The sequence below is a fragment of the Cnephaeus nilssonii genome, assembly GCF_951640355.1.
Source record: "Cnephaeus nilssonii genome assembly, chromosome: 15".
In the NCBI taxonomy this organism is placed as follows: domain Eukaryota; kingdom Metazoa; phylum Chordata; class Mammalia; order Chiroptera; family Vespertilionidae; genus Cnephaeus; species Cnephaeus nilssonii.
In genome coordinates this window covers 52,329,602-52,401,690 of record NC_137086.1, presented here as the reverse complement: position 1 = coordinate 52,401,690, position 72,089 = coordinate 52,329,602, and positions in this window count along the sequence as shown.

Genomic DNA, 72,089 nt, shown 5'->3' with positions numbered 1-72,089 from the left:
ACCTCTGTGCTTGAAAATATTCTCTTTTTCTCTTAAAAGATTCTCAGCCTTGGTTATTTATACATCAATATACAGAATTAAATGACGATCACTGGCTGCTGTAGTTTGGAGTTATGAATACTTACGTTTTTCCTTTTCTTTAGGAATTCTCAACCTAATGAAAAGTAATCTTCTTACTAAACACCTGCCACCAAGCTGTGTGTGTTTGGGAGCTTATAACAGCCATAGTGTGGAGGGAGGAGGGGGATTATTTTCTCATGATCACCTGTAGTTGGTGAACCAAATTAGCTCAGGTTAGCTGTATGTATGTCACATTTCCTTTGTACATATTCTGTTTCACGTTGTTCTGGGTATGAGATTTATTTCTTTTTCTTAATTTTCACAAAACTGAAGAAAAGAAGTAATCATAAAAACACTCACAGAACACATTGGTGTGTATGGAATTTTTTTTTTCAGTTTTTTTATTAAGGTATTATATGTGTACATATCTTACCATTGCCCTCCCCACACCCCCCTCCCATATATGCCCCACCCCCCAGAGTTTTGCATCCATTGGTTATGCTTATATGCATGCATACAAGTCCTTTGATTGATCTCTTATCTCCCCCACCTCTCCCTAACCTTCCCCTTGTAATTTGACAGTCTGTTTGATGCTTTACTATCTCTGTATCTATCTTTTTGTTCAAGATTATAATGTTCTTTATTATCCATAAATGAGTGAGATCATGTGGTATTTTTCTTTCATTGACTGACTTATTTCACTTAACATAATGTTCTCCAATTCCTCCCAGGTTGCTGCAAATGATGAGAATTCCTTCTTTTTTATGGCAGCATAGTATTCCATTGTGTAGATGTACCACAGTTTTCTGATCCAGTCATCTGCTGACGGGCACCTAGGCTGTTTCCAAATCTTAGCTATGGTGAATTGTGCTGCTATGAACATAGGGGTGCATATATCCTTTCTAATTGGTGTTTCTAGTTTCTTCGGATATATTCCCAGGAGTGGGATTACTGGGTCAAATGGGAGTTCCATTTTCAGTTTTTTGAGGAAACTCCATACTGTTCTCCACAGTGGCTGCACCAGTCTGCAATCCCACCAGCAGTGCACGAGGGTTCCTTTTTCTCCGCATCCTCGCCAACACTTGTCGTTTGTTGATTTGTTGATGATAGCCATTCTGACAGGTGTGAGATGGTACCGCATTGTTGTTTTGATTTGCATCTCTCGGATAATTAGTGACGTTGAGCATGTTTTCATGTGTCTCTTGGCCTTCCTTCTGTCTTCTTTTGAAAAGATTCTATTTAGGTCTGTTGCCCATTTTTTTATTGGATCATTTATCTTCCTTTTATTAAGTTGTATAAGCTGCCTGTAGATGTTGGAGATTAAACCTTTATCAGTGATGCCATTTGCAAATATGTTCTCCCATGCAGTGGGCCTTCTTGTTGTTTTGTTGATGGTTTCTTTTGCTGTGAAAAAGCTTTTTATTTTGATGTAGTCCCATTTGTTAATTTTCTCTTTAGCTTCCATTGCCCTAGGGGCAGTGTCAGTGAAGAATTTCTTTTGGCATATGTCTGACATTTTGCTGCCTGTGGATTGCTCTAGTATTTTTATGGTTTCCCGTTTTATGTTTAAGTCCTGTATCCATTTTGAGTTTATTTTTGTGTATGGCGTAAGTTGGTGATCAAGCTTCATTTTTTTGCATGTATCTGTCCAATTTTCCCAACACCATTTATTGAAGAGACTGTCTTTATTCCATTGTATGTTCATGCCTCCTTTGTCAAATATTAATTGAGCATAGTGGTTTGGGTCAATATCTGGATTCTCTATTCTGTTCCATTGATCTATATGTCTGTTCTTGTGCCAGTACCAGGCTGTTTTGAGAACAGTGGCTTTGTAATACAGCTTGAAATCTGGTATTGAGATCCCTCCTACTTTATTCTTCTTTCTCAGGATTGCTGTGGCTATTCGGGGTCTTTTTTTATTCCAGATGAATTTTTGGAGAGTTCTTTCAAGGTCTGTGAAATATGCCGTTGGTATTTTAATGGGGAGTGCATTGAATCTATAGATTGCTTTGGGTAGTATGGACATTTTAATGATGTTGATTCTACCAATCCATGAACATGGTATGTTCTTCCATCTGTTTACGTCTTCCTCTATCTCTTTTTTCAGTGTCCTGTAGTTTTCCGTGTATAGGTCTTTTATCTCCTTAGTTAAGTTTATTCCTAGGTATCTTAATTTTTTTGGCGCGATGGTAAATGGGATTGCCTTTTTAGTCTCTCTGTCTGTAAGTTCACTATTGGTGTATAGAAAGGCCATAGATTTCTTGGCGTTAATTTTGTATCCTGCTACATTGCCGAATTCATTTATTAAGTCTATTAGTTTTTTGACGGAGTCTTTCGGATTTTTTATGTACAATATCATGTCGTCTGCAAATAAAGACAGCTTTACTTGTTCTTTTCCAATTTGGATGCCTTTTATTTCTTCTTCTTGTCTAATTGCAATGGCTAATACTTCCAGTACTATGTCAAACAGGAGTGGTGAGAGTGGGCATCCCTGTCTTGTTCCTGTTCTTAGGGGAAATGTTTTTAGTTTTTGTCCATTGAGTATGATGTTTGCTGTGGGTTTATCATATATAGCTTTTATTATGTTGAGGTATGAGCCATCTATTCCCACCTTGTTGAGAGTTTTTATCAAGAAAGGGTGTTGGATTTTGTCAAATGCTTTTTCTGCATCAATTGATATGACTATGTGATTTTTATCTTTCAATTTGTTTATGTGATGTATCACGTTTATTGATTTGCGGATATTGTACCATCCTTGCATTCCTGGGATAAATCCTACTTGGTCATGGTGTATGATCTTTCTGTTGTACTGCTGGAGCCGATTTGCTAGAATTTTGTTGAGAATTTTGGCATCTATGTTCATGAGGGATATTGGTCTGTAATTCTCTTTCATTGTGTTGTCTTTATCTGGTTTTGGTATTAGGGTGATGCTGGCTTCATAGAAGGAGCTTGGAAGTGTTCCTTCCACTTGAATTTTTTGGAATAGTCTGAGGAGGATAGGTTTTAGTTCTTCCTTGAATGTTTGGTAAAACTCTCCTGTGAAGCCATCAGGCCCCGGGCTTTTGTTTGCCAGAAGCTTTTTGATGACTGCTTCAATTTCGTCCATAGTTATTGGCCTATTGAGCTGTTTAGATTCTTCTTGATTGATTTTTGGAAGGTTATATTTTTCTAGGAATATGTCCATTTCCTCCAGATTGTCCAGTTTGTTGGAATAGAGTTGTTCGTAGTATTTTGTAACAATCCTTTGTATCTCAGAGGGGTCTGTTGTTATTTCACCTCTTTCATTTCTGATTTTGTTTATTTGGGTCCTCTCTCTTTGCTTCTTGGTGAGCCTGGCTAGAGGTCCATCAATCTTGTTTATCCTTTCAAAGAACCAGCTCTTGGTTTTGTTGATCTTATGTATTGTTTCTTTGGTCTCTATGTCATTTATCTCTGCTCTGATCTTTGTTATTTCCTTCCTTCTGGTTACACTGGGCTTTTCTTGCTGCTCTTTTTCTAGCTCTTTGAGTTGTAGGGTTAAGTAATTTATTACCATTGTTTCTTGTTTTTTGCAATAGGCCTGTAGAGCTATGAACTTCCCTCTCAAGACTGCTTTCGCTGTGTCCCATAGATTTTGGATTGTTGTGTTTTCATTGTCATTTGTTGCCATGATGTTTTTTATTTCTTCCTTGATCTCTCTGGTGACCCAGTCCTTGTTTAATAGCATGCTGTTTAGTCTCCATGTGTTTGATTTCTTTGGATTGTATTTATTGTAGTTGATTTCCAGTTTTATGCCACTGTGATCTGAGAAGATGCTTGATATAATTTCTATCTTCTTGAATTTGAAGAGACTTTGCCTGTGACCCAGCATATGGTCTATCTTTGAAAATGACCCATGTGCACTTGAGAAGAATGTATATTCTGTGGCTTTGGGGTGAAATGTTCTGAAGATGTCAATTAATTCCATCTGGTCTAGTGAGTCATTTAGGATTGCTGTTTCTTTGCTGATTTTTTGTTTAAAGAATTTGTCCAGTGGTGATAGTGGGGTATTAAAGTCTCCTACTATGATTGTGTTGCTATTAATCTCTCCCTTGATATCCTCCAGGAGTTTTTTTATGTATTTGGGTGCTCCTATATTGGGAGCGTATATGTTTACCAGAATTATTTCTTCTTGTTGGATTTCTCCCTTTAGTATTATGAAGTGGCCTTCCTTATCTCTTGTTATGGCATTTACTTTGAGGTCTATTTTGTCAGATATAAGTATTGCTACCCCAGCTTTTTTTTCATTTCCATTTGCCTGAAAGATATTTTTCCATCCCTTCACTTTCAATCTGTGTGAGTCTCTTGTTCTGAGGTGGGTCTCTTGTAGACAGCATATATATGGGTCGTGTTTTTTTATCCATTCAGCTACTCGATGTCTTTTGATTGGAGCATTTAGTCCGTTTACATTTAAAGTTATTACTGAAAGGTATTTGTTTGCAGTCATATCTATTTTTGTGTCTGTATTCCTTCTTACCTGTTTATTTCTTCTTTTTACAGTATTCCCTTTAGCAATTCTTGCATTGCTGGTTTGGTGGTGATAAACTCCCTGAGGCTTTTTTTGTCTGCAAAGCTCCTGATTTCCCCTTCAATTTTGATTGATAGTCTTGCTGGATATAGTATTCTTGGATTCAGTCCTTTGCTTTGCAACACTTTGTATACCTCCTTCCATTCACTTCTAGCTTGTTGTGTTTCTGATGAGTAATCATTTGACAATCTGATGGGTGTTCCTTTGTAGGTAACTCTCTGTCTCTCTCTTGCCGCCTTTAGGATTCTCTCTTTATCATTTATATTTGCCATTGAAATTATGACATGTCTTGGCGTGGGTCTTTTGGGGTTGATCCTGCTTGGGACTCTCTTTACTTGCGTAACTTTTATCTTTCCCATATCCGGGAAGTTTTCTGTCATTATTTCTTCAAATAGATTTTCTAATCCCTGCTGCTCTTCTTGTCCTTCTGGCAGCCCTATTATACGCATGTTACTTCGTTTCATGTTGTCCCGAAGCTCCCTTAGGCTTTCCTCCTGCTTTTTAATTTTTTTCTCCAATTGCTGTTCAGCTTGAGCTTGTTTCTGTACCTGATCTTCTAACTCACTAATTCGGTCCTCTGCTTCTTGTAGTCTACTGTTGAAACTTTCCATGGTGTTTTTGATTGTAGCTATATCACTTTTCATTTCTTCCTGATTCTTGCATAAGTTGTTGATTTTCTCATCCATCCGATGTATAAATTCCATGACCATTACTCTGAACTCCTTTTCGGTCATGTTGCAAGCTTCATTTTCACTAATTTCCTTTCTTGGCGACTCCACATTTTCTTTCCTCTGTGAGTTATTTCGTTTCCCCATTCTGGCTATTACCAGAAAGCTCAAGCTTCTGTTTGCGTGGACCTGGGCCGTGTGCTGTGGGGACTTCGCTCCACCCTAGTTTCACTGAAGTGCTCTGACACTAGGACGTGTGGCTGTCTTTGGTTGGTGGGAACCAGACTTGCCCAGGATCAGTGTCCCCAGTGTTCTGTGTGGTCTCGTGTGCACATTTAGAATCAGGGGCCCTGTCTGCACCACACTGTTGGTATGTGCCGAGAATGAGATCCTTAGCATGTGCCAGGAGTCAGAGTTTCCCTGTGTCTGCACCAAGACTCGAGTGTCAAAGTCTCTGTTGCCTTGTGCGGTTTCTCGTTGAGAATCAGGGTCCCTGTGTGTGCACGCACCAACAATTGGGGTCGCTGGCTCTTAGTGTGAATGCGCTGTGAGTCAGGGATCCCAGGCAGCTGTGTCCGGCGTGCCAAATTCCCTGAAGTGGAGCTGCGTCCTGTGTGTGCTCTCTCTACTGAGCCAAACTGGCTAGAGCGCACATTCTTAAAAACCTGAAGGTGAGCCGGCTCAGTGCACTCTCCCAAAGTCCCAGAAGGGGGGCGGAGTCCGTCCTGCGCGCCAAATTCCCCAAAGGGAAGCCCCTCTGTGCACGCTCTTAAGAATCTCCCAAGGGGGAGCTGTGACCCGCGAGCCAAATTCCCCCAAATTCCCCGAAGGGGAGCCCTCTGTGCGCACTGACAGATTTCCCCGACGGGGAGCTGCTTCTGTCCCGTGCGCGAGCGCGCGCCAAGTTCCCTAAGAGGGAGCGCGTCCCTGCGCAAAGCTCGGCAGCTTGGGCCAGGGGCGGGTCTATCAGTTACTATGGCGCTGTCTGTGCGCGCGCCTGTGAGCAGCTTGGGCGAAGGGCGCGTCTATCAGTTACTATGGCGCTTTCGCGTCTATCAGTTACTATGGCGCTTTCCGCGCGCCTGTGGGCTCTCAGCAGCTTGGGGGAGGGGCAGGTCTATCAGTTACTATGGCGCTATCAGCGCGCCTGCGAGGAGGGGGATAGGCTCTTTGACTCACGGAAATCTGCCGGGAAGTCTGGATTCTTGTTGTTTGTCTGAAGCTGTGATAGCAGTTCTCTGTCCCCGGTGGCTGCAGGGTCCTGGTTTGTGTCAGAAGCCAGGATCCGAGTCTCAGGCAGCTCTGTTTCTCAAGATGGCGTGGTCTCTGCGTCCGCACCAGCCGCCGAGAAGTGTCCGCTTTGTGCGCGGGGCTCCGCTGTCTAGGGCTGCCCTGTTCGGGAGCCCCTTGGAAGACCTGCAGAATCTAACTGACCCTATCTCATACACACACACACACACACCACACATCTACACTCTCCTCTATGGGTTCCTCACTCACACTCTCTCTCTCCCTACCTTCCTGCCGGTCGCCATCTTTTTTCCCTTATGTCTGTATGGAAAATTTTAAGAAAGATTTGGAGAAAATTAAAAAATTGATCTAACAGAAAGGCAAACAACTAGAAATTGAATGTCAGTTCTCTTATTTCTACAAGTGCCCATGTGTTCCACAGCTCAAGTTTTAGCCTCCTCTGCTCCCCTTCCCCCTTCCTGTCCTCCTTCTTTCCCCTTCTCCCCCTCCTCAAGTTCATGTTCTTGTGCATACAGAACAATTTACCTATTACCTAATAACCACGCATATTTCTAAAAAGATACAATTCTTTCCTTGACAGCTGAGATCAGCTGTTAAAATACATGCAGCCCAGACAGGCCAGTGTGGCTCAGTGGTTGAGCGTCCTTACTCATGAACCAGGAGGTCATGGTTTGATTTCTAGTCAGGGCGCATGCCCCGGATGTGGGTTCTATCCCTAGGGTGGGGCATGCAAGAGGTGTTAGGCAGCCAATTAAAATGTTCCTATCTCCCTCTCCCTTCTTCTCTGAAATCAATTAAAACTATATTTAAAAATACATGCATATGTAGAGCCCTCTATAGAACTACAAAACACAAAATTATGAAGAAACCAGAAGCTATGCTTTGTCAGAATGAATCTCAGGAAGAGATGCTGATCACTGTTCAGGTTGGATGGAATTATGTACCTAAAATGCAAAAGTAAGAACTAAGTGATAATAAAAGAAATAAATGAAAACATACCATCACAAAGAAATGAACTTCAATCTCTTAATAAGTGGTACTGTATTAGCAATTTTGAGGGAACAATATAAACCCTAAGATGTATACATTTCCTGTTTAACACTTGGCTATTCTATAAAAGTGTTTTCTCACTCTAATTTTACACACAAACCCAGATTTGAAAGATGAGCACAGTGACTTTCTTTGGTACAATGTTTTTTTGGGGGGTGGGTGGGAGCGTTAGAGCTTTCCTCTTAGCGAGTATTGCTGGGCTTTGCTGTAAAGTGACTTGCAATGAGGGGGAGAAAGAACCTTGGACCTCAAGTGATTTGACTCAGGGAGAGAATTAGTCAGAAAGGTAGTGGACTCCCTGATGGTGGCTGGTGTGAATATCCTGGGAGGTTCAATGTGGTGGCTGGGGCTCGGCCACAGAAGTACCAGAAGAATGACGGTACTCAGCCTCAGGCAGATGGCAGTGTGGATCTATTTGGAAAAGGAGAAAACTGGCATCCTGGATTGTAAAGTGGGGGTTGGCTTTTCCTGTGAGACAGGAGTCTTGGAAGCGTTAGATGAGGTGTGAGGGTTAGGGAAAGTTGGAGACTCAAAAGCAGAGATTGAGAGACAGATGTTCAGCAGAGTGGTTGCTAAGTAAAGGCTGTGATTCAGAAGCTACAGGTGCCCTGAGCCCAGCCCCTGTACACACCGCACGTGGCTCAGCACCTGCAAAGGGTACAGTGGTGGGCCCAGGGGCCCAGTGCATCCTGCTCAGGAACTGGGCACACTGAACTGACTTGGGAATGCGATGGAGTAGGACTTACAGGTGAAGTGCGCAGGGATTTCAGGTGAGCTGAGCTGGGAAAGGCAAGGTGACCATGCCCTGAGCTTCATCAAAAGACAATTATTGGTTCATTCTCATCTTCATCCCCCCCACCCCTGCCCAAACACAGAGTTCTGTGCCTCTCCAGCTTTCTCTTAGCAAGAAGATTGCATTTCGTACACACACTCATGTTTTAGCTTCAGAAGCTCACCTCACCTATATCTATATTCTATGAACCTGTTTTGTAATTTGTTTAACTGCTTCTTAATTTGCAGACTCTTTTTCAAATTCCTATGATTTGACTCATGCTATTCCACAAGCATTTTTTAAAAATATATTTTTTATTGATCTCAGAGAGGAAGGGAGAGGGAGAGAGAGATAGAAACATCAATGATGAGAGAGAATCATTGATTGGCTGCCTCCTGCATGCCTCCCACTGATGATCGAGCCTGAAACCAGGGCATGCCCTGACCAGGAATTGAACTGTGACTTCCTGATTTATAGGTCGAGGCTCAACCACTGAGCCACCCCCACCCCCAGCGGGCATGTGTTTACTCTTTTCATAAACAGAATGCTGGCATTGTGAAGATTCCATCTCCACTATCAATTAGACTTGAGTTCGTATCTTGTCTCCTTCTTTTCATAGATAGGTAGCTTGGATCCAAACAAATAGACACTCTGAGTTTTAACTCTAGCATCTTAAGTAAATTTATGAACTAAACAAGGTTACAATAGTGTTTCATACAGTGCCCAAAATTTCCTAAAGATTAAAGGATCATGTATGGGTGAGCAGTAAAGCGTGGCCATCTGTTTAATTTGGGCGAGGATGTAATGTCCACATCAGCACTGCAAGGCCAAAACTTACACCCATATCTGTCCCTGCTCCTCACAGTAGGCCCAGTTTGGTGTCCTGTTGTTTTCTGCCTTGAAAATCCTCCAGAATCCACGCTTACTCCACAGGTGGCCATGTCTGCAGCCGGTTCTTTTATTATAACAGCTTTCTGACTCCCCATTTCTTTATTTAAGATAAACTAAATTTTAAAAAATGGACTTGTGCCCAGAGAGCTTACACATCTTTATAAAAAGTTTCATGTACTAATAAGTGCGTGAATGCCAGATACTGTAAGCAAATGTTAACGTAAAAACCATTGAAACCTGTAAAGAAATTTTTGTGAGTTTATTTGAGCCAAACTATTGACATATGCTGGGAAGCAGAACCTCAATGAATTGAGATCATGCTCCGGAGAATGGCAGGTTACATCTGTATTTATATATTGCAATCAAAGAAAAGGGATGTAGGTGGGTTACATGAAATTCATTGGTGATAGATTAAGGAGGGGAGATAAAGCAAATCGGGAAACCTCTGGGATAGGGTAAAAAGTCAAATGATGGACATATGCTTCTTTTACATAGATGAATACAGTATACTTTAACATAATTAACAGTTGGCAATTAACTTGATAACAATAACAATGAGGGAATGTCCTGGTGCCATTTCACCAATAAGTTATCTTAGAGGCAAAATGACAAATGGGCTCAGTAAAGATCTAAGTTGATCTTTGTCAGGGAAAATACTGGCCTAGGACATGACTACCCACCATAACCTGTTTGTAGTTAAATATATAATTTTCAGACCATCTTTTGTGGTTATTTTAGGTCTTTGAGTTTGTACAACTGCCATGCAGGCCTTCCCTGAACTAGCCAGGTTAGCATATGGCCCCTTTCGTCCACACAGATTACATAGCAATTTGTCCCCTAATGAATCAGACTATTTTTATTCCATTCAAATGCATTAAAACAGCAATTTTTCTGATCTTTCAAGGTCAGGTGAAAATTCCAATCATTTTATTTTTATTATTTAAATCTGCCACTTGACATGCTCTTTAAAAAAATAATATACATTTTTGGGACCACTTTAAAAGGGGAATAATCCATTACCTAGTCTACCTAATATGAGAAGGAACAACTAAAATGTATAATTTTGAAAATAGAATTTTGGCTTACATATATATTCAACTTGAGTTATGCACCAAGTTGCCAGTGAGCCAAAGTATACTAAATGCTTTTTTTTTTCTTGGATGCCATTCAACCTTATATTTTGGTTTTAGAATTCAAAGAAAGTAGGGATATGTTAATGAAAAACCTCTTAATGCCAAAAGCAATGGGATTGTATTGAGCCATTAAAAGAGCAATTGGTAAGAAATTACTGAGAATGAAGCCATTATAGATATATTCCTTGAATTTTATTCAAAGTTATTCTCTTGGTGGCTGTTAATAAGGTCTCATAATTTGCTCAATTTTTCTCCAAGAGAAAAATTCCCAAAGAGAGAAGGAGAGCACCATCTCTTGTATGGCTTCTACACATTTCTAGCATTTTCTTAAATTGAGAAAATTGCCAAAGTTATACTCACTTGGCACTTAAGGAGTGCTTTGTACCCATAAGGATATTCAAAAATGGTATTTTATCTCTTTTAAGAATATCATCTTTAAATGTTGAAATGAAAAAAAGAAAAAGATTAACCTTTATTTTCCAGAACTCCTAGAACCAATGGTAATAGCATGAGCAACATGGCTCTGTCTTCTGCTATGGCTTATTTCTACTGGAGGGATAGGATAACCCCTGTCTTAGGGGCTGGGTTAATGTAAACTGAGCTTAGTTCTACTCTCTATGCTTCAAGTTCTCAGTCATATTTATAAGCAGCTTGCCTCATTTGCTGGGCAAGCTTTGTCATGATGTATTTTTACTTCTGTGTGTCCCTCTGCTCCTCTCTCCCCCACAATGCTGTTTGTCATTCTTTGTAAGCATGATACCATGCTAGGAGTTTAATGAACAGAAAATACTATAAAGCACATAGAGAAGATATTAAAGTGTCTGGATTGCAAATGGATATTGGCAGTGCTCACATAACCTCAGACTTTTTGCTTTATTTTCTTATGTTTAATTCATCTACCCCCTATGTTCCCAGGGCTATGAAATAATAACCTTTTGTGGGTAGACTTCTTTGAGTCCACACAGTTTCCAGATTCTTAGAGCTACCTCCATTGTAGCTCTAAGAATGGCTTGGGAATCTTTTAACATCCTGGCTGAGTACTTCTCAATGTTCATTCTTCTCCACGGTTAGATTAGAGGGCAGACAGGAGAAAATGTATTCAGATTCACATCATCAGAACAGTCTTCTCCACCCTTAAAAGTTAGAACCTTTCCCCCAATTCTGTTTCTCCTTTAGAGTGCTTCCTATTTACCAAAACAAAACCAACCAAAAAACCTCAAAAGGTATAAATACCCCAACCCATCTGCACCAGAATCATCGAGAGATGCTTTTAAAATAATTGAAATTCTTGGGCTCCTCTCATAAATCTACTGAGATAGAATTTTAGGGGTGGGCCACAGAATTGAAAGAGTTAAAAGCCTTCCAGGTGATTCCTATACACATTGGAATGTGTGGACTGCCACAGTAAATGGCACCATTAGCCACCCAATTGCTCATACCAGCCTCTGGCAGTCAGTCCCTGTGATTTTATGCCTCTCACCCTCCCCACATTTAATCAATAACCTAATCTACAAATTTACCTCTTAAGGATGTCATGATTATAAGAGACACCATCTAAGACAATGATTTATAATCTGATTAGGTGGAACACTGAAGCATTAAATTAATTAATTCCTATGTGCAATTTATAATCTCCCCACAAAACTTAAAGATAAATACTCCTTAGGGAATAAGATGCTAAGCGGTTGAACAAGATGCTAAATCAAAGTGCACGAGGTCTAATCTCCCTTGGAATTTCCTGGTTTCCAGTTCCCCTCGTTTATTATTTCCCAATTACCTCTCCTAATCTCACAATAGATACTGTAACCTTCCTTAATTCCTGTTTTTGGTCAAAAGACACTGTGTATTTTACTTTAGCACATCAAGGATCACAGTGTTAAATTTGTGTTCTGCTTCCAGGTGATGGGAACTAATTTCCCAGAGGCCTAAATAACCCAGAACGTTTTATTTTTGCTACAAACTGTTAGGGTTTATCTGGTGAGGTGACTCAGGTTGTGAAATAGTTCATAACTGAGAGAAAAGATAGATGCAGAGAGAGGGAGTTTATTTTACTTTCCAAGGGAGGAAAGGGCCAGTGCATTGCTAATCAATACAGGGCAAGAAACAAAAAGCTGCTTCCACTTTTAAAGAGCAATGGCTGCTGTTGCTAGGTGACAAAGAGTTGAGGAGGATTTGGGGCTGAAGTTGAGCAGATACCAGGAGGGTACCTAGGAGACAGTAGGCAGATGTCCTATGGAGGTGTCTTATCAGTATTTTTCCGAAGCCTGTCAAACATGCTTAGAGAAAAAGTCATGAAGCATTCAAAAGAGGCTTGTTTGAAGGGGAGGGGCAGGGAACTTTCTACTAACTAGAGACTCCTCGGTGAGAATTATCCCTGAGTTCTGAAAGCAGCAGGGAGGAGGTGGATGCAAGAATGTGGCCTTGAGTAGCTTATCTTGTTTTGCAGTTTGAACAGAGGGGCTGTTGGAATCAGAGAAGCTAAGGATCTTGGGGTTTAATTACCAGGTGCTTCTTATAAGTTGTGGAAGGCCACAGAAAAGAAAAAGAAAGACCTTTTCCTGTCCTTACACAGAGTAAGACAGAGAATAGATACTTGAGGCTGATTTTTCTTGTAATTGTATCTTTTGTTACCATTTGCTTGAATTACTTCCTGACAGAATTCTTTCATAATAAACATTGTTATAGCTATTGTTTCTGAATGCATTTGTTTCAAATTTGTTTGTGACTTAAAAATCTTAATTTAATGCCACGTTTTTTCCTTATAAAATGTCCAACTTGATTTATAATTTCTTAAAATTGACTTGTATTTTTTCTGATTACAATGAGTAATGGATATAAGTTGAAAAATGAAGAAAAGTATAAAGGCAAAAAGAAAATAATAATTCTAGAAAATATGTATCTCTACATAAAATCAGCTTTAAACAGGAGTCTATGAAACTCTATGAAACTCTCAGCATTTACTAAGCTCACAGGTCCCTTTTAGGAAAAGTGGCAATAAATGTTTATTAAGCAAATACTTTGTACAGGGCATATGCTGAGAGCTGAGCATTTAGTAGTGAATAATTCAGAAACAGATGCTATAGACTCATGGAGTGTGCAGTCCTAAATTGTATTATATTTATTTTATATTTTTGTTTTGGCAGAAGTGGCTATGGACATACCATTAAGGGAAATGATACTATATACTAGCCCAGTTCATTCATTCAGCAAATATTTATTGAGTACTATTTTAGTCAGCATAAGTAGAACCAGCTGCTTTAAGGAAACACCATAAAAATCTTAGTGGCTTAAAGTAATAAAAGTTCCTTTCTCACTCATGTTTCAGTCTGATGGAGGTTGGGCTCCTCTCCAAGCCTTACCCTGGGGATTCTGGGGATGCCACCATTTGTAATGCAGACCTCCATAGGTGATTATAGATTATTACATAAGATTATTGCAAGGACCAGATCTCAAGTGGCTTATGTTACATATAGTCCCATTCCTTTATTTAGATTTAGGCATATGGCCCCCAAACTAACCGTAAACGAGGGCCCCAGGAAAAATAGAGGGAAAGGGATTCTGTGGATACTTAGCTTGGTCTCTGCCACAGCTCATCAGATACCAACCTCAGTATGTTCCCACATACAGAACACTCCCCAATCCCATTTTCTCCCTAAGAAACACAACCCAAATCCCATCTAGTCAAGATCCAATATCACTGGGTCGTGCTCAGTCCTTTCTGTCACATTTGGTTGGCTTGATGATGTAAAGAATAAAGAGAAAAATGATTTACCACCCAACGTCTATATACAGCTGAAGAATGGGGACTATCAAATAGCAATAAATACAGCAGAAAGGTGAAGAATGGGAACACTCCACAGTCCCTGATCTCCAGCAATCTAAAGTCCCAGGGAATAGACACGGAGAATGCTTCCCACCTCTGGGATAGTAGAAGGAAAAATGCCCTAATTCATCTAGGAAGGTCTTATCTCTGAAGATGATTTTTTTAAAACAAAAAATAGAAGATTGAAAGACACTAAAAAAATCAAGCTTACATAGGTTTTCAAAAAGGGGATATTGTCTGTATAATGTCTAGAACAATGTCTGTCACATAATAAACATTCATTTAACCTAATTTAATAAGATCTGTTATATACTTTGGGCTGCAGGTAATAAAAGACTCACTCAAACTGCCTTTAAAAATCAGGAAACTTGTTACCTCATAAATCTTGAAGTCCAGACTTCAACTCCTGGCTACTTAATGGCCCCGTCTTCTTTCCTTGTCTTTGCCCTGTTGGAGGGCTCCTCATAAGAAGACTGCCAGCAGTAATAGGGGCAGCACACTTTCTTGCTCACACACCGTGGGAGAAAGCAAAAGCCTTGCCTTAACTCTGGGATTTCTTTCCCTTTGGCTCATTGACCTAACTTAGGTCACATGCCCATCCCAGACCAATAACAATCCCCAGGGTAACATCATGTGCTGATAGATTTGACCTTACAGCTGAAATGGGGCTCCATGGCCTCTGAATAGATGCCTGAGTAAGGCAGGAATCATGGCTTGGCAGGCAACCATTAGTGTCCATTTAATTTGCTGTGTGTCAAATATTTTGCTAATTGCTGGACATTTTGAGATATCTGTGACACTAGTTAAAACAAACTCAAAACCTTCCTTGCTGAGGAAAGCTGACTATGCTCTGGGAATGTATGAACGAGACATAATTTGAAGGAGGTGCGTCAGGAAGGGCACAATAATGGAGGAACAACGGTCCCAGTGGGTGGTGGGATGTGAATGAGGAGGGAAAAACATTTCAGCCAGAGGTGGCAGCTGATGGAAAATCCCAAAGATAAGACGGGAGAAAGCTCAAGTATCTTAGACTTCACTATCTGATTTGGTAGCTCCTCCCCACATGTGACTATTGAGCACTTGAAATGTGGCTAATGCCACATGTTGGAATGATAGTTTTTTTATTGAGATATAATTGACATATAGCACTGTGAAAATTTAAGATGTATAATATGTTGATTTGGTACATTTATATAATTGTAATATGATTGCCACCACAGTGGTAGCTAATACCTCTGTCACTTCATGTAATTATATATATATTTTTGTAGTGGGAACAATTAAGATTTTTCTCTTAGCAACTTGGAAGTTGATAATACATATTATTGTCTAGAACCACTATGCTGTGCATTAGATCTCCAAGACTTATTTATCGACTAGTGCAAGTTTGTACCCTTAACATTTCCCCAATTTCCTCACCCCCAGACTCTAGTAACCACCATGTACTCTGTTTTTATGCATTTGGCTTTTCAGATTCCAAATATAAGTGATATAATACAATTTTGTCATTCTCTGTCTGACTTATTTCACAGAGCATAATGCCCTTAAATTCCAGCCATGTTTCAAATGGCAGGATTTCCTTCTTTCTCATGGCTGACTAATGTTCCATTGCATATACGTGTGTGTGTGTGTGTGTGTGTGTGTGTGTGTGTGTGTGGCACATTTTCTTTATCTGGAATGATAATATTTTAGATATGATGGGTTAAATATAACACTTTTTAAAATTTCAACTCTTCTGTTTATTTTTTACTTTTTTGTGGGGGGTCAGTGTTGGCTTGGACAGACTGAAATGAAAAGCACAAGGAAGATATGAAAAGCGGTGAGGTTGGGGAATGAAGCAGGGCTGCTGGCTCCTGTGAGGTGGTGAATGGTATGCCGTGTAATTTAAATGTTATTATTCTATCATTGGGAGTCACTGAAGTGCTGATGTTCACTTCAGCAAGTCCATTGGTTGCTTTTGGAGAATGGGCTGGAGGAGGTAAACAAACGGGCAAGGGGCCTAACACACAGTTGCAGTAATTCAGGCAAGAAATGACGAGACCTGAGAAGGTAGCAGTGGGGATGATGAACAGATTCAAGATACAGTAAGGGGCCCGGCTGGTGTGGCATTGTGGTTGCGTGGTGAGCCATGAACCAAGAGGTCCCCAGTTTGATTCCTGGTCAGGGCACATGTCCGGGCTGTAGGCTCGATCCCCAGTAGGGGGTACGCAGGAGGCAGCTGCTGATCAATGCTTCCATCTCTCTATCTCTCTCCTGTCCTCTCCCTCTAAAACAATCACTAAACACACACACACACACACACACACACACACACACACACACACACACACACATTTAAAAAAGAAACAGTAAGGGGAGAGAATCTGCACAATTTTGTAATTGATCAGATACTTGGCAATGGCTGAGGGGCAATGTAGTTAGGCTTTAGGATTTCTGCCTTGGGTACTTGGGGTCCTGTGTTCATTGGTAGAGGAAATACACAAGAGGGAGACAATCTGGGGCAAAAGTTGATACAAATGCCATGTGATGGGAGAGGGAGAAACAAACAAACAAAACAAAGCATGGCTTGAGGAGTAGAGACTGGGGATGGTTATCTTTGCCATGCCCTCATCAACACAGCCTCTTTGGAGTATCGTCAAAATGAGCTGTAGGTTCAGTCTGACTGTTTCTGATATCTACTATTTATTATTTTGTTTTGGGGTATTATTCTTCTAAGATATTGACTTTCCTGGCGTTGGGACCAAGCATATTTTTATTCCCCAGTTTCTCTAATAAGTTAGCTTATGCTCAGACTTTTATTAATGAGTAAGGAATCCAAGTTTCTAAGAGTTTCTCAGCATGTCTCATGATTATTAATGATCAGGTAATTTTAGTTTTTGCTCACATCAGAATCTAAATAATCTCCCTGCCTTTCAGCATTGCCCGTGAAGTTTTGGCTTGTCACAGCAAAATGTCTGGCCTGTTTCCATTCTTTTCAGTTGCTAGACTCAAAATGGAAGATGATTTAGAATCCTAATAGTTTGTATGTTTCATTGCTAGATATCCTCAGCTTTACTATAGAGCTGCCTATGTTTGCATACGTAAATATGATTTTATGTTCCTGGAGAGGTACTGAAGGGGAGAGGTTTTTATGTCACCCCTGGTGTCTGGATTCACTGGTGGATCTGCTGTGGTAGCAGCACCAGGTGGCAGATGCACCTGCCCGTCAGAGGCTGTCTGAGAAAGTGCAGTTGTTGGACGCAGAGAAGTCTTTTGATTTTAATGACAAATTTTCCTGAATCGCTTTGATCAGGTTTTTGTTATTTTTTGAAACCAGTATTTCACCAGAGCAGAGATGAAAAGCATAGTTTTCCTTCCATTATTTTGGATAGAGTCAGGTCAGTAAGACGTATGAGCATATAAGGGATTCTCAGGAATAAACAGAGAGATAGTTTTATTGAAGGAGTACCTTTAATAAGCCTTCTTTCTGTGGCTAACGTAACTCCAGAAAATTCGTGTGTTGCCCTTCATTCTGAAATGAGCCTATTTTCTCCTTCAGTACTCGTAACAGGAGTGTCATATTAACCAAGAGAGCTTCTGTGGGTTGAGCATCTACCACGTGTCAACCACTTTATATGTGTGCATTTTCTGATCCTTAAAGCAACTCTACCAAAATTAGGCATCATTATCCTCATTAAAAATATATAGATATACTGGACTTCAGGTACAAATACTTGGACTTGGTCAAATCTCTAGTTGTAATTGAATATCCTTATCATTGGTAAGTGAAGCTCTCTTTTGCTTACTTGTTTGTGTTTATAATGTCATAAATGCTCATGAACAATGAAATGAAGCTAGTACAATGATGGTAAGTGCATCTCCTATGTAATTCTGCCTTCCTCTCTTGGATACCTCTCATCCAAGAGAAACTCTATACTAAATCTAAAACTAAAGCTAAATCTATATCTAAATCTGTTTAACAAATGGTTTGGGGATAATTGGATAAGCAAACACACACAAACACACACATACAAAAACCTAGGTCCTTACCTACACCATACACAAAAAATAACTAAAATGGATTATAGATCTAAAGGTAAGAGTTGAAACTATATATTTCCAAAAAAAACAAAACAACAAAACAAAAAACAAACCACCTAGATAACACTTTTTGTGGCCTTGGGTTAGACAAAGGATTCTTAGCCATGCCACCAAATACTTAGTTGTAAAAATTAAAAAAAAATTGATAAATTAAAACTCACTAAAATAAAAAAATGCTACAATTACACAGAAACCATTAAAAAAAAAATTGTAGAGAAAATATTGGTAAATCCTAAATACAATAAAGGACTTGTACTCCAAATATGTAAAGAATTCTTTAAATTCAATAATAGGAAAATAAATAATTCAATTAAAAATTGATCATCCCAGCTGCTGTGGCTCAGTAGGTTGAGTGATGTCCATGCACTAAGGAGGAGAGGTCACTAGTTCGATTCCTGGTCAGGGCACATGCCAGTTGCAGGTTGCAGGGTTGCAGGCTTGATCCCCAGTAGGGAGTGTGCAGGTGGCAGCTGACTGATATTTCTCTCTCATTGGTGTTTCTATCTCTCCTTCTCCCTTCCTTTCTCTCTAAAATCAATAAAAACATATTAAATTTTGATAAAAAACTTGAAAAGCCATTTCAGAAAAGAAGACACAAAGTGACTAATAAATACGTAAGGAACAATCAACTTCATTAGTCATTAGAGAAATACAAATTACAACCAGTTAGATAGCTCTTCACATTCACTAGAATTAGCATAATAAAAAAGTCAGCCAATACAAAGTGTTGGTGAAGATGCTGAAAAACAGTAACCTCATAAATCAATGGTGGGAATATAAAGTGATGTAGTAACTTTGGAAAATTGTTTGGCAGTTGGTTTACGAAGTTAAAAATAAACTTATCATATAGCCCAATAATTCCATTAGCAGGAATATTCTGAAGAGAAAGTAAGATAATAGTCTATACAGACTTGAATCCAAATGTTAATAGCATTATTCATAGTAGCCTAAGCAAACCAAATACCCATTAAATAATAAATGGATGAAGAAATTGTGGTATATGAGTGCAATGGAATATTGTTCAGCAATAAAAAGGAATAAAATACTAAGACATGGTACAATACGGATAAACTTTTAAAAATCTGATCAATGAGAGAAGTCAAGTACAAAAGGGTACACATAGTATGATACTGTATATATGAAATGTCCAGAAAATGCATTTTCATAGAGACAGAAGCATATCAGTGGTCATTTGAGCCTGGGGGTAAGAATGAATGGAACTTAGCAGAGAACAGACTCAAGGTTTTTTTTTTCTTTGTGGGGGGATGATGAAAATAGTGTAAAACTGGATTGTGGTGACAGTAGCACATCTCTAGAAATTTGCTACAAATTACTGAGTTGTAAAAGTGATGAATAAATATTTTAAATATCTATTTATATCTAATATATATCCATGTAGATATAACAAAACTATATATGTACATACATATATTTTTTATGGTATATATTTTTTTGTATAGTTTTGCCATAGATGTATGCATCTCTAACACTGTTGTGTATTTTTTAAATATATTTTTATTGATTTCAGAGAGGAGAGATAGAAACATCAATGATGAGGGAGAATCATCAATTGGTTGCCTCCTGCACAGCCCACACTGCGAATCCAGGCCGCAACCTGGGCATGTGCCCTGACCAGGAATCGAACAGGTGACCTCTTGGTTCATAGATAGATGTTCAACCGTTGAGCCACACCAGCCAGGCAGTTGTGTTGTTTTTAACCTTTATAAAAAGATTATCATGTTGACTGTAATTTTTTGAAATTTACTCTTGTTTGCTCAGTTTATTATTAATATTAGTTCTTTTGTTTGTGTAGCTGTAATTCATGCAATTTTGCTTACAAGAATATTTTACCAATGATTTTCGCTATCATTAAAAATACTGTCCTGAAAGTTTTTATACATGGTTTGTGATGTACACTTGTGATTTTTCTCTTGAGTATGTAAGAACCTTTTGATATTTACTACTAGACACTGGTATTCTTTGAGACTGTTGTAAACAATATGTTTTTATTTGCCTTCTAGTTTACTGTTGATGCATTTAAGTACAATTGACTATTTACATATTTGTCTTACACTTAGCAACACTGCTAAATAATTTTATTATTTTAATACATTTATATCTACTTATTCTTTTAAATTTTAAATCCAGTTTACAACACTGGCTTTATAAAATGAGTTGGAAAGAATTCAATACTTTTTTTATTGTCTGGAGGAATTTAAGATAAGGATGAAATTTACCTTGTAAGTTTGATAGTATCTACTTGTAAAATCATCTTAGCCTGGTATTTCCTTCATATGAAGATTTTAAAATTACTATTTTAATTTCTATAATAGTTATAGAACTACTCATATTTTTATTTTTGCTGGAATCAATTTTAATTATTATGGGAAATATTTGGCATATGGTAGTTTCCCTTAAAACTTGCTTTTATCTGTAGATTTGCCCACTTTATAATTCATAATGCTTAAAAAAAAACCTCTATTTTTTACAGCAGTTATAGGTTTACAAAAAATATAGAAAATACTGAGAATTCCTATATACCACTTCCTCATTCTTTACATAGTTCCTTATATTATTAACATCTTGTATTAGTGTGGTTGCAACCTAATTGATATGCTATTATTAATTAAAATCTCTAATAAACATTAGAGATCACTCTTTACATTGTATAGTTTTATGGGTTTTGACTAATGTAAAATATCATGTATCTATGATTATAATGTCATACAAAACACTTTCACTTATTCATCCCTTTCTCTACTTTCCCTTGAATCCCTGGCAACCACTACATTTTTACTATCAGTATAATTTTACAGAATGTTATATACTTGAAACCATAGAGTATGTGACTTTTTTAGATTGATCATTCAACATGTTTTTATTTTCTTTACTCTTTTTATCTTGATGAATTTTGCTAGAGTCTAGTCTATTTGATTAGTCTTTTCAGAGAACCAACTTTTTGCTTTATTGATCTCAATTGTATCTCTTTCCTATTTTATCAATTTCTAGTTTCTTTTAAATCTCTTCTAACTTGTGTTTAGTTTGACTCTAATTTTTTAAATGGGGTTCTAACCTTATTAATGTTTATATTGTATGACTTTCTAATGCAAGTACATAATGCTGTAGATATTCCTCAAACTACCACTTTAGGTATAGTGCACAAGTTTTGATATGTGGTGTTTTCATTATCAAGCAGTTCTAGATAATTATATTTTCACATGAGTTATTTAGGTCCATTTTTGTTGGAATTTCAAAATGTGTGGGGAAGTTTTACTTTCAGTAACTAATTTTTAACTGACTGGCATATAATCAAGAAATAGAAATTCTGTTTTGTACCTATTCTTTGACATTTGTAGAGACTTGTTTTATATTTTAGTACATGATTTACTTGTATAATGTCATTTATATTCTTGAGAAGCAAGTTTATTTTCCAGGTTTATTATAGTTGAGTTCAACATTCTATTTATATCCATGTATAGATCAAAATTCTTAATTACATTTAGATCTTTTATATACCTATTTTACCTGACTGGTCTATTAATAAGTGAAAAAGTCACATTGAAATCTCTCACTCTGGTAATGAATGCATCCATTTATAACTGTGGCTCTATCATTTTATTGTATAACATATAGCAGACCATTTTTAGTTGTGTATATGTTTAAAATTAATATATCTTCTATCATATTAAATGAAAAGTTTAAAAAAGCTTTTTATTGTTTAAAGTATTACATATCTCCTTTTTCCCACATTGAACTCTCCCAGCCACTCCCACCCCCAGCACATGCCCTCACCCCCTTACTGTCTGTGTCCATGGGTTATACTTATATGCATGCATACAAGTGCTTTGGTTGCTCTATTAACCCCCTTCCCCCTCGCCTTCCCTCTGAGGTTGGTCTGTTCAATGTTTCTATGTCTCTGGATCTATTTTTGTTTATCAGTTTATGTTGATCATTATATCCCACATATGAGTGAAATCATGTGATATTTATCTTTCTCTGACTGGCTTATTTTGCTTAGCATATGCTCTCCAGGTCCATCCATGCTGTTGCAAATGGTAAGAATTCCTTCTTTTTTACAGCAGTGTAGTATTCCATTGTGTAGATGTAACACAGTTTTTTAATCCACTCATCTGCTGATGGGCACTTAGGCTGTTTCCAAATCTTAGCTATTGTAAATTGTGCTGCTATGAACATAGGGGTGCATATATCCTTTCTGATTGGTGTTTCTGGTTTCTTGGGATATATTCCTAGAAGCGGGATTACTGGGTCAAATGGAAGTTCCATTTTTAATTTTTTTGAGGAAACTCCATACTGTTTTCCACAATGGCTGCACCAGTCTGCATTCCCACCAGCAGTGCATGAGGGTTCCTTTTTCTCCACATCCTTGCCAGCACTAGTCGTTTGTTGATTTGTTGATGATAGCCATTCTGACAGGTGTGAGGTGGTACCTCATTGTCATTTTGATTCACACCTCTCGGATGATTAGAGACTTTGAGAATGTTTTCATATGTCTCTCAGCCTTCTGTATGTCCTCTTTCGAAAAGTGTCTATTTAGGTCCTTTGCCCATTTTTTGATTGGATTGTTTATCTTCCTTTTGTTAAGTTGTAATCTCCCTATAAATTTTAGAGATTAAACCCTTGTCAGATATAACATGAAGTAAATGAAAACTTTTATCAACATGAAAGAAACTTCTTTATCCCTTATAAGATATTTTAAATTTGAAACCTATTCTGTTCTAGTATTAATGTAGCTACACTGTTTATTTTCTTTAGAATTTTGCTCCTATCTCTTTGCACCCTTTTAATTTCCACCTCCTTCTATCAGAGCTCCTGTGAAGCTGCACCAAGTTCTAAGGAGGAAGCACCCAGGATCTCAAGGCAACAGCGGGGCTCAAAGGGCTTTTCCTAACTTGTCTCTCCTTAGCCCACCGGCTGGACCCTACCTTGGGGTGCAGGCCTCACTTCCTACCTACACAATATTTCAAACAACTCTGCCGCTCTCAAAGTGTTTTCCATAGCTTCTCTGTTATTTCTTGGGCTTCTAAAACTTTCAGTAGTTCCCCCTCACCTGCCACTGATCTTAGGAGAAGGAGCCAGCACCTGTGCTAATTCTGCCTCCCAGTGGGAAACAGAATCAAATGATCGTTTTTGATTCACATCACAAAGATGAGGCATCATAGGCTAAGTTAAATGAGGTGTTCATGAATCCATCCCTAACAAGGAGTTAAACGAGATTTCAAATCCCGCCTGACTGAATCCACAGTCTATGTTCTTTCTCCTCTGTTTTTAGTCTGTCCCTGGGAGGGTTTAGACTAGCCTGAATTTACCATTTTGTGGCTTCGTAGCAATAATGACTTTCCTATATCTACTTCCATCGCCACCTGAGGAAAAAAAGCAGTTGCTGTGGGTTACAGAATGTCTGCGGAGTGGCAAGCTCTCTGAAACTCTGCAAATGAGAAATTACAATAATAAGCAGCAAGTTCATTGCTGGTTTGTCTGACCTTGAAACCTTGTGCCGCTGTTTGGTGCAATTAGTGACTCTAAATGTGTATTCAGGTCACATCTGTGCTGAATTGTTTTATTTATGTTGATTGATTGTGGGTTGGGAAACAGCATTTCCTACTTATTCAGGGTAAGTGGAGTGAGGAGCTTTAAGGACAAACAGTGAACCAGCTGCAGAAAGGTCGAGTGTAATATTGCAACTTGATAATGTAAACTCCAAGAAGGTATTTTTATTAAACCATAAAAACATCTGTGCCATCTTAAGACAGAAAGTTCAGGCTTATTAGGCACTGGCTGTGGCATGAATTTTGTGTACAGTCATCAGAAAACTCTTCTCCACCTGCCGCGGCTCCTGGGGGGATGCATTAGTCCGGGGAAGGATTGAAAACTTTTTCCTAAATATCCTCTAATGGCCAACAAGAGTTAGTGAATATCTCTGGGGTGAGAGCCTGAAATAGCGATAGAAAATTCACACAGAAAATGTAAATAACACTTTTTGAATGTTTAAAGTTTCACTTAGAAGATGTATGCAATGTTGCACTCCACTCCACAATATAGCCATGTTTGCTTTCATAAATAAAGACATCACCTCCTGCCTAAATCTTGTGTTTCGGGACCTACTTCAGTTCTACAGAATTAGAATCTCAGAGATATAGACTTCTGTGTGTTTTTGCATAGCCGTGCAAGTGTGTCTGATGTGTATGTAGTCAAGTTGAAAGCCACGGCGGTAGGGGGATGTGCCTCAGTTTCCATGTGGCTTTGTGCTCTCTGGAATAGGAATGAGAAGTTCTGCTTGAGAGGGGAGACCTTAACTCTGAGGAGTGGATTCTCTCCTCTAATTCTAGGGAGTCGTTAAAACTGTGAGGCTACGGGACAAAAGAGGCAAGTATGGTGAAGATTTCTGATAAGATTCTCAGATGAAGAGTATTGGCTATGACATTGCTGTAAGGAGACAGCCAAACCCTGGCTAAGTCATTGACAATGCAGGTTGTAGCTTTGTCTAGCATAGGCCACTAAATTGTAAAGAAATGGGTTACTTTTCAAAATTGCCTTCCTCAAAAGGTTTGTGATAGTAGCTTGGAGTGTTGCTGATTCAGCGATATAAACAATAACAAAAATGGTCCTCTTTGGCTCCCGTTGAGGTCCTCTGCAGTTTTGGAATAGCTCACCGCCTGAGTCAACTGTAAAGCCCACTTCATGTCCACTCTTGCCTGTGGCCTCCAGAAGAAAGGGAAGGGGTAGAGGAGAAACGCCCACTAAAAAGTAACATTTTTTTCTAGTAGCATTCTCTGCAGCACAAAATGTTGAATATTCACTCACCAATTCCTCCTCCCTACACCCCCTCCTAAACAGAACCATGATTTAAGTTCAGGTAGCCGCCTTTCCTCACATGACTCAGGGTAAATTCTGATTAAAATGAGTGGTTTCAGACTTTCATCAGGTAATTTGTTTAGAATGGGCTTGAGACCCACGGCTGGTCAGAAGCAGAAGGACACATCTCCGTAAGGGCTTCTTCTAAACAGGAGATTCCAGGGAAGGCTGTACCTATTCTGCCTTAGGCTTTGCTCTTGTGTGGGTGTAAGGTTTTGAATTCCAACAGCCATCTTGCTCTGTGAGAGGAGTCAGCCTACAGGCAAAGCTGGGCCCCTGAAGGCGCTAGAGCGAGAAGATGGAAAGAAGCTGGGTTTTCGATGATGCCATTGAGTCGCTAAATAAATAAAGCCTAGAGCCCTTCCTTGACACTCTTTCTTCTTTGTTATAAATAAACTTAATTTTTAGAGACTTTTAGGTTCACAGGAAAATTGAGCAGACAGTACAGAGATTTTCCACATAGTCCTTCTCCCTCTCCCAATTGCCTGCCTGACCATCAACATTTCACACTAGTGTTACATTTGTTACAACTGACACACTACTATTGCCCAAAGTCCAAAGTTTATATTAGGGTTTCCTTTAAAAGATATTTATTGATTTCAGAAAGGAAGGGAGGATAGAAACATCAACAATGAGAGAGAATCGTTGATCAGCTGCCTCCTGCACGCCCCCAACTGGGGAATGAGCCTACAATCTGGGCATGTGCCTGACTGGGAATTGAATTGTGACCTCTCGGTTCATAGGTCGACACTCAACCACTGAACCATGTCAGCCAGGCCATTAGGGTTGATTTTTGTGTTGTACATTCTTTTTTTTTTTTTAAATATATTTTATTGATTTTTTACAGAGAGGAAGAGAGAGGGATAGAGAGCCAGAAACATCGATGAGAGAGAAACATCGATCAGCCGCCTCCCGCACACCCCCCACTGGGGACGCGCCTGCAACCAAGGCACATGCCCCTGACCGGAATCGAACCCGGGACCCTTCAGTCCGCAGGCTGACGCTCCATCCACTGAGCCAAACCGGTTTCGGCTGTGTTGTACATTCTATGGGTTTAGACAAATACATAATAACTAGAAGCCCAATGCACGAAATTCATGCAAGAGTAGGCCTTCCTTTCCCTGCCCGCCCAAACCAGCTTCCCTCTAGCACCCAGGACCCGGGCTTCCCTTCATCCAGAAGGTCGTCCGGTCTAATCAGCATATTACATTTTTATTATTATAGATACTAGATGCCCAGTGCATGAATTCGTGCATGGTCCAGGGGAGGGGATGTGGGAGATTGGTGGGCCGGCCCTGCCCCCAATCGGGGGGAGGAGGGGCGGGGACAATCAAAGGTGGGGCCGAACAGGGGGAGGGGCCCCATGTGGTTGGTGGACCAGCCCTGCCCCCTGGTCAAACTCTGGTTGAACTCCTGGTCCAGGGGACAATTTTCATATTACCCTTTTATTATATAGGATATACCCACCATTAAAGTGTCATACAGAGTATATTTACTGCCCCTAAAATCCCCCCTACCTCACCTATACACACCTATTCATCCCTTTCTCTTTCCTAAACCCTGGCATCCACTGGCCTTTTTACTGTCTCCATAATTTAGCCTTTTCCAGAATGTCATACCAGGTATAGTTTGAATCTTATACTATGTAGCCCTTTCAGACCAGTTTCTTTCATTTAATAATATGCATTTCAGGTTCTTCCATTTCTTTTCATGGTTCGATAGCTTATTTCTCTCCACACTCCTTTGTATGTGAGATAATGAACAACTCAACTTTGAGTTGAGGCTTTTTGTAACTTGGAAGCCTAAAACAAAATAACCAATATGGTGTCTAATCATCTATGTAATGAAAATAGGAGTCAGGGGATCTGAGCTTTAATCCTCGATTGAGCATTACTTATCTCTGTGATTTAGGGCAAAGCATTTTCTTTCTGGAATAGAAACTGCATACTTTGCATGGTGGGCACTAAGACTAGCTCCCCCAAGTCAATTTTGCTTCAGGTGATTGGTATAACCAGTCAGTGCATGGCATTCCTCTGCTGGTGTAATTGGTCTCATGGGAACACATCTTAATTTGATCCAATCAGATGGAAGAGAGGGATTGTGATGTTTAATAAAGAAAATCTTTTCAGCTAGATATGGGTAAAGCAGCACATATTTTCTTTTGTACTGATGGCCTTCTTAGGAGCATCAGACACAGGGTAAAGTCAATGCCAAGAATAGAAGGTGAGAGTTACCAGAAGATCCCAGATTATTAAGTCACTGATCAGGTCATGTGACTGATTACTCCATCTCTGGGACTTCAGTAAAGAAACATAATAAATTAATTTATTGCTAACAACAACTTGAAGTCTAAAGTTTGTCCTTCTCAGCTCATATTATCCTAATGGATACCATCAATTTTATAGATCAAATGAGAGACTATAAGTAACATGCTTTGAAATATTAAGACACCATACACATTCAAGGGATTTTATTTGCCCATTCTAATAAGCATGCCCTTCTCATGGACCACTGGGAAGGTGAAGACACAATTATTGAATATTTACCAGATGAAGGGACTTCTGTATAGATTTTAAATTTATTCTCAAAAAAATCCAATGAGACATTATTAATCCCATTTAATAGATGCGGAACCTGAGTGTTATGGATTGAATGTTTAGGCCTCCTCAAAAACTCATGTGCTGAAATCCTAACCCCTAAAGTAATATTTGGAGCTAGGGCATTTGGGTTGTGATTAGATCATGAGGGTGAGGCCCACATAAATGGGATTAGTGACTTCATAAAAGAGATCTTAGAGAACTCTCTTCCCACTACTTTCTAAACCAGGAAGTAGGCCTCCAGACACTGAATTTGCTGGCACCTTGATTTTTAACTTCCAAGATTCCAGAACTATGAAAAATAAATGTTTGTTGATTAGACCTTGAGTCTATGGTAGTTTTGTTATAGTGGGCTGGATAGACTAAGAAACTGAGGCCAACAAGAACCCAAAGTACATGACTGAGACATCAGATTTTGCTAGCCTGGATTTCTCTATGTTCAAAGTCAGTGTTCTTTCCACGACCAGGAGCTGCTTTCAGCTTAATTGTTCTGGGAACAATGTCATAAAATAACGGCATTTGAATGAAGTCCCTGGGAGAGGTAAGATTCATCCCAAAGGATTAACAGCATGAGAAATGGCACAGAGATGAGGGGAATCTTATGGTGTCCAGGCAGTAAAAAAAGGATGTCAGAGCACATGGTGTTTGGGGAGTTAGTTGGGGAGGGCAGGATTAGGAGTCAGAGAAGATTGTTCATTTTACCTGAAATGTTTTTGAGAAATATCTGCTTCTTTTCTGCCCTGAGTGAGTTCTAAATTAGGTAAAAAAAAAAAAAAAAAAAAAAAAAAAAGACAAGCCCCCTGCATCAGGCCTTTATTTGCTCCCAAACAGGTTAGAGCCGTGGTCGGCAAACTGCGGCTCGAGAGCCACGTGCGGCTCTTTGGCCCCTTGAGTGTGATTCTTCCACAAAATAAAACGGCCTGGGCCAGTCTATTTTGAAGAAGTGACGTTAGAAGAAGTTTAAGTTTAAAAAATTTGGCTCTCAAAAGAAATTTCAATCTTTGTACTGTTGATATTTGGCTCTGTTGACTAATGAGTTTGCCGACCGCTGGGTTAGAGGAAACAAACACAATTCTATGTAAATAAACTTTGCTCTCACTAGACCCAGAGCCCAGGTCTCACACTGAGCATGTGGGCTAATGGCTGCAGACCACTCCTGAGCCAGGAAGGGGGTGGAACAAGGAAAATAAAAGCACCATGACGTCTTTCTATAATTTTAAAGTATCCTTCTTCTGATACGGCATTCACTTAGTTGCTATAAACCTTTGAACGTTTTCCAGAGTTGTGACAAATTTGATTTTGACAGTTTGTGCTCCATTTTAAAATGTTTCTGTAGAGAGGTGTGTCCTTGGAGCTGACACCACCAATTTTGTTGACTTCACTCTGTCCTCCATTTATCTTTATGATCTCTCTTCAATCATGGCTTCCACTTTTCCTTCTTCCCAGACTCCAAAAATTATTTGACACAACCGAAAGCTATTGTTTTATTTTTTATTGAATTTATTGGGATGACATTGATTAATAAAATTATATAAATTTTAGGTATACAGTTCTACATCATTTGCATAATGTATCATGTGTTTACCACCCCAAGTCAAGTCCTTTCCATCACCGTTTATTCCCCCTTTACCCTCTTCTTCCTACCCCATCCCCATTCCCTCTGGCAATCACCATACTGTTAACTGTCTCCCCAAGTCTTCCTTTTTTTCCTTTGCTTAAGCCCTTCACCCTTCTCATACAGCCCACAACCCCCTCCTCTCTGGCACCTGTCAGTGTGTTTATTTTAATGTGTTTTTTTTTAAATGTTTTTATTGATTTTTTAGAGAGAGAGGAAGGGAGAGGGAGAGATGTAGATACATCGATGATAGAGAAACATCTCTCATGTCCCATGCTGGGGATCGAGTCTGCAACCTGAGCATGTGCCCTGACAGAATTCAAACAGTGACCTCTTGGTGCTTGGGCCAATGCTCCATCTACTGAGCCACACATTCTGGGCTATTTAAATGTTTTGTTGCTTTGTGTAATGGTGTGTGTGTATGTATGTGAATATTGGGGAAAGTTGAGTGATAGCGAATTAGAAGGTTCAGTTGGCTGAAAAGAAATTATAAATTAGCCATAACTAGGTGTCTCTAAATATGCACTTCTTTTTACATTGAATGCCATTTGATGGAAGAGACAAAGTTCTCTTGTGGTGAAAGATATTAAAATGGGATTTTGAAAACATTAATAATCAGGAATGATCTATTTAGTAAAAGGGACAACCAAATGTTTATTGAAGCTTATCACTGCCAAGCTCGCTGTGTTCTGGTTTAAAGGGAATAAGAAATCACCATTATGAGGGAATTAACACCGCAAAATATAAATCTTGCAAGTAATTAGGCAGCTGCATATTTATCAGTAGAGAATGTATTTTAATTTTTAATCAGGGCTTTTGTTCTAACTGACAAAATAATGGCTTGTTTGCAACCTTCCCCTGGAACAGACTCCCCAAAATGTGATTTGGTGCATCAGTGGGTCCCTCTGTGTTTCATTTGCTCTCAAGTCTGATGCATCATGTAATCCCCTCAGTGAAGGCCCCAAGGAAATACTGAGCTGTTTTGAACTTGGCTATGTTTTTCCCATATATGATTCACAAGGTAAGTAAAAATGGCCTTTTTTGAGTAATGCATTCCCATTTTCAGGGAAATGAAAGAGAAACATTATTACAAAGGTACTGGAATTACTGTATGAGCAGCCAGAATGGTTTTTATGGGCCTCGAATGCAGATTATATCTCCAGAGAAACCTTAGAATTGAAGAACTCCTATTGGGAGAGTTGTTATATTGCCTATGACAAAAATCTTCCCACTTATCTCCACCCCAATCATAAACAATATATCTATAATTTAGATGGGAAGGGTAATGAAATCTCAGAAACATACCTCTGTTATCTCTAGCTCTCATTCCCTAAGGAAATATTATTTGCTATAATGTGAGGATGTCTGTGGAGGGATTTGTTAAAACACCAGAAAGAGTTCCAGAATTTAATCAGAAAACCCAAATCGGAATCCCAACTCTCCAGTTTACTAACTATGTAGTTAGAGCAAGTGCTTTTATCTCTTTGTATTTTAGTTTTCTCATTGATCAAAAGGGAATCATTCTACTTGACCAATAATTTTGTTGCATTGTCATAGTGATTTGATGAGACATCATAAGAGAAAGGAGCAGCATAGCCATTTGAGTTCTGACTTTGCCAAGTACTGTGACATTCTTAACCATGAAAGAGCCTCAGTTTCCTTATGTGCAACATGGAGATAATGATGCTCATCTCAGAGGGTTCTTGTAAGGATTTATGAAAATTTCTCAAACATTTTAGGAGTGCACTCAGGTTTGTTGAATGAATAAATTCAGTATGACATTTTTGTTCTTAAGAACTCACTTAAACTTTTCTAATGAAAGTACAATGGAATTCACTTCACGTTGACTTGAGAAACTGGGAGGAATTGGAAATGATACTGACTCATGAATAGGTGTTAGGCCCATGAAAGGCTTTGTCTGTAATGGGCTGGATGATAAATATTTCAGGTTGCTGAATATCATGTGTCTCTGTCACATCTCTTCAGCTCTGCCATTGTGGCAGAAAAATGTTAGTTATGGTATATGAAAGCCCCAAGGAAGAAAAACGTATGTACCTCTGGGCCAACCATGAGAACCCATATGATACTTTTTTTCTTCACAGGGAGTCATTTCTAGGTGGGAGAAAGGGCACTGCCCTATTGGGTGACCTCGATCCAATCCCTTCATCTCTTTTCATTCAGATTTCTTTCTCTGTTAGATGTGAACGATAGCCATTGTTGTCGGTGACTTGTAGAATATAAAGCACTGTGCCAGTGGTAATTATCTTCAGTGAAATATGGTGAATTAACTTGAGTTAAGATGTCAATTAGAAGGGGCAAGCTCTCTGCACTCCTAGAGATGCAGAGGGTGTCAACAGGAGAAGATCTGCTGACTACAGCTGCCAGGCCAGCCCCCTCAGGGGTTGCTCATCCTGGTCTGTCTGCATCTAAAGTGCCTGCTCCTGCCATTGTGTCATGGTTCACAATGTAATGGACATTGCCACTTAATCTGGCACCTGCCACGAAGTCGTATGCCACCAGGCCAGTCACTGTCTCATTTTGGGCCTCCATCTCCCCTTAATTTAAAGGAATGGGCTGGACTGAATGATCACTGAGATCCTGGCATGCCTTCCCCTTGGACGCTCCTACAGAATGTGAGTGCATACAGGGAAGCTCACCACCTTAGCAGAGCGGCTGATGGGCATGGTTCTTTCAGACACTCGAGGGATATCTGCCTTTTAATAAGATGCCAGATGGGCTAATTTTGTACTGAATTGCACTGTGCAATGAATAATATCAGTCAAATTTTCCTTTTGCAGAATCTAGAACAGAAGCTCCCACTCTATCCATTACTCCTCTTTGATCCTCGCCATCTCCTGTAACCCATGCACACTTAGTCCTATAATTTTTTTAGGATTTCTAGAATGCATTTCCACTTCTCTTAGCCAGATCCTTGAATGGGGCTGCGGAAGCCATGCAGTGTACTTGTCACTGCTGCAGGTTGTGAGGTCAGGGAGACATGAGTCCTAGTCAAAGGTTTGCCATGTGGTATCTGTGTGGCCCTACTCTTCGTTGGTTTTATACCTGTAAAATACACACAATGCCTACTTCATGGAGAAATTTCAACAATTAAGTGTAATAATGACAATAAAGTTGTAAACATATTAGCTAGATCATAGTAAGTCTTAAAAAATAATAAATATTATTTTATCATTTGGTTCTCCATAAAAAAGTCAATCTTCTTAGCATCAAGAAGACAGATTGGGAAGGTGTTTCTCTTTTCCTTCTATTTCAGCTCTCACAACTGGCTGCTTTGCTGCTGGACTACCCTTTGAAGGAATGCTCCATCTCCCCGAGGGTTGTGGAGACAACTGTGACAACCGTGCCTGGGCAAATACAAGCCCCATATGACGTGGTAGTACCTAGCGTGTCTTCATTAGCAGCTAATGTGTGAATTAAGCCAAGAGGAGCCAGGATGCAGCAAGTAATTTTTCCCCACTCAGCAAATCAAATGCTAATTGAATAAGACTTACCGGTCTATCTGTAATGGTATTGTGCTGTGATGCAGGTTGGGTTATCAGTGGTAGTGGACACAAGATGAGGTCCCAAGACAGAGGGATCTCAAAGAAGTCTGAGAGAGGAGGAAGGAATTAGAGGTCCCAACAAGGTCAGCCAGGTAGGGGACTTATGAAGTGCAAGATTCATAGAAAACAGAAAATGTAGAGCAGAAGCCAGAACACTTTGTAATGAGCAGAACGGTAAATATTTTAGGTTGTTCTGTCTTACGTGTCTCTGTCTCACCTACTTGACTCTGCCATTATGGCAAAAAAGCAGGTGTAGAAAATTATAAATGAATGGGCTTGATTGTGTTCCAATAACATGCCAAGTATGGACATTGAAATTTGAATTTCAGGAATCCTTGTTTTGTTTATTATATTTAAAAATGTAAGTCATTCTTCTCTTGGTTGCAGTACAAAAGCAGGTGCTGGTGGCAGTATGCTGGCCTTTAGGCTAGAGTTACATTCATGGACTTGCAAATTACAGAGAATTGAGCAAGATAGGACATTAAAGTCTAAAAATACAGCTGTTGGACATGCACAGGCTCCATGGATATGAACGTGGTATGCTCTGACCTCAGTGAGAAATGGGGCTGCACTTTCCTTGAGGGGGCTGGCTTACCTGGAAGTGCGGCCTGAGGCCATTAGGATTTGTAGAGGGACACAAAAGAAAACAAAGACTACTGACAGGTTCTGCCTCTGTCAGGTCCTGACCTACTTTTTCCTATTATTTTTCAAATGTTTTCCTTCTAAGCCACCACGTCTCCCTCTTCCGCTGGTTTTGACCCATCTCCTTTCAGGAACCTTTGCTGTCTTCCTGATGTCCTTCTGAACACAGGCCCTGAGCCTTTGCTAAAGCCCAGTTTGCTCTATGAGGGGAGTTAGTGTAAGGCAGGTGCGGCCTTGGGTTTCATATAGGAGTTTACTTACCAAAGAGCCAAAAGGAGTTCCTGACAAGAGTCTCACCCAAAGTGACTGTTACAGAACAGACTCTGCTCTGAAGTGTGCGCACACACACACACACACACACGCTCTCTCTCTCTCTCTCTCTCTCTCTCTCTCTCTCTCTCTCTCATACACACACACACACACACACACTCACACACACACACTCACACACACTCATATTCACCCTGTTTTTAAATATCCTCAATCCTATTCTGAAAATCTGTGCTTCTCTCCTGTATTTGCACAGAACACCTGAAAGTATGCATCACTGAAGGCAATGTCAAGCCTGGATAAATTCAAGCTCCACCATATGCCAGCTAAATGACCTTGGAGACTTTATTTGAATTTTGTTTAATCTGCATTTTTTAAATGCATCTGGTATCTGCTAATCTGATCGTGTAAGCATTTACCAGTTTTTAGGATGTCTGAAAAAAAAAGATATTAGGTAGATTTAATTAATTTCTATATTTCAATATGTATATGCTTTAAATTATTTAGAATATATTATTTTAAATATTTCACAGAGTCTTTGAATACATTCACACAGTCACACACATACACTGCAGCAGGTGACACAGGAATAGAAAGCGTTTTTATGTGACTTCTGATTTCACAACTTTGCCTTTGCGTGGGAACAGTGTACCACAGCGAAAGGAGTGTTGTCTTTAGAGACAAGGAAACAGGACTTGTAGGACAGGCCTGGATCCATCCTGGATTAGCTTTAAGGGTGGAAATGCTTAACATCTCTGAATCTGTATTTCTTCATTTAAAAAGAAAAAGGGGATAGTAACACTTCCCTTCAGCACAAGATTATTTTAATAATCAACTGAGATGATGAAAGTGTTTTATAAAAAGTAAAGAGCTATGCAAATCTAAATGTAGCCTCAGTTGCATCAATTTCTCTCCTATGACTACATGGAAGTCTGCTCAGAACTTGAGGAATCTGCAGTTTGGAAACCACTAGCAATAAGACAGCAAACTTTCAGAACAAGGTAATGGTTCATTGACAGCTGAAATGTACTTCCTGAATTTTTCTATTTACAGTTAGGAGACCAACTTCAATATGTGCTCTATTAAAAAGCAAAAGTTATCCTCCAAGTTCAACAAATGGATTTTCACAAAACCTTAACACAAAAGATTCTTTCCACAAAATCCACCAACATATCCTATATAATATAATAAAAGCCTAATATGCAAATCGGCCAAACGGTGGAATGACCAGTCACTATGATGTGCACTGACCACCAGGGGACAGACGCTCAATGCAGGAGCTTCCCCTAGCCCACAGGCCCCAGGCCGGCCAAGACAGGTGCCAGTGCGGGTCCCCCCCCCAATAGCCCTGCCAGTCACCCCATAGATCGGCCCTGATTGCTGGCCAGGACTAGGGACCATGCCTGTGCATGGATTTTGTTCACTGGGCCTCTAGTGTATTATATATAGTTTTCCTTGTATCTATTATTGCAGCAAAATGTGGTTCTTAGAGAACCAGGAGTCTGTTGCTCCCCTTTGATCTGGAGAAGGAGAAGCAGGCTGTGCCAGGGTCTTGGGGGGTGGGGTGGGGAGGAAATGTCTTCCCAGCTTCTGAAGAAGGTCAGGCAACTGGCCAGTTTTACCAGAGCAGCCAAGCAGTTAGTTGAACTAATTGCTTCCCTCCAAAGATTTTCTCTGGCTGAATTTACTAGGTGTTTGAATCCAGAGGGATGATCTCATATTGCTTGCTTGACCCAAAGCCACAGGCAACATAGTTTAAAACAAACAAAACAAAACAAAACAAAACAAAACAAAACAAAACAAAACAAAACAAAAAACAATTAGAAAAGTGGTCATAGGGGGTATGCACAGTGACCCAAATTAATCAGGCCCATCCTTTCTGTATGGACCCTCTCTTGCTCTGAGATGATTGGTACCTCAAAGGGCCAAAAGACTCAATGATTTTTAATAGAAATCCTCAAAGAGGACTGTATTGAGCCATTAAAGAAAGAAGAAATATTTCTTTCTCTGTTAAATCAATGAAAGGCCTTCCATTACAGCTTCTGCTAACTCACCATGAGTAAGTAAAAATGAGATAAAGACAATAAAATCACCAAGTGATAAAGGGGAAAGAAGGCCTATTTTTCTATTGGTGGGGTTTGGTGAGTAAAGCGATATAAAAAAAGCATTCTTTCAAGGATACCCATCTGGCAAGATTTTCTTGAAAATGACAGAACAGGAGGCAAAGTGTGGTACGGGATACTTCTGGGAAATAGAAGTCATTCAGACGGCAATGCTTAAAGGAGACATGCAGGTGAAACAGCTCGAGAGTCACAGGAAAACACTGTGGGGACAGGTGCAAGCTTATCTTTTCAGCTCATGTCTTCACTTCCTGATGGCATGCTAACTAGGGACTCCTATATTTCTACCTCTAGTCCAATTTCCCCCCTGGATAATATATCAATACACCCATTTATCCATTTTATATTTCTACATAAATGTCTCAAAGGCACATCCAGGTCAAGATGTTCAAACCTGATCATCTTCTGCCTAAAACTGGTCTTCTGGTGTCTTCTCTCTCAGCAACTGATACCATCATCTGTGGAGGAACAAACTGGAAAGTGAGAGATGGTTTTTGAAACTTTGTTATTCCCCACACATCACAGTTAATCCATTACTTTATCTTTTTAAATGACTTTATTTTATTTAGAGCAGTTTTAGGGTCACAGCAAAATTTTGAGGTTTCTAATATACTCTCTGTCGCCACCCATGCTTGGTCTCCCCATTATCAACATCACCACCAGAGGGGTACATTTGTTACAATGGATGCACCTACATAGACACATTATTATCACCCAAGATCGATAATTTACATTAGGATTCATTTGGGGTGTTATACATTCTATAGGTTTGGATAATGCATAATGAAATCCAGGCTTACAAGTCTGTCAGAGGACTTTCTGTCCGTGGATCTAAGTCCCACATCTATAAGATGAGAGGGTTGGTCTCAATACTACCAATATCATAACTACAAGGGACACCATTTGCATTGTATTGTATGTATCACCCAGATTTCCATAAAAAGTGAAAGGTGAGTGCCATTTCTGGACCTGAGCAGCATAGTGGTCCTAGATAATATCTAATATGCAACAGGCAGATGTCCTTTTGATCATACCACACAAGGTTCTGTATAAAGATCACCAGTTTGAATTTTGAATGTATTTATTTTGCTTCTATATGTTTTCTATTGACTTTATAAATTAAATAATTGGCCCTAGCCAGTTTGGCTCAGTGAATAGAGTGTCGGCCTGTGGACTGAAGGGCCCTGGGTTCCATTCCGGTCAAGGGCATATGCCTGGGTTGTGGGCTCGATCCCCGGTGGAGGGCAAGCAGGATTCTCTCTCACCATTGATGGTTCTGTCTGTTTCTTCCCTTCCTTCCTCTCTGAAATCAATAAAAAAATCTTAAAAATGTAGGGATTAAAATAAATGAATTAAACAATTGACTATGCAAGATATGGTCTGTGTTTGCAGGAAAAATACTGTAACTGTTATGCAATGGAGCAAAAATGATGCAGGTTTATGATCATCAGTGGGTTTTTGGTTTGTTCAAGGTAAGATGAATAACTATTAACCATGTGCTATGTATCATCATCATTGTTATTATTCTAGGTTGTGAGAAGATGATTCATTATTCATGAGCAGTAAGTAAATATATGAACAGAGTTTACTGTTGTGATAAAATAAAACTTAAATACATTTATCTGACATGGTTTATCTGACTTTTTATGCAACACATAATCCTTATTGTGTTGCACAGTAAACAGGCATAAATTGTAAACTGTTCACTTTAAGACTCATAATTAAAATTACTTTCACAAAGATAAAAATGCTTTTAGTTTTCTTATTTTATTTAGTTTTCTTGTATCTTGAATCAACATCAATGGAGTTCAGCAGATAAATGACTCAGAATGGGGTCTGTGCCACTACTTCAAAACAAAATGCAGCTCTAGCTGGTTTGGCTCAGAGGATAGAGCATTGGCCTGAAGACTGAAGGGTCTCGGGTTCGATTCTGGTCAAGGGCACATGCCCAGGTTGCGGGCTTGATCCCCAGTAGGAGGTGTACAGGAGGCAGCCGATCAATGATTCTCTCTCATCATTGATGTTTCTATCTCTCTTCCTCTCTGAAATAAATAAAAATATATTTTTTTTAAAAAAAGGAAAATGCATGAGCCTCTAAACTTGCTATATCTTAACTAGTGGAAGAAGCAATAGGTTTCCCATGTTCCAGAAGCAGGAACAAATTGTCCAGAATTTTGTTTAATAGAAAATGTATAGGGGAGTGAATTTCAAGATTGAGTGTGTCTACAACATGGAATAAAATAAGGAAATTGTAATGCATTCTTTATGTACTTGTTAAATGTCTAAGACAGGATGATTTGGTAAACTAAATTGTTACCTGTATATAAGATCTTGGCTGGGTATTTTTTTTGAAACACTGTGTAATAGAAGGACTTTATGTTAAAAATATTTGCTGCTCCTTCCCTGTGAGAGTATACTTTTTTGGTCTCCCACTGACATGGGTTTAGCTATGTGACTTGCTTAGTTCCAAGAAGTATGAGGGAAGTAATGTCTGCCACATTGGAGCACAGATTTTAAGAACATTGTGAGATTTCAGCTAGATAATTAAGAGACATTGCCTAACTGTGTGCCAGAAATCTAGACAGTCATAAATAAAAGAAGAATAAAAACAACCACAAAGAAATTCTGTTAGGACACAATTGCCCACTCAAACAATGGTCAGTTAGGTTTTCTCTTAGTTTGAAATAAAAATTCCAAAGGTTACCCTTTGAGCAATGGCCTAGATCAGTGGTTGGCAAACCACGTCTCGCGAGCCACATGCGGCTCTTTGTCCCCTTGAGTGTGGCTCTTCCACAAAATACCACGTGCGGGCACGCACATCCAGTGTGATTGAAACTTTGTGGCCCATGCGCAGAAGTCGGTTTTCAACTCTCAAAAGAAATTTCAATCATTGTACTGTTGATATTTGGCTCTGTTGACTAATGAGTTTGCCGACCACTGGCCTAGATGATATGAATAATGGCATTATTTTCCAGGCTAATGCTAGAGTAAGGGAAGAAGTAAGATAAGCAAGGGTTTTATGTTTAGCTAAAGTAGGAAGTCTTGATCCAGTGTCTTGGGCAGAAGTAGTCATCCACGTCAGTTACTTCTCTTCCTAGTCAATTTGTTTTGAAGGTCTTTATTGTTTGTACAGAATCAGGGATCAGGTGAAGCCTTCTTTAGCTGTGAGATGTGTACCTAAAGCTCAGTGACTTCTAGATTTGCAGCAGCATCAATGGTCAGGAGCACTTGGTAAGGTCACTTTTAACAGGACTCAAGGCTGTCCTCTTCTGATGATGCTTCCAGAATACCCAGTCACCAGGCTCTGGGCTCTGATCAGAAGGATCATTTGAATTGAAGTCTAGAAAATCTTCTTTGACTTGTTAATGATGGGCTTGAGCATAAGACATTAAAGACTTACAGTAGCTGGTCATACTAGCACATGATGATGAGGGATTAGCAGATGGTTTTATACCAATAAACACTGGTCTACAGTGCCTAACTCATGTAAAGTCAACACATTTTCTAACTGGGAGGGCATTAGCCTTGAGGCAAGGGAAGGCTTTAACCTATTTGGAAAACACACACAACAATAAGAATATATTGATAACTCATACTAAGTGACAGTTGAATGAAGTCCAGTTGGAGGAGCTCAAGGGGTTCAGAGGGAGGAAGTCTGAGGCTTCCGAGAACAAAATAGTTTATCTTCAATGCACTCTTGTGGGTAAAGAAGGGCAAAAACAAAAAATAGGATTTGCAAGGAAGCCTGAAAAAAACAACAACTGGTCTTCCTGAGTTTTTCATAGCCCTGAATGTTCATTTTATGTATATAGGCATCGTTTACCCATCTAAGTTCCTCAAATTCAGAAGACTGTTGCCATATTACAGGGATATCAGGATTAAAAAAAATGGCAATGAAGGACTATTTTTGTTGTTGTTGTAGCAGAATGGACTTCACGTACCATGATCTTTATAAATTCTATTGCTGCTGCCTTTGCATTAAAGTCAATTACCAGGGCACTTCCCTGACTAATACTCAGGTTCAGTATTTTTAGTATGAACCTCAATTTTGATAATAGCAATTTAAGAAGGTAATGGAATAGCGGTAAGAAGGTAATTTTCCTGTTGCCCATTATTAGAGATCTAATTGAGAAGTCACTACAATGAAACTGACAAGGAAATTTGGTAATTTCTGTGACACTGAATATTTTAAGCTAATAACTAGAATGGCAAGGGATAACATTATACCAGACTATATCAGTGTTTTAGGAATTTCATACAATTTCTTTAGAACAACTTATATTACCCTGTGAAAAAAACCTAAGAAGTTTTATCATCACTTATTTACTAGTAATAATGCATCTCATGTAATTTAGCATACCAAATGAGTATAATTAGTTTAATATCTCCCTTTTTATAAGGAAAGAGAACAAATCTTTTGAAAATTCTAGGAACCTTCTTAAAAACCTCAAAGTTAATTTGTGGTCAGAATTTCTTTAGAATTTGATTCTTGAGAAGTTTGTAAAAAATATCAAAAGGTTTTAGTACACTTGATTAAGTAAGATCACACATTATTATGTAATAACAATTAATGGTCTATTTGACCAAAGTAACAATAAAATATTTCACATACAGAGGTTTAGTTCTTACTATTGAAAAGATTCAGTTTTCTTAAGTAATTGAAGACCTAATTAAGACAACATATTATTTTGATAAAACAGAATATGTGCTATACTTATAGATTACTTGATAAGAAACACTTTTTACAATTTATCATCAGAAGAAGAGCAATGGTTCAAAAAACACCATTGATAGGTACACCATTGATATTAAAGCTTAATTTTTAAAACCCTTGTAATAGCAATTCAATTTTTAGCTAGCTTCATTACACAAAGAAAGAGTTTTTTCCGTGCTCACTCTCTCTTTTCAACTTTTTGCATACATTTAATTAAACTCAGTGTCAGCCATGATGGTTATGTCAAGTACTATGCCAAGACTGAGGTAATGAGGTGTAATGGGAACGCTTTTAGGTGGTGCCTGGATATGCAAAACCACAAGTCTGGACACTTAAATAAGGACTCCATCTAGACACCCATATGAGTGGGACCTCCACCCTGTGTAGGCTTTAAGAATTCAGACTGTCCAGCCCTGGCCAGTTAGCTCAGTTGGTTAGCATGTCATCTGATATGCCAAGGATGTGGATTTGATCCCTGGTCAAGCCATATACCAGAATTAACCAATGAAGGCATTAATAAGTAGAACAACTCTCTCTCTCTCTCTCTCTCCATATATATATATATATATATACATATATATATATATATATATCATACCTAATAATAGACAAACACATAAATATGTAAATTGACCATAACTCCGCTACACCCACAGCCAGAGTGAGTATGCGAATTAACCCAACAAAGATGGAGGTTAATTTGCCTATGTAGGTGCCCAGCAGCCTGGGTCCCAGGAACTTTCTCAGCACCCAGATCACTCCAAGGTAGGTCCTGAGCAACCTGGGAAGGGCCTGAGCCAGGGGGCTCCTGGACAGGGGCGGAGCCTGACAATCAGAGGGAGCTGTGGGTCCCTTGCCCAAGCCCCAAGCCTTGGCCAGAGGCTTGGCTTGGGCAGGGGCAGAGCCAGGTGATCGGGTGATCGGAGGGAGCTGGGGGTCCCCTGCCCAGGCCCCAAGCCCTGGCCAGAGGCTTGGGGCCTGGGAAGGGGCAGAGCCGGGCGATTGAAGAGAGCTGGGGGGGCCCTGCCCAGGCCCGGAGGCTTTAGGCCTTGGCAGGGGCAGAGCCAGAGATCGGAGGAGATTGGTGTGAACTACAGAGGAAATACCTTTTCTGACCACTCATTGGCTAAAGTCCCTGTATGCCACTGGTAATATTCTTAGTAACTTGGGTATAAGAATCCAAAAAGGTGATCTAGGGTTTTTCCACCACACTTCTGGAGAAAAAAATGCAGGTCCACTGCTGAAGGGCTATGAAATGTCATATCCTGCCCTAGCCAGTTTGGCTCAGTGGATAATGCCTAGGCTTGCCGACTGCAGGGTCAGGTTCGATTCTGATCAAGGGCATGTACCTAGGTTGCAGGCTTCTCCCTGGCTGGGACCCAGATCAGGGCTCATGTAGGAGGCAACCAATCAAAGTGTTCCTCTCACTTTGATGTTTCTCTCTGTCTTTCCCTTTCTCTTCCACATTCTCTAAAAATCAATGGAAACATATCCTCAGGTGAGGATAAAAAAAAAAAAAGAAATGTCATATCCTATGAAAGACACATCTTGAAAATGCCTAAAGAAAGTTGTCATTTTTTCATGGTGAAGGGACTGGAGTCCGTGTTGATGAAAACACCTTGGTGGCTGCGGTGACTGGCAGTGGCTGCAGCAGCGTGGTGATGGGGCTGGTGCTTTCCCCTGATCAGTCCAGTCGCCTCAGTAGGACATCCCCTGAGGGCTCCCAGTATGTGAGAGGGTCAGGCTGGGCTCAGGGACACCCCCCCTCCAGTGCATGAATTTTGTGCACCGGGCCCCTAGTGTGTGTGTGTGTGTGTGTGTGTGTGTGTGTGTGTGTGTGTGTGTATATATATATATATATATATATATATATATATATATATATATATATATATATTTAAGGCACTCAGAGCTCTGACCACCCAATGTGCTTGAGGCTTGAGCTTGCCTGTATCTGTCAGATTCAGAGCCCTACCAGACTTCCACCCCACAGGAGGCATGCCACCACTGGAGCTGCCTGGCTTGACACCTACACTTCACTCAGGCTACAGATGGCCTCCAGTGACCACAACTTTGCACTGGATGCTCTCTCTGCTCACTTCTATCACATAAGTTCCTGTTCTCTGTGTGCAACCTGCATGTGACTCTTGGCTAATTGGGGAGGTCTGCCCTAATAAACCTGGCATTGTGGAAACACACAAATGTGTGAGTGACTCCTTCTGGGGATGCTCTTTTGCTCATGAAAAAAATTCACCTACATTATACAGGCACATACATACATACAAACATATTCAGATGATAGATACATGCATGCATACATATATACATGCACATACATATGTGGGAGTACATGTATTCTTGTATGAAAGACACAGTGTATATGTTCTGTGCATGAAAGACACACTGCAGAGGATAAAGAGCAAAAATATTATAAGCCTGGCTTTTAAGAAGGCAATAATCTATTAAGGAACACATGCAACTAACCTAAAATTACAATAAAATGCCTAATAGAAGACCTGAAAACTAGGTTCAAGAGTAGCACTGAATGATGAAATTTTGCCTAAGGTTAAGGAAAGAATCATTAAAAGAAGAGAAATACTTTGGGTAGAATATGAATAAAAGTTTTTAAAATGGTGTATAGTGGAATAGTCGTGTTGTGGGAATAGAGTTCTGTGAATCATTCTGGTAAATCATCATACCTGAGGGGTATCATGGAAACCCTGGTTTTATAGTCACTTGATCAGAAGGGCAGGGAGCAGGGGACCCACATGTGGCTGGCTTCTGGAGATGGTAGTCTTGCAGGACCATGTCATTCAACCTAGGAATTCTAGCACCATTTTCAAGTGGCTAGGATCAGAATTGAATTGTGTTTCAGCATCTTATCGTTGACAGTACTACTGTGAAGATATAAGAATAAATCTGACTGAACTTTGAAATATCAGAAACACTGATGATTTATACATTTTGCTGGACTTTAATATTTTAATTGTGACTGGATTGGACATATTTCCTCTGCCTACAATGAACACCTCTTTAAAACATGGAAAGTACTCATTGACAAAAATTAAAACATGGAATATAGAAAGAGTAGCTTTATCTAGTTTACAAAGATAAACTATGGGGAAGTAGGAATATTTGTCAGCTAAATATAATCATTAGACTAGAACACAAATAAGAGTATAATGCAAATCATTACCACAAATGCAATCACAATGAGATAGCACCTCACACCTATTAGAATGGCCATTGGTTTTTTAAATTATGTTGAATTTATTGGGTGATACTGGTTAATAAAAGCACATAGGTTTCAACTATATAATTGTATAATATACCACCTGTATATTGCATTGTGTGTTCACCCCAAGTCAAGTCTATTTCCATCACTAATTATCCCCTGTATACCCTCTTCTACCTCCCCTAATCTCTCTTTCCCTCTTGTAATCACCTTACTCTTGTGTCTGTGAGGTTTTTGCTTAATTCCTTAAACTTTTTCACACAGACCCCAAAACCTCCTCTCTTCTGACTACTGCCAGTCTATTCTCTGTATCTATGAGTCAGTTTCTTTTTTTGTTAGTTTTATTTGTTAGATTCCAAATATAAGTACCAAAATCATATGGTGCTTATTTTTCTCTGACTGGCTTATTTCACTTAGCATAATACTCTCTAGGTCCATCCACACTGTCACCAATTGTAAGATTTGCTTCCTTTTGGGAGCTGAGTAATATTCCATTGGCACCAATGCTTTTTTAGCCACTCACCCAATGATGGGCACTTGGGTTGCTTCCAAATCTTGGCTATTTTAAATAATGCTGCAATGAACAAAGGGGTGCATATATCCTTTCAAAGTAGTGTTTCAGATTTGTTTGGATATATTTCCACAAGTGGAATCAGTGGTTCACCAGGAGGCAGCACATCAATGTTTCTCTCTCTCTCCCCCTCTCCTTTCATCACTCTAAAATCAATTAAAAATCATATATAAAACAAATTTAATGTATGTTTATCAAAAACACACTGACAGCCTTGAACAATGATTCCATTGATTCTAATGTGTGTCCCCAAGTAGCAGCATCACCAGCATAGTCCTAGGAGTTATCACTTTGGAAAGTAATAATAGCACAATTACTACATGGAATCAATATTTTCCAGATTAAAACATTTATTAATGTGAACATTAAAAACGGGTCACCATTTAAGTCCTGTCTGGCACTTCTCAGCTGGCCCCTGCGCAGGGTCTCTGTGGCACTGCTGGTGGGTGGGGTTGCCATGCAGGTTCCATCCATCAGCTGCGGGTGGCTGTGCATCAGGAAGGGCTGCTCGGCTGTCCTCAAAGGTGTGAGAAAGCAGCACTTGGCCTGCGTGGACACCTCTCTGCGCCTGCGCACACAGTGGCGACACCCCCAACATGGCATCCTTTCGTTCTCTTAAGAGGCCTGTAAGGTAAGCAGGAGGGAAGGAGGCCTGTCCAAGGTTGCTCAAGGGACCTCGGACCCCAGGCCTTTCTCATCACTGTGTGCCCAGAGGCCTCGTGGGGGCAAGAGATCAGGTAGCCTGAGCACGTCCCACCTCCGTTCTGTTTGTAAGACCTGCCCTATTTTGTTGTTGTTGCTGTTTGTTTTTTGAATATTTTTATCACAGTAAAATGTACACAAGGAAATTGACCATTGTAACTATTTTTGATGCACAATTCAGTGGTGTTGAGCTCACAGTGTTGTGTGGCTGTCAACACCATCATCTCCATCACTGCTCCCATCTTCTCCAACTGAAACTCTGTCCCCACTAAACAGCACCCTACCTCCTCCCCCACCCCTGGGACCCTCCATCTTACCTCCGTCTCTATGGCTGACAGCTCCAGAGACCTCATGTGAGCGGGATCACACAGTATTTGTCTTTCTGTGACTGGCTTGTTTCACTGAGCATCATGTCTTCAGGTTGCAGCATGTGTCACAATGTTCTTCCTTCTTTAAAAATTGAATTTATTGGGTGTGAGATTGGTTGATAAAATTATATAGCTTCCAGGTCCACAAGGTTCAAACTTCTTGTCTGTGCTGGGTTTGAGGCCACTCAGCAAATGTTCCAGGGTATACCAGGCCTAGCTTCCATCTACTGGGTCCTCACACATCTTTGAGAAGGTTACAAAAGACCCAGGACTGGCTTTCTTTGTAAGAGTAGAAGTAAAATGTCAAAACAGGCTACTTCCTAGGATTTAAGATTTCTGGGATGCATAAGTCTGAGATCAGCCATGTGAGCCCAAGTGCTTTGCAAAGGGTCTGTGGGTTGTCCAAGGCCATGAAGCTGCTTCTTGTTGTGGGTGATTCATGGTCCCCTGGGCTGCAGAGGGGGAGTGATATGGTGATGGTGTCCTGCAGCTCTGATCCCATCACTGTGTCACAAAAAGTTTAGCCATCTGGTGTATCTGATCCTCACAGATGCGACCCTCCATTTCCATCCTAAGATAACTGCAGTTCTCTTCAGATGTCTGACCAGATGCATGGTCACTGGCAGCCTGTGCAGAACCATCCCTGCCTTCTTTCCTCAAGGCTGGGTGATCCAGGCTGCCTGGGGTGCAGGAAAGGGCAGATAAAGGGCCCTTGGGTGGGTTGAAATGCTATTAGAACCATTAAGGCTTATTTTTTTTGTGTGTGTGTGTGTATGCTCCCACACTACAACTAAACAGCCAAAGTAATGTTTAGTTCGCTCTCAAGGAAGCACAGTTCAGCCTTGCAGCAGTGCCACATGTCACAGAGCAGTGAAGGGGGCAACAGGAGGAAAAAGATAGGACATTCCTCTCCCAGCAGGGTAACACCATCACAGGCATGATTTGGTCTGTAGAGCTGACCACTGCTGGAGCACTTAAGGCTTTTAGGCACAGAGTGAAATGATCTGATTTATATTTTTTAAAGATCACTCTGATTTGCAATTTTATTTTTATTAAATTTTTTTCATAATTTAATTTTTTTTCAATTAGAGTTGACATTTAATATTAGTTTCAAGTGTACAAAATAGTGGTTAGACATTTATATAACACTAGAGGCCCGATGCATGAAATCCATGCAAGAGTAGACCTTTCTTCCATGGTTGCTGGCACTGGCTCCCCTCTGTCACCTGGTACTCAGGTTTCCCGTTGGCTACTGGCAGGCACCCAGGAACCGGGCTTCCCTTGCAGTCCCATCTTTGTCCGGAAGGTCATCTGGAAGGACGTCTGGTCTGATTAGCATAGATATAAAGTGATCCCCTGATAAGTCTAGCATGGGGTCTTTTTTAAAGGGTATTAATTCTATTCATGAGGGCTCCACCCTCATAACTTAATCAACCCCAAAAGGCCCCACCTTTTATTTATTTTTAACCAAATTTATTTTGATGACATCTATATAAATAAAAGCCTAAGCAACAGGCCAACCTTGCTGGTAGCTATGATGCACACTGACCACCAGGGGGCAGATGCTCAACGCAGGAGCTACAGAGTGACACCAACTTTGCAGAGTGCCCTCTAGCACTCTGGAATCCCTTGTGGGATGTTAGATTGCCAGTTTTGACCTGATCCCTGCAGGCCAGGCTGAGGGACCCCAAAGGTGTATGAATCGGTGCACCAGGCCTCTAGTTTATTAATAAAATTGCATAGGTCAGGTGTAAAATTCTATAGTGCATCATCTGTATTTTGTATTGTGTGTTCACAACCTCTAAGTTAAGTCTCCTTCCATCACCATTTATCCCCCTATGCCCTCTTTTCCCTTCCTCACCCCTCATCCCCCCATCCTCCCACCCTCCACTCCCCACTTCCACCCCCACCCCCCTTCCCCTGCTTGTGATTTGACATTTGAAATGATATTTGAGATGTGTCTTGAGGGCTCAGGTAGGATTCAGACAGATGAAGAAGGTGAGAATGTGTTTTAGGTACAGAGAGTGGACACTCAGCCTGGAGGCAGGAGAGATGAAGACTGGAAAGACCAGAGCATATGCCCCTCAGGTGCCTGTGAGTGAGGGGTCAGGGAAGGGAAACAGAAGACCCTCCATGGAGGGAAAAGGCAGAGGGAAAAGGGGACCAACCACAGAGTGGTCAGAGCAGGGGAGACAGGGGGCCCTCAATGGGAAGACAGGGCAGGGGGACAGGGGACCATGGGAGGGTGAGTGGACAGGTGGGAGATGAGACCCTGTGAAGGGGACAAGAAAAAAGAAAAATTGGAAATGCCCATGTCCCAGAGGACCGTCCATGGAGGGGCATGACAGGGGGGAAAGTGAATGGGCAGGGATAAAAGGAATCCCCTTTTGAGGAGCCAGGGGAGGGGGAGGGGCAACCCAAGGTGGAGTGGACACAGAACACCTTCAATGGAGAGGACTGGGAGGAGGGAAAGATAACCCTCCATGAAGGGGAATGAGCAGGGGAATAGGGAACCCCCCTTTGAGGAGAAAGGGCAGTAGGGAAGGGGCACCCTCCATGGAGTGGGGACAGGGGATCCTTAATGGAGGAACAGGGCAGGGGGCAAAGGGTCTTCTCCAATGAGGGAAATGGTCAGGGTGATAGAGATCCCTCCCTTTGAGGGGCAGGAAAGTGGGGAGAGCACCCTCTATAGAGTGGGGACAGGGATCACGCCATGGAGGAGACAAAAAAAAGGAGATAGGGGACCCTCCATGGCGATTCCCCTGTCTCCACCCCAAGGAGGGTGCCCCCTCCCTCCTGCCCTGTCCCCTCAAAGAGGGATCCCTACCACCCTGCCCATTCCTCTTCACGAAGAGTCCCCTTTCCCCTGTCCTGTCCCCTCCATTGAGAGTCCCTTGTCCCCACTCCATAAAGGGTTCCCTCTCCCTCCTGCCCTATCCCCTCAAAGAGGAGATCCCTAACCCCTGCACATTCTTCTCCAAGGAGAATCCCTTTTTCCCTCCCTGTCCCCTCCATTGAGAGTCCCTTGTCCCCACTCCATGAAGGGTGCCCCCTCCCCCTGCTCTGTCCTCTCAAATGGGGATTCCTTGTACCCTTGCCCATTCACTATCATTCAGGATCCCCTATCTCCTCTTCATGTCCCTCCATGGAGGGTCCCCTGTTCCCACTATATGGAGGGTGCTCTCTCCCCCATGTCCTGTTCCTCAAAGGGGGGGTCCCTATTCCCCTGCCCATTCCCCTCCATGGAGGGTCTCTGTGATCCCTACCATGCTCATTCCATGGAGATTCCCTTGATTTCCCTTTCCTGCTCCCTGAAATGAGGGGCACCCTATGCCCCTGCTCCCTCCCCCCACCCCAGCAGAGGGAAGAGGGCAGCATCCATGGAGGGAGCATGGCATTGCCCTTCTTCCTCCAGGGAGGGTCCCCTCTCCCCCCTGCTCTAACCCTTCAAAACGAGGTTCCCTGTCCCCTACCCTTTCCCCTCCAGGTACAGTCCTCTTTCCCCCCTCTCTGTCCCCTACATGGAGAGTCCCCTATCCCTCCTCCATGGGGCTTCCCCCACCTCCATGCCTGTCCTCAAAGGGAGGTTCTTTGATCCCCTGCCCATGTCTCTGGAGACCCTCCATGGAGGGACAGGACAAGGGGGAAAGGGGACCGTCCATGGCAGTGAATGGGAAAGGGTACAAGGAACCTTCCTTTGAGGCGCCAGAGAGAAAAAGGGGACATCCTCCATGGAATGGGGACAGGGGATTAGCCATGGAGGGTCCCTTATTGCCCCTCCTTGTCCCCTCCATGGCATGTCCCTTGTTCCCACTCTATGGAGGGTGCTCTCTGCCTGCTCTTTCCCCTCAAAGGGGGGATACCTACTCCCCTGACTATTCTCCATGGAGAGTCCACTTCCCCCCTGTCATGTACCTCCATGGAGGGCCCTCTGTCCCCACTTCATGGAGGATGCCCCCTCCATCCTGCCCTACCCCCTAAAAGGGGATCCATATCCCCCTGCCCATTCCCCTCCCTAGAGAGTCCCATGTCTCCTGCCCTGTCCCTTCCATTGAGATTCCCTTGTCCCCACTCCATGATGGTGCCTCTTTCTCTGTCCTGTCCCCTCAAACAGGGGTTCCTTGTACCCCTGCCCATTCATCACTGTGGAGGGTCCCCCATCTCCCCTCCTTGTTCCCTCCAGAGAGGGTCCCCTGTCCCCACTTTGTGGAGGGTGCTCTCCCCCCCATGCCCCTTCCCTCAAAGTGGGGATCCCTAGCTCCCTGCCCATTCCCCTCCATGGAAGGTCCCTGTGTTCACTACCATGCTCATTCCATGAAGATTCCCTGGTTTTCCCTTTCTTGCCCTGAAATGAGGGGTGCCCTATGCTCCTGCCCATCCCCCCCCCCCAGGCAGAGGGGAGAAGGCAGCCTCCATGGAGGGAGCATGGCATTGCCCTTCTTGCCCTTCTTCCTCCATGGAGGGTCCCCTGTCCCCCTGTCCTTTCCCCTCCAGGGATGGTCCTCTTTGCCACTCCCTGTCCCCTACAGGGAGCGTTCCCTATCCCCCCTCCATGGGTGGCCGCTACCTCCATGCCTGTCCCCTCAATGGGGGTTTCTTTGTTCCCCTGCCCATGTCTCATGGGAGCCTCCATGGAGGGACAAGACAAAGGGGAAAGGGGACCCTCCATGGCAGTGAATGGGCAAGGGTATAAGGAACCCCCCTTTGAGGGACCAGGGGAGAAAGAGGGGACACCCTCAATGGAGTGGGGACAGAGGACCCCCAATGGAGAGTATGGGGAGGGTGGAAAAGATATCCTCCATCGAGGGGAATGGGCAGGGGAATTGGGATCCCCGTTTGAGAGGGCAAGGCAGGAGGGAGGAGCACCCTCCATGGAGTGGGGACAGTTGACTCACCACAGAGTGTCTCCTATCTCCCCTCCTTGTCCCCTCCATGGTGTGTCTCCTGTCCCCCTCTATGGAAGGTGCTCTTCCCCCCTGCTCATTCCCCTCCATGGAAAGTCCCATGTCCTCTGCCCTCCCCTTCCAGTGAGAGTCCCCTGTCTGAGAGTGCTCCCTCTCCCTGCCCTATCCTCTCATAGGGGGGTTCCTTGTATCCCTTCCATTCACCACCATGGAAGGTCTCCATCTCTCCTCTTTGTCCCCTGCATGGAGGGTCCCCTGTCCCCACTCCATGGAGGGTGCTGCCCCGCCCTTGCCCTGTCCCTCAAAAAAGGTTCCTTGTCCCTGCCCTTTACTCTCCATGGAGGGTCCCTGTGCTCCCTGCCTTGCTCCCTCCATGGAGATTCCCTTGTTCCCCCTTTCCTGACCCCAGAAATGGGGGGTGCCCTATTCCCCTTCCCATTTTCCTCCACAGGCAGAGGGGAGAGGTCAGCCTCCATGGAGGGAGCATGGCATTGCCCTTCTTGCTTTTCTTTCTCAATGGAGGGTCCCCTGTTCCCCCTGTTCTGTTCCCTCAAAGAGGGGCTCCCTGTCTCTCTGCCCTTTCCCCTCTAGGGATGGTCCTCTTTCCTCCTCCTTGTTCCTTACATAGAGGGTCCCCTATATCCCCTCCATGAGGGGTGCCCCCCGCTCCCATGCCTGTCCCTCAAAAGGGGGTTCCTTGTACCCCTGTCCATTCTCCTCCATGGAGAGGATCCTTTCCCCCATGCCTTGTCCCTCCATGGAGGGTTCTCTCTTCCCTCTACCCTGTCTCCTCAAAGGTGGTTCCCTGTCCCCCTGCCTGTTCCCCTCTATGGAGGGTTCCCTACCCTTCATGTCTTGCTCCTGCCGTGGCCAGTCCATTTCCACCCTTCCTTGGCCCCACAAAAGGGGGATCCCTATCCCCCTAACAATGCCCATGTCCCAGAGGATCCTCATGGAGGGATAGGACAGGGGGGAAAGAAAACCCTCCAGGGCAGTGAATGGGCAAAGGTACAAGGAGCCCCTCTTTGAGGGGGAGGGGATACCCTCCATGGAGTGTGGGCAGGGGACCCTCAATGGAGAGGATGGGGAGAGTGAAGAGGATCCTCCATGGAGGAGAATGATCAGGAGAATAGGGATCTCCTTTTGAGGAGACAAGGCAGGAGGGAGGGGCCAGAGACTCTGCATGGGGGAAAGGGCAGGAGGCAAAGTGTTCTCTCCATGGAGGGGAATGATCAGAGGAATAGGGAATCCCCCTTTGAGGGGACAGGTCAGGGGGGAGAGTACCCTCCATAGAGGAGGGGTAGGGGACATGTCAATGAGGGGACAAGAGGAGGAGGTAGGGGACCCTCCTTGTGGGTCCCCTGTTCCCACTCCATGGAGAGTGCTCCCTCCCTCCTGCCCTGTCCCCTCAAAGACAGGATGTCTATCCTCTTGACCATTCCCCTTCATGGAGGGTCCCCTGTCACCCTGTCCTGTCCCTCCATGGAGTGTCCCCTGTCCCCCCTCCATGAAGGGTGCCCCACCCCATACCTGTCCCCTCAAAGTGGGGTTCCTAGTACCCCTGCCCATTTTCCTCCATGGGGAGAATCATTTCCCCCTGCCCTGTCCTCCATGGAGGGTGCCCTCTCTCCTCTACCATGTCTCTTCCAAAAAGTTTCCCTGTCCCCCTGCCTATTCCCCTCCATGGAGGGTTCCTTGTCCTTCATGTCTTTCTCCTGCCATGGACAGTACATTATTGCCTTCTTTGCCCCTTCAAACAGGGGACCCCTATCCCCTGCCCATTCCCCTCCTTAGAGAGTCCCCTTTCTCCCTGCCCTGTCCCCTCCATTGAGAGTCTCCTTTCCCCACTCCATGGATGATACCCCCTCCCCTGCCCTGTTCCCTCCTAGGGGGTTTCTTTGTACCCTTGCCCATATCCCCTATGGGGATAGGGGACCCTCCATGGAGGGACAGGACAAGGAGTAAAGTGGACCCCCATAGCAGTGAATGAGCAGGGGTACTAGGAATCCCCCTTTGAGGGGACAGGAAAGAGGGAGGGACAAGCTCCATGGAGTGGGGACAGAGGTCCTTCAATGGAGAGGATGGGGGAGGGGGGGAGGAGATCCTTCATGGAGGGGAATTGACAGAGGAATAGGGATCTCCCTTTAAGAGGACAGTGCAAGCGGGGGGAGGGGGGCAAGAGCACCCTCCATAGAGTGGGGAGAGGGGACCGTCAATGGAGGGGCAGGACAGGGAGCAAAGTGTCCTCTCCATGGAGGGAAATGGGCAGGGGTATAGGGATCCCCACTTTGACGGGGGAAGAATGAGGTTCAATGGACTGTCCATGGTGGGAGCAAAACATGGAGGAGAGGGAACCCTTCATGGAGGGGAATAGGCAGAGGAATAGGAATCCCCTCTGAGGGGACAGGGCAGGGGGGAGAGAGCACCCTCTAGAAAGTGGGGACAGGGGACCTTCCATGGAGGGGACAAGGAGGGGAGATAAGAGACCCTCCTCTTATCTGGTATGGAGGGACCCCTATCTCCCCTTCTTGTCCCCTCCATGGAGGGTCCCCTGTCTCCACTTTCTGGAGGGTGCTCTCCCCCCTGCCCTGTCCCCTCAGAGGGGGATTCCTATTCCCATGCCTATTCCCCTCCATGAAGGGTTCCCTGTCCTCCATGTCTTGCTCCCACCATGGACAGTCCATTGACCCCCTTTCTTCCCCCCTCAAAGTGGGGATCCCTATACCCCTGCCCATTCCCCTCCATGGAGAGGACACTTTGCTCCCTCTCCTGTCCCTCCATTGACGGTCCCCTGTCCCCACTCCATGGAGAGTGCTCCCTCCCTCCTGCCCTGTCCCCTCAAAGACAGGATGTCTATCCCCTTGACCATTCCCCTTCACGGAGGGTCCCCTGTCCCACCTCCATGGAGGGTGCCCCTACCCCATACCTGTCCCCTCAAAGTGGGGTTCCTGGTACTCCTGCCCATTTTCCTCCATGGGGAGAATCATTTTCCCCTGCCCTGTCCTCCATGGAGGGTACCCTTTCTCCTCTACCATGTCTCTTCCAAAAAGTTTCCCTGTCCCCTTGCCTATTCCCCTCCATGAAGGGTTCCCTGTCCTCCATGTTTTGCTCCCACCATGGACAGTCCATTGATCCCCCTTTCTTCCCCCCTCAAAGTGGGGATCCCTATACCCCTGCCCATTCCCCTCCATGGAGTGGACACTTTGCTCCCTGTCCTGTCCCTCCATTGACAGTCCCCTCTCCCCACTCTATGGAGGGTGCCCCCTCCCTCTTATCCTGTCCCCTCAAAGATGGGATCCCTATCCCTGTGCCCTGCCTCCTCCATGGAGGGTTCCCTGTGCCTCCTGCCCTGTCCCCTCCATGGAGGGTCCCTTCTCCTCCCTGCCCTGCTCCCTCCATGGAGGGTCCCCTCTCCCCTTGCCCTGCCCTCTCCATGGAGGGTCCCCTCCTCCCTCTGCCCTGCCTCCTCCATGGAAGGTCCCCTCTCCCCTGCCCTGTCCCCTCCATGCAGGGTGTTCTGTTTCCCTGCCCTGTCCCGTCACTCACAGGCTCTGAGAGGTATGTGCTCCGGTCCCCAGTGTTCATCTGTCATGCTCCAGGCTGTGTCCACTGTCTGTACCTGAAGCACATCTCACCGTCTTCATCTGCCTAAATCCCCCCTGGCTCTCAGGACACATGTCAAATATCATTTCAAATGTCAAATCACCGAGTGATCTTTAAAAAAATATAAACCAGATCACCTTATTCTCGTGCCTAAAAGCCTTCATGTTTGTGACAGCACTTTCAACCCACCCTTTATTTGCCCGCCCACCCTTTCCTGCCTGCCATCTCCTGCCCCAGCCTGGCTCTCCCTGTCCTGGAGGCACTTGCTGTCCCTTTGATGGTGGCTTCCTGAGTTCTCCATGTGGCAGGCTCTGTCTCAACAGCCAAGTCTGAGTTAAATATGACAAGATCTTGGGGAGCCCTTCCCTGAGTCTCTTGGGGCGTCACACCATGTGTTCTTGAAAGTGGGATGTGGGCGAGAGGGTGGGTCACAGATGCTGAGGGAGGGCTCAATCTGAGTTGCTGGCTGGAGGAAGTTGAGCCTGGAGGAAGGGACCAGGAGCCAAGATTTTCTGGAGGCCCTGGAACTGGGAGTGGCTTTGGCAGGGACACAGAAGGAAACTGCTCTGTAAGGAGAGGGTTCTCCCAGAGCCCCAGGAGCAGGGAGCAGGGACTCCCAGACCTTCCAGGGAGGAGCTCAGCTGGATGCACCTGCCTCAGGTTTCTGACCTGCAGCACCTGTGATCACACACTTTGTGGTGAGGGCCACTCCGTTTGCGGTCATTTGTTAGGGCGGCAATAGGAAACCATATAGTCCCTGCCACCCCCTCGTCATATCACCAAGCCTGCTTTCTCCACGGCTTTGGGTATCTTCTGAAATAAAGTGTTGTTCTTGTTTTCCTTTCTGTCTCCCCGCTCCTCTCAGCTCCTGAAAGGCAAACTGTGAAGGCCCTGCCCCCAAAGACCCAGGTCCAGGGAGGGACACAGAGCGGCACACATGTGTTCAATGAGTTCAGGAGTGAAGGGCTCTTTTCTGATTTCATAAAATTTTATTTTTGTAATAAACCTGATTCATTTACATATAAATATATATGGTTTTTAAAACCTCTTTAGGACATCCCAAATATATAAATTCACAAATGAAAAAAATATTTTTTGTCAAAAGCTGTGTCTTAATTTTTGGCTCAGAAATGCAGTAGCTGCTTTGTGAGCTGCCTCAGAGAGGGAGGGGATCCTGACAGCCTACCCGGTTCACACTAGATGTGCTTCCTGTCCCCCTTTCCCCACTAGCCAGCCCTCAGGCCTCCAGTGGCCAGTTGACTGGCCGTGGTCCTGACACCTCATCTCATGTTCACCCGCCTGGTACTGCTTCCGGTGGTGCCAGGGGACCCCATCTCAGGGCTGTGCATGCGCTGATGATCCTAGATCCTTGAGCTCTGGTTCACTTCTTACTTGGGGACCAGGAATTGTGACCATTGAATGTGGGGCAGCTCCCATGCTCTTAGCTCCTGGCTTCAAGCCTGCGGGGGGGAGCAGGTGTGTGGGTCAGCCCCTCCCCAAGCCCCCCACTAAGTGTCCTGCTGCCTGGCTACCCCTCCTGGATGGCAGCTCCCCTCCTGGTTGTGTTTGAGGTTGCAGGGGAGTGGTTCAGGGAGAGACTGATGGGTGTCTGGATGGCCCCCCTGGGATTAAGAAAGCAGGTGCTTTGGAAAGAGGAGAGGCAGACATGCTGTCCACAGGGAAGTGCTGTTTCTTCTTGGTCAGGAAACTCCAGCAAATCCAACAGCAATTCTGCAAAGGGGTGAGTTCTGTCGTCCAAACAGTGTGAGCGCTGTTGAGAAAACCCACATACAACTGTTCTGCAGAGCGGATCTGTTTGATAAGTTCTGTGCCATGTGACCCTGAATGGGAAGTGTATGACAGGCCTGGCGGATGTCAGGCACAAAGTGTCCATTTTGCTTGCTGGCAGTTCAGGTGCTGCTGCCTAGGACTCTGTGACTCCAGGCCGGAGGGCTGGTGGCCCAGGAATGCTGGAGAGGATGTCCTGCCAGCCCTGCCGGGTGTTTGTTTCTTTTGTGTGGCTGGACCTGGCTTAGCGGAGACCAGGTGCCCTCAGCTGTCCCCATGTCACTGAGGACTGCCGTGCTGAGCTAAGACAAGAGCAGGGCCCAGGGCCCCTTCAGGCTCTGTTATCAGCAAAGGGTCAACCTTTGTTTCAAATAAATCACCTCCCAGTCAGCAGCCCGGGGATTGGGCCCTCATTTCCTCCCCTAGGTTGATAAAAATAGTCTCTGGTTTATTGTACAAAGCCCATAACACCAGCAAAATTAAAGGAGTCATCTCTCTAGGAAAATAATATTGTAATCGCACTCAACCTCACCTCCAGCATGAATCACACATTTTATGTTTCTGAGTCTCTCCCACCTGGAGCAGCTTTTCATTTCCTCTCTGCCTGTTTCTGTCACTTCACGCCATAAATCAGGTTGTGATCCTCACAAGTCCTGTGTATGATCTGCACAACCCTCTGACCTGCACAACCTCCCGCTCATATGCACAACTTTATTGGGAAGAGACAGCAGTAGCAATGTCGGCCCATTTTACAGATGAAATGTTATAATAAATTTATATAATTTGGCCAGGATAGGGTCTTTCAATGGCAATGGAAAAGCCCAGAGGGAACCTTGTTCCTCTTGTACAAATCTTTTGACACCAGGATATTTAACCTTTCCCTCTCCCTCCTCCTGCCATCCCCTAGAATTGACACCATGTACAGTCGGGGCCTGGCCTGTCTTGCGCCCTGGGACAGTGCTGCCCTCCTCAGGCCCTCCCTGGTCCTTGCTGAGAGGATGGTCTGAAGGAATGCATTTCTCATTCATCCACATTTCTCAGCCCTGATGGTCCCTAATCTACACACAATAGGTTCCTGATAGAAGAGGAAGAGAAGAGTCATGTTTGGGTGGGGTCAAGTCCAGAGCAGGGTTGCAGGGGCAGAGACAGAAGAGAGAAGGTGCTGTCACCATGGGGTGAGACTGGAGGTCATGACAGTGCTGGGCTCTGGGACATGGTTCTCCTTCCTGGCATCACCATGAGGAGGGCTGGGATTACCTCTTTGTGGCCCTCTGATTCCTGGGAAGGGGAGCACATATGCCTTGGCTGGGTGCTGGGCTCCTCTGGCCATTTACTCTTCATGGAGCTTTAGTTTCTTTACCTGTGAAATGGGCTGGCAGCCCTGCTGACCTCAGGATCACTGTGATGGGAGGAGGTATGAAGCTTCTGCTATCATCTCTGTTTCTATGTCAAGTCTTCAATTGTACAATAGGTCATTTGGGTGGAGCACCACCTGCTTCATGGGCTGGAATGAAGGCTGGAGGTGGTGGGAGAATGCACCAGAAACTCTTTCCCACTTCTCCCTTTGCCTAGGGATAAGCTGACAAGTTGCTGATGGTTAGTTTATTTTAGAATCCTCCATCTTTTTCCTTCACCAGATTAGGGAAGTTCCCAATCATTATTTCTTTAAATAGGCTATCAAAGTTTTGCTCTCTCTTTTCTCCTTCTGGAGCCCCTGTGATGTGGATGTTGTTATGTTTTATGTTGTCCCAAATGTCCCTTAAACTATTCTCATTTTTAACAATTTTTATTTTTATTTTTGCTGCTCTTAATTGTTTTTCTGCTACCCTGTCTTCCAAATCACTGATTCGATACTCTGCTACATCTACCTGCTGTTTATTCCTTCTCATGTACTCTTCATTTCAGGTATTGTATTATTCATTTATGACTGGTTAGTTTTTATGTTTTCTATGTCATTTTTCATGCTGTGGTATTTCTCACTAAATTCCTTAAGCATACTTGTAATGATTTTTTAAAAACTCTATACATGGTAAATACATTGCCTCCATTTCATTTCTCTCTTTTTCTGGACAGTTCGTTATTTCATTTAGGGTGTATCTCCTTGTCTCCTCATGTAGGCTGCCTCTTTGTGTTTGTTTTTGTGTATTAGATAGGTCTGTTATGTATCCAAGTCTTGGTAGTTGTTCTTTGGAAACCAGTGGTGCATTCTCCTTAAACACCTGAGCAGGGAGCTCCAGCAATGTCCCTTGGGTGGATTATGTGATCCTTCCTGTTGCAATTGAGTCTTGATTGCTATGGTGCATGGGGTCAACCCTCAGGTTGGATGACCGTGAGAATGGACTTCAACCACAGTGTACAAGCTGCTATGTAGGTACTGGCCACACTAAGCAGAATTTGTCTCAACAGGGTGCCTTTCAAGATCTTCCTTTGGATATGTAACTTGTAAAGCTAATTGGGTCCTGCTCTGATGTTATTGGAAGCTGTCCACTGGGTGCATTGGTTGTAGGTCCTCTTGGGAGGATCTCTGGTGCAGGTCAATGTCAGACACTACCTGTGATTGGCCTGGGCCACCTGTTTAGAGCTACAAAGCAATCCATGAAATACATCAGACAAAGAAGACAAATGCCATATGATCACTCTTATTTGTGGAATCTAAAACAAACAAGCCCTAGCAGGTTTGGCTCAGTGGATACAGACTGAAGGGTCTCAGGTTCAATCCTGGTCAAGGGCACATGCCCAGGTTGTGGGCTCAATCCTCAGTAGAGGGCATGCAAAAGGCAGTTGATCAATGATTCTCTCTCGCCATTGATGTTTCTATCTCTCTCTCCCTCTCCCTTCCTCTCTGAAATACACACACACACACACACACACACACACACACACACACACACACACATACACACTGAGTGGCCAGATTATTATGATCTCAGAATGCATAATAATCTGGCCACTCAGTGTATATCCTATATAATAAAAGGCTAATATGCAAATTGTCCCCTCGTCCAGGAGTTCGACCAGCAGGCAGGCTGGCCAACAGCCCATGTCCCCTCCCCCTGGCCAGGCTGGCCGGACCCCACCCATACATGAATTCATGGCCTGGGCTGCAAATATATATATATATATATATATATATATATATACACTAGAGGCCCAGTGCATGAAATTCATGCACTTGTGCGGGCGGTGAGGGGTGGGTGCAGGGGGCGTCCTGGGCAGGGGTGTCCCTCAGCCTGACCTGTGCCCTCTTGCAGTCCAGGAGCCCTGCGGGAAGCGGGCCTAAGCTGGCAGTTGGACATCCTTAGTGCTGCAACGGAGGCAGGAGAGGCTCCCGCCACCGCCACTGCACTCGCCAGTCGGGAGCCTGGCTTCTGGTGCACTGACCATCAGGGGAAGCTCCTGCATTGAGTGTCTGCCCCCTGGTGGTCAGTGCGCGTCATAGCGACAGGTTGTTTCGCTGTTTGGTCAATTTGCATATGAGCCTTTTATTATATAGGATATATACACACACACACACACACATACACACACACACACACACACACACACACACACACACACACGCACACTGAGTGGCCAGATTATTATGTGTTCAGAGATCATAATAATCTGGCCACTATATATATATATCAAACAAAAGAAAGAAAACAGAGGTTGGTAGTTCCATAGGCAAGGAGTTGAGGGTTGGGAGAAATGGATGGGCAAACTGCTTTTTTGTTTTTGCTTTTCAATTTAAATAAACTTTAATTTTAAAAATTATAATAAATATAAACTGAATGAAAGCAAAAATGCAACACATTTTTTTTTTACCATATTTGGAAAACTGTAACTTTCTGGTCTATTTAGTCTGTAAGATTTCCTCACTTTGATCTCTGATGAAATGTGTTATGGCTGCTATATGAAATTTCATGGCTTTTCAAGTGTGAATCCCAGTGTTTTAAATTTATTAGTAAATTGTGAATTTAAATACATTTCAAAATCAAATATTTAACTTTTTAGATATTTTAATTTAAATTAAGAAGCTCACCTAATAAGATAAATTTAACTGAATCCACCCCTAGTCATCTCGTAAAGTTGACAGTTGGCATCAAGTCCCTTTTAGGTGTCTTCCCCCCCCCCGCATTCAAATGCTATTTCTTGTCTCCATTGATCATACCTCTTGAATGCAGTTTCCTTTGAATTCTTTGATTCCACCTTCGGAAACTGCTTGACTGGAAGTAGTTAGTTTTAGTTTAGCCTATTTCCAAATAAGAGCCTCTTGTTACTACCATCCCCGAAGAAATGCAGGGACGATAACTCAATTCTGTAATATGATGTCAGCATACACAATTGGCCTCTCTCTGAAGAAAACCACTTATAACACCTATGTAACCCAAAAGGGGCTCCTGCCTCACACCATTCTCTACTGTACCTATAAATGATACGTTTATATTATAAACCCATGGTTAGCTGTTCTTCCCTTCTGAACCTCTGTAGGACTCTGGTCTATGCCAGAGATGTCATTTTTGCCACTGGTCCTTATTTTGGTATTCATTGTTTTATGTAAATGAACTCACTTTTCAGTGACGAAGACTACTAAAAATAAACCTTAGTATCATCACTGCATGGTAGATTTTTGTATAGATTTTGTGTTTAATAAATATCCCTACATGATGGCAATTATAAAACCTCTAAGTGCTTACCTAGGGCAGTACAGAAAGCTCAAAAAATGCATAATAGCAGCTTTATAACCTCCATAGCTTCATTAAGAAAACAAAATCCTAATCATCATCTATATTCATAATTTTATAATCTATTGCAATGAAATGCATTTGAATAGGTAACATTCACTAGCTACTTTTTCTTAATCTTATATTTAGTTTTAAAATAATTTATATTTTAGTGGGATTTAATAGTCAGAGGTTTCCAAATGTAGTAAAAAATATAATATGGGGTTTTAGCTTCCATTCAGTTTACACTCTTATTTGAATAATGTATTTATGATTATTTTTAGCTGATAAAAAGAAATGACAAACATTTCTACTTCCTTGTGACCTATCTTCACAATTTACATTTAGATATTCATTTTTTTGCCTCAGGCCAGGACCAGAGAAATTAGTGACCTTTACTGAGGACCTGAAGAATTTTCTATTGATTTGTTTAAATCTATTTTTAGCCATAGGTGCTTACATTGTTAGGGGGAGACATTCATGGGCTCTAATGTATTCTTCTTGCTGTCTACTTTCCTTTCTTACTCTGGGTGTAATAGCAAGGAACTCATTTCTATTTTTAAAGTTTAATGCATCAGAAATCACAAACACTACATTACACATATCACAAAATAGATTCTCAGAAAAATCCAAAGGCTTAAATGTCTCTTCAAATGTTATTTTCCAAAGTGTTTATTTAGAAAAGATAGAAAGAGGTCATTACTCATAAATAACATTCTTAGAGTATTGGAAACTTTTATTCATTGCTTTTGAAAAAATTAGTAGTTAATATCAAATTTATGTAACACATTTTTAAAAAGTGTATATTTAGCTATGAAAATAAAAATATAATAAATATAAATTAAAATTAAAGAAAATAAGTATTTGACAAACACACACACACAACACTTTGATTGTCCATCATGCCCCTGCACACACTATACACACACAAACTCACACATACACACACACACACACAAACCTATGTGCAGGAAGCCACTGCTTGTTGATACTATAATGAGAGTGCACCAAGGAACTTGAAGGCCGATGGACCTTGGGCGTTAGCAGGGCTGATGCTAAGCACCGATTGTTCGATTGTTCGTGTTGAGATAGTGTTGGCTTAAGGCAATCCCCTAACCTGATAATCCTTTTACTATTTACCAAACTTTACCTTTGATATGCCTGTAGGCATTGCTAAAGGGAAAATGTGTATTCAAGTAAATAAAAGGTGGACCAGGCCAGAATTCTGTTTGTGTCTTCAAGAAAGAGGATTCACCTGGCCCCCAATGCCTTCTAAATTCATATTTCTTTTATAGCATTTTCATTTGTACATTGGCCCCTCCTTCAGATCCTGAAACCTGCCTCGAAGGTCATGGCACCAATGTCTAATCTTTGTTAACAAACTAACAAAAATAGAATGGAATGGAATCAAATGTTGCCCAATTGCTATATGTGGCAAATATGAAGATTAGAGGATATAGGTGGTAGATCCATGACCTCAGTATAATTAAATATAGACAAGTCATTTCACATATTAGTTCCATGGTTTCTTCCCTGTAAAATGAGGGAAATGCATGGTTCACGTTGAGCTTTCTATAATTTCACGGTCAGTAGATATGATGAAATTGATATAGCAACATCTACATCAATACTACCTTTCTACTGTCCCTTATAGTATGATTTCTTTAGTGGAATGTCTGTGTTAACATAATTTTCTAAAAGATACAATACAGTAAATCTTCCAAGGCAATTCATATTCATTTATTTTAGAGGCCTGGTGCATGAAAATTCATGCACTGAAGGGGGGGTCCCTCAGCCAGGCCTGCCCCCTCTCACAGTCCGGGATCCCTCAGGGGTGGGAAGTAAACCGGTGATCAGGGGAAGGTGATGCCTCATCACACCTCTGCTGCTGTCACTGCCGACAGCACAAGCCTTGGACGGCCCTGGTTACCTGAGCCTTGGGTGGCCCTGGGTGGCTGGGGGGCTGAGGGGACTGGGGGACTCAGAAGACAGGGGCGCGGAGCGGCTGGGCCTGCCTGGGGTTGGGCCCGGCCTTGCTGCATGCCTGCCACCCCAGTGGGGCTTAGGGGACTGGGTACTGCCATCTTATGGCTGTGGGCACTGACATCTTTGAGGGAAGGTCAGTCAATTAGCATATTCCCTCCTTATTCGCTGTGGGTGCTGTCATCTTTGAGGGCGGGACAGTCAATTAGCATATTCCCTCCTTATTGGCTGTGGACACTGCCACATTTGCGATGATGTGAGGGTCAATTAGCATATTCCCTCTTTATTAGATAGAATATACTAGAGGCTCTGTGCATGAAAATTTGTGCACTTGGGGGGGGGGGTCCCTCAGCCCAGCCTGCACCCTCTCACAATCCAGGGACTCCTCAGGTAAGGTCCCTAGTCCTGGCCTGAGATCAGGGCCTATTGGAGCTTTTCTTCCCCTGGCTGTAGGCAGCTGGTCCCATCCCCGCCACTGCCAGTGCTTGCCATCTGTGTAGCACTGTCTCCCCTGCCACTGGTGGCCTCCCTCTGTAGGCGACAGGCATGGGGTGCAATGGCTTGGCTGGCCTAGGCCTCCCTCTGTGGGGTGATGGCTGGCCAGCTGCCCACCTGCCACAGAGTCATTGCCAGTGGCCTGGGCCTCCCTCTTTCTTTGCTGGGGGACAGGGACAGTCCAGCCAGGGGCCGTCTGCCTACCTGATAACCCCTAACCACTTTCCTGCCTACCTGATAACCCCTAACCACTTTCCTGCCTGCCTGATCACCCCTAACTGCTTGCTGGGGGGCGGGACCAGCCCTGCGAGGGGCCATCTGCCTACCTGATCACCCCTAACTGCTAGCTTGCCTACCTGATCGCCCCTAACCACTTGCCTGCCTACCTGATCACCCCTAACCACTGGTCTGCCTCCCTGATAACCCCTAATCACTCTGCCTACCTCCCTGATCCCCCCTACCTGCTTGCTTGGGGGCAGGGCCAACTCAGTGAGGGGCGTGGTGGTTGTGGTCTCTGGTTGTTCTGGTCCTTATGCTTATGGTGGCTGGCCTTTTATTATATAGGATGATTCTATTTTATCTCCTCTCTTAGCATATTAATTGCAGTTCTTTCAAAAACTAATTTTCTGGTTGTCCTAGTGTTTATCATATATACTAGAGGCCCAGTGCATGAATTTGTGCACATGTGGGGTCCCTTGGTCCAGCCAGTGATGGGGGCCAATTGGGGCCATCTGGCTGGGAGAAGGTACCATGGAGGTTGGCTGTGGGAGCACACTAACCACCAGGGGGCAGCTCCTGTGTTGAGCATCTGCCCCCTGGTGGTCAGTGCACGTCATAGTGACCGGCCATAATGGTCGCTATATATACATTAAAAACTAATCTAAATTCACTTTCAAAAAACTCTACATCACTTCAAGAGTAGTGCAGGTTCCTTATAGCAGGGAACCTCCATCCAGTTCCTTATTACATTGCTGTCATTCATTTTACATATCCATAGGCTACTAGTATAAGCACCCAATAAGTTTTCACTATTACTACTTTAAACAGTTACATTTTAGATCAATTAAGAATAAGAAAAAGTTTAAAAAGTGACTTTATTGCCCTAGCTAATTTGGTTAAAGCATCTGCCTGCGGACTCAAAGGTCCTGGGTTCATTCTGGTCAAGGGCACATACCTCAGTTATAGGCTCAATCCCTAGCCCCTACCGGGGTGTGTTCTGGAGGCAAATAATTGGTGTGTCTCTCTCACATTGATGTGTCTCTCTCACATTGATGTTTCTCTCTCTCTTTCTCTCTGTCTCTCTGTCTTTCTCCCTCCCTTCCACTCTGTCTAAAAAAATCAATAGAAAAAAATATCCTTGGGTGAGGATTGACAAAAGCAAACAGACAAAAAAACTTTATCTTCATTTATTCCTTCTCTGACATCCTTCCTTTCTTTATGTAGATCTGAGTTTCTGATCTATATAATTTTCCTTCCCCATGAAGAAATTATTTTAACACAACTTGTAAGACCTACTTTCTTATGGTGAGTTTTCTCACTTTTTGTTTGAGAAAGTTTTTATTTCTCCTTCATTCTTCAAGGATAATTTCACTGGATATAGAATTTTAGAAGGATGGTTTTATTCTTTCAGCACTTTAACTATTTCATTCAATTCTCTTCTTGCTTGTATAGTTTTCAATAAAGCAAATGAAATTTTGATCCGTATTGTTATGGTGTTTCATCCATCTCTGACTCTTCTTAAGGTTTTCTCTTTGCCTTTAATTTTTCTTTTTTCACTTTGAAATAGGTCTTGGTGTAGACTTATTGGTATTTATCCTATCATATGTTCTATGAGCCTTCTGGACCTGTGGTTTGGTGTTTGTCATTAGTTTTGGAAAATCAGTGGTGATTATTAACTCAAATATTTCTTCTGCACCATTATTTATTTCTTCTGCTGGTATTCCAAATGTGTTATACCTTTTAAAATTGTTCACAGTTCTTGAATGATCTGTTCTTTTACATTTTTTCCTACTATTTTTGAAAGTTTTTAGTGACCTATGCTAATTTCACAGATTTTATTTTTTCTTGGCCATATTCAGTCTACCCATGGGCCCATCAAAGCATTCTTCATTTCTGTTATAGTGTTGTTGTTTTTCCTATCATTTTATTTTGCTTCTTTCTTAGAGTCCCTTTCTTTCTGTTTACATTGCCCATCATTTTTAAAAAATATATTTTTATTGATTTCAGAGAGGAAAGGAGAGGGAGAGAGAGATAGAAACATCAATGATGAGAGAGAATCATTGATTGGCTGCCTCCTGAATGCCCCACACTAGAGGTTGAGCCCACAACAGGCATGTGCCCTGATCAGGAATCTAACCTTGACCTCCTGGTTCATAGGTCGATGCTCTACACTGAGCCATGCCAGCCAGGCCATTCTTTCATATTATCTACTCTTTCTCTTAGAATCCTTCTTTAGTTATATAGTTATTTTAAGTTTACTGTCTTATGATTTAAAAATCTATATCATCTTATTCTGGTTTTATACTTGCTCTGTTTTTTCAAGTTATGATTTTTCTTGCATTTCAGTAGGCTTTGTTATTTTATGTTGAAAGCCGTACCTATTTAGTTGAGTAATAGGAACTGAGATAAATAGACCTGTTGTGTGAGGTTTTGTTAATATGTCTAAAGGTTGGGCTGTGTTACATGTTTGGTGTAGGTGGGTGCCAGAGAGTTCAAATTTCTTCAGTGTCCTTGTCTTTGTCTGTCCTCTTGACTTCTGGCTGCCCTAAGAACTCTCTCTTAGATAGAATCTATATCTTGCACCTTGTTTGGCAGTAATCCATGTTACTATCCTGGAGCCATTAGTGTGGTGCTAAGATGCGGGAGAGGAGAAGCATTATATAATCTTATGCTTAAATCTTGATGTTTTAGTGAACCTGTATTCCTGGGCTGTGACCTTCACAAGTATTTCATGCTCCCCTCCTCAGTAGAGGGTTATGGATACATGCCCTTCCTTTTAGATGGGATGAGGTGCTGGTAAAGTCTCTTTCCCTGGAGAGCAGGCCTTTGTGTGGAGAGTCCTCTTCACTAGTAGTATTTCTCACTGGTTACCTTTTCCCTGCCTCTGCCAGAGCCTTAGCAGATATTTCTTGGCTCTTAACAGTGACAATCAGGTGGGGTTCTTGGTGGTAAAACCCATGAAAGTGTGAGGCCCCCACTATGATTGTGGTCCCCAGAAGTTTCTTATTTTCAAGTTAATGCATACTCAGACTCCAGTAATTCATTAAAATGACCACTAAAGGGTTCCTACCAGTTTATGGCTCCAAGGACTCCTGCTCCAGGGAAGCCTACTCCCTCTGTGACTCTATGTTTGCTTATCTCCAGGTTCAGGGATGCAGGTCTGCCCTGTGACCTCAGTTCTTTAATGGTTCGTAGAATATTCATTAAATTTCAGGGTTTTTTTCAGTTTCTTTTTGTAAGGAGAGGAATGACAAATTTCAAGCTTTTTTTCATATTGTAGCTAAAATTGGTTACCCAACTGAATAGTTTTTAAAGAAGTAATAGACCATTTGCTAATCTCTTTACTCTCTAATTTGAGAATAACAATTCATATTTACTTTGTGAGGTATGGATAAGATCTTAAAAATTTTAATATGGTGCCTACTCATAGTAGATGCTCAAAAATAGGAGCTGTTTTTAATTTAATTAAATTTTTCTTTGACTCATCAGCTCATTTCTATTATTTTGATTATTGGTGTGATCCAATTAGTCAACAATTGGTATAACCATCTAAATAGCAGCTCTTCTGAAAATTGCTTTAAGAAGAAAAAGACTTCTTTTTGTTGGAGGTGGATCCCTTATATTTTGAATAAGTTTTATTTGTTATTATCTTACCTGGTGAGAATCCTATCTAATCTAATAAAAGAGTAATATGCAAATTGACCATCATTCCAAGACACAAGATGGCCACCCCCATGTGGTCAAAGATGGCTGCCCCCATGTGGACACAAGATGGCCGCCACAAGATGGCCTGCAGGGGAGGGCAGTTGTGGGCAGTTAGGGGTGACCAGGCCAGCAGATGAGGGCAGTTGGGGGAGACCAGGCCAGCAAGGGAGGGCAGTTGGGGGAGACCAGGCCTGGAGGGGAGGGAAGTTGGGGGGGAACAGGCATGCAGAGGAGGGCAATTGTGGGCAATCAGGCAAGCAGGGAGGGCAGTTAGGGGTGATTGGGCTGGCAGAGGAGGGCAGTTGGGGGAGACCAGGTCAACAGGGGAGGGCAATTGGGGGGGACCAGGACTGCAGGGGAGGGCAGGTGGGGGGAGCCAGTGGTTGGTAAACTCATTAGTCAACAGAGCAGCAAAACGTGGCTCGCGAGCCGCATGTGGCTCATGAGCCGCAGTTTGCTGACCACTGCGGGGGAGCCAGGCCTGCAGGGGAGAGCACTTGGGGGGGGGGACCAGGCCTGCAATGGAGGGCAGTTTGGTGGGGGACCAGGCCTGCAGTGGAGGACAGTTGGGCAGGACCCAGGCCTGCATGGGAGGGCAGTTGGGGGGCCAGGCCTGCAGGGGAGGGCAGTTGTGGGTGATCAGGCCTGCAGTGGAGGACAGTTGGGCAGGACCCAGGCCTGCATTGGAGGGCAGTTGGGGGGCCAGGCCTGCAGGGGAGGGCAGTTGTGGGTGATCAGGCCAGCAGGGAGAGCAGTTAGGGATGACCAGGCTGGCAGAGGAGGGCAGTTGGGGGAGACCAGGCCAGCAGGAGAGGGCAGTTGGGGGCGACCAGGCCTGCAGGGGAGGGCAGTTGGGGGGGGGCAGGCCTGCAGGGGAGGGCAGTGGGGGACAACCAGGCCTGCAGGGGAGGACAGTTAGGGGCAACCAGACTGGCAGGGGAGGGCAGTTAGGGGTAACCAGGCTGGCAGGGGAGGGCAGTTAGGGGTAATCGGGCCAGCCAGGGAGCAGTTAGACTTCGATCAGGCTGGCAGGGGAGTGGTTAGGGGGTGAACAGGCTGGCAGGCAGAAGCAGTTAGGGGCAATCAGGCAGAGGCAGGCGAGTGGTTGGGAGCCAGCAGTCCTGGATTGTATGAGGGATGTCCAATAGCCCATTTAGGCCTGATCCTGGTGGGTCCCAGATTGAAGAGGGTGCAGGCTGGGCTGAGGGACTCCCCTCCCCCTGTGCATGAATTTCATGCACTGGGCCTCTAGTAAAAAAAAAAAAAAAAAAAAAAAAAAAGAGTAGCATTTATTTTTATTTCTATGGAGCAATCATTTTATATATAATACATTTTTATTTTCCTCAGCAGCCCTTTGAAGTCAGTACTATTATTGTCATTCATGCTTAATTGATGTATGGCATTAACATTTAGCATACTTATAACTATGACTCAGGAAGGTTAATTTATCTAAGATCATAGAATGAATAAATGGTAAAGCTGTGGTTTGAAACCATGTCTGACTTTCTCCCCAACAAAGCCCTTGGTCTTCAGTACAGCACAAGCATATCTGAAACTTTACCAGTGCATGAAATCCTTTACAGGAAAAATATCTACTCGATTTTACTTTATTCAGATTTTTACTATTTGTGTTATAATATTATTTAGGCATACATGCACAATGAACCTGGTATAAACTCCCTTTCAAATGGCTCTTATCCAACCACAGAAGGAAATGAGAGTACAATTTAAATGCAAAGAGAATTACAAAATTGATCAAATTTAACTAAACATTTTGACTACAGGAGTGAGAGAAAGATACTATAAAGCAATTGAATGCTTGAAATAGAATATAAGTGCTTTCATGGTGCGTTTTATTTTTAAGATTCTGGTAGGCACCGAAGAAGCTTTTTCAGAACAATAGCAATTATCTGCAAAGTATACCACATATCCCCCAGGAAATTGCATTTGTTTAGTCAGTGAATGACTGCAAATAAAGAGGCTCACCTTAGTGGAACTTCTGTGGAAAGGAAAAGCCCAGAAACAGAATCTGGGCTGAGCAGTGTCTTCTGGAACAGTGACCTTGTGGTTTCAGTGAGAATGATGTCCATCATTTCATTGATCTGGTCTGTTTACCCTTAGCCAGAACCACCTTTCAGCTCATTGACAAGGTGGTCTCCAGTATTCAGAACAAAACTTCTCATCCCCAAAGACACAATGTTATTTTATAGAGGATGTCTGCATCGCTTTGTTTGAAATGTTATTTGGAAAATATGTTGTTTTGAGCCTTTTAATCAAAACATAAGTAAAAATCATTGAAGTCCAACTTATTTTTTTCACCAAGTGAAAGAGTGAAACAACAAAATATTTTTTTCCTCATTTGGTTACCTTTGAATGTTATTTTACTCATATGTATTTAACTTATTATATAAAGAGTTTAGTAATTCAAGCATCCTTGACCTTCTAAGATATCTCCTCTTTTACAGGAGTCTCAGCTCTAGTTCCTAATAGAATTCTGGCCAGGGAAAGCAGTGCATTTGGTTCTTCCAACCTCTATATGTGGATTAAGTAGAAAATTAGTCCTGCTGTTAAGGGTTAGAGGCCTATTATAGTCTGTATTTACAGAGTTCTTCAGTCAGCCGTAGGTTCCAAATTTATCATTTTTGGCCAAATCAATATTACTTTTTAACTTGCCTCAATTTTCTGGGATTTAGAGAAGCAGAAAAAATAATTATCAAGCACTTAGAATTTTCCAGACACTGAGCTAAGGGATTTTTATACAGGGATTGATTTAATACTTAAATAATTCTATAAGGTGTTATAATCTATTAGAATTCCACTGAAGCAAATTGAATTCATAGCAAATTGAATTCCAAGCAAATAGAGAATAAGGAGAGAAAATGGATTAGCTATCCCAGATCAGTTTGAGTCCAATAAAAAAAGATCTCAAATTCTAAACGAATCCTACCATGAATACTTGTAATCCTGATATCTTGGACATGTCTACTGGATGGAGACAAGCTATAAAATAAGCAAATTTACCAGGTCCACAATGTGGTTCCTCATCAGAACTTGACCACAACCAGTAAACACACAAATGTTTAATACACAAACAATTCTTCTTCATTGCCCATCCCAGTCAAGACTGGATTTGCCACATTCCTATATTAAGCTTATTAATTTGATGATTTAGCCATCAAAAATCATTTTTGTTGTTATTGCTGATTGGGTTTTTCTCCCTAAGCCTCAGGCACAGAGTCTAGCTTCCTGTCTTGTCTTACTGGTCACAACTGATTATCAAATGACCTGGTAGGTATGCTTCCTGGTGAAGCCCAGAATGCCTTCTACATCCCTTATTGCATCATGAATAGGCACTGAATTTCTTATGCTCTATGTAATTAGAGACATTTCATAAATCTTAAATTCCTCAATTAACATTTCTTGATTTATGCTAAAGTATTTGTTTTCAGTGATCTTACCTTAGTTATGTATGTAATTATTCATAATGTCAGTACTTCTTAATTGGCTAGACTGCACAGCTCTTTTTACTTTTCATCTTCAAGCTTTTAAAATAAAAATTGGCAAATCCAAGGAATGAGTGACAGAGGTACCCAGGCTTTCATTATTAGGTTGACAAAACAAGCCATTTTATATGTTGGGAAATCTGATACCTCACTAGGATAAAAGAGAATTTTTTGATATGTTTCTCCTAAGGGAGGCAAAAGAGAAGGATTTTAAGTTATTTAGTTTATATATACACCAATCTTGATGGTGGGGTGAAAATTTTAGTTGCATAGGAGATACAATGCAATTATGACCTCCTAGGAGGGAAATGAAAGCGGTGTTAGTGCCTCTCAATGCTGAATTGCTTCAGATGAAACAGTTGCTGATGTTTTTAGGTTGTATTTATTCTGGGAGAAGCTGTGGCAAAGACTACCACAGTGCAGCTCTATCATCCTTTTTAAAGATCTCTTTGAAGGTTGGACTTTTAAAATGCTTCAGGAGCAAGAATGGAAAAGCACCCAACATATATGGGAAAGAGAAATGGTTGCTACTGAAAAGGCCAAACAATATCTACCTAAATATAAATCCTCTCTCTTCATTTATTTGCTTATAATGATTTTCTTGCTTGAAGTGACTTCTCTGTCTTAGTGGACTATTATCCTTCAAGACCCTGCTGAGATATAACTCTTTGCTAAAGCCTTCTCCAATTTACCTCTTCCTTCAAATTGCTATATATTTATTCCATTTATTTAATTCACTCATTCATTCAATAAACCTTTCTAAATTATTTACCAGGAATTGGGTCCATAAATACAGATAAAACTTGATCTCTATTCTTCAGAAATTTTAAATCTATTTGGAGGAGATCCACATAGTGAGAAAAATAAGTGTGATAGTTGTCAAAGCTTCCATTAGAGACATTGTTATGAAGCATAAGGAGTCCATGAAGCAAGAACTGTTAACCACTATTGGGAACTAACAAAGGAGTAATAGAGAAGGTGGCATTTGTGATTATCTTGAAGTATGTGTACATTTGGCCAGTGTAACTGAAGCTGTTGGTAGCCTGCCTATATTTTTTTGTCTTTACAACAGCAGTGTACACTAGCTCAAATGTTATTGGAGCTGGCCCTTTGGCCACATTCATGACAGGCTGGACATTCTGGAAATTAACCACTCCCTCACAAGCAGCCCTCCATCATAGATAAATGGTCTATGTTCAAAAGAAAGGTGTGGGATGGAGTGTTAAGTATAACAGTTGTTGGATAAATACCTCACCTTCCTTACCCAGGGCTGAGATAACTCTGAGAAATGTGTGCCATACTGACTGGGAGTGCCCCCGGGAGAGTTAACTGCAGTTACCCACAGTAGTAACTGGCTTCATAATGTGTATTTATAAGCTGGCTCCCCTACCTTGTCTCACTTCCTTATTTCCCTACTACCCAAATAAACTACTTGTATGCTGTTATGAGATGATTTTTAAAAGTAAAATCAAGACTTTCATACAATTATAAAATAAATACATATCAATGATTTTATTTAACTTATTATTTAACAATAAAAATGAAGAATGTCACAACTGAAAGAAAGGTAGAATTACCAGATAAAATGTAGGATGTTAAATTTGAGTTTTAGGTAAATTTTTAAGTGTAAGAATATCTG